General features: G+C 48.3%; 2 protein-coding genes across 2 annotated transcripts in view; both read left to right on the top strand.

Annotated features, from left to right (window-relative positions):
* Positions 1–13,135, top strand: part of LOC126001028 (leucine-rich repeat-containing protein 37A2-like) — a 46,794-nt gene extending 33,659 nt beyond the window's left edge. The window contains exons 10-15 of the mRNA XM_049768200.1: positions 4,296–4,567; positions 4,823–6,049; positions 7,052–7,156; positions 12,419–12,558; positions 12,665–12,759; positions 12,807–13,135. Of these exons, the coding sequence (XP_049624157.1) occupies positions 4,296–4,567; positions 4,823–6,049; positions 7,052–7,156; positions 12,419–12,558; positions 12,665–12,759; positions 12,807–13,135 (2,168 nt within the window). The remainder of the gene's footprint in view (positions 1–4,295; positions 4,568–4,822; positions 6,050–7,051; positions 7,157–12,418; positions 12,559–12,664; positions 12,760–12,806) is intronic.
* A 6,822-nt stretch (positions 13,136–19,957) lies between these two features.
* On the top strand, positions 19,958–69,487 carry PLEKHM1 (pleckstrin homology and RUN domain containing M1). Its single transcript, XM_049779040.1, has 13 exons — positions 19,958–20,053; positions 22,519–22,750; positions 28,257–28,343; positions 32,301–32,548; positions 34,283–34,909; positions 40,077–40,491; positions 47,711–47,978; positions 53,632–54,540; positions 58,475–58,620; positions 60,969–61,162; positions 65,750–65,813; positions 66,017–66,174; positions 67,790–69,487. The coding sequence occupies exons 3-13, from the start codon at positions 28,296–28,298 to the stop codon at positions 67,899–67,901; spliced, it is 3,189 nt and encodes a 1,062-aa protein (XP_049634997.1). The 5' UTR covers positions 19,958–20,053; positions 22,519–22,750; positions 28,257–28,295; the 3' UTR covers positions 67,902–69,487.
* The last annotated feature ends 1,273 nt before the right edge of the window (positions 69,488–70,760 follow it).

Genomic DNA, 70,760 nt, shown 5'->3' with positions numbered 1-70,760 from the left:
GAGCACTTCATGCCCTCCAGCCTCTGGGTGTCATCGCTGGTATGTGGCTTTCCGGTGCTCAGTCCTCTGTTCAGCTTTTATGAGACACAGAGGAGGTGCTTGTCTTCTTCTAGCTGTCCTATTAATCACTGCACCCCAGCCAGCTTCTTTTGGAGGATTCCCCTCTCCCTGCTCTCAATGTAGATCATAATTAAAAAAATCACAGTCACTCACTACAAATGACAAATGTAAAATGATTGTTGACACTCTATATTGAAATCAGATCTTATATTTTTTAATTTCCATTTGGTGTGATAAGAGAGGTAGTCTTATACAGTAAATATAGCCCAAACCCTATATTTTAACAGGAAAAGTAGGGAGTCATCTTATACACTGGAAAATAAGGTACTTAAATGTATGATCTGCATAGTCAAAAGGAACAAGGTAATGTGGGTAGGGCAATTGTAAGCCCTGACATCCCATTTGGTCCTTCAAGCACCTCCAGGACTAACCCCTGAGTGCAGAGTCAGGAGTAAACCTGGCACTGCCAGGTGTGACCCAAGAACAAACAAAACCAATTAAAAAAAGAGAGAGGGATAGAGAAAGGAATAGAAGGTGGGAAGTGAGCTAGCATTTTTCGTCACAAATGTGTGTGACATTCTGGGAAAGTGGCTGGGTTCCCAGATGAGAACCTAATCATCAAATACAGTTTGTAAACTAAGTTTCTATGCAATAGATCTCAAGGTCCCTTTCCAATAAATTTTCTTTGGGGGCCGGAGAGATAACATGGAGTTAAGGCAACGTTTGCCTTTCATGCAGAAGGTCATTGATTCGAATCCCGGCATCCCATATGGTCCCCCGAGCCTGCCAGGAGAGATTTCTGAGCATGGAGCCAGGAGTAACCCCTGAGCATTGCCAGGTGTGACCCAAAATCAAAAAAAAAAAAAATTCTTTGCAATAGATCTCAAGTACCTTTATGCTTGGTTGTTTGTTTTTGTGATTTTATAGGAAAGTCTAAGTCATGTTAGTTTATGAAAGTTTAGTTTAGACTCTGAGATTGTCTGGTTCTCTAAGCAGAGGCTGCTTTCAGTCCCCTTAATGCTAGGAGGGCTTTTCCGTTCTGAGATTGCACCAAACTATGAACATGTTATAAATCTTTTTTTTTTTTTTTATGGTTTCTGGGCCACACCAGGTGACACTCAGGAGTTACTCTGGCTACGTGCTCAGAAATAGCTCCTGGCTTGGGGGACCAAATGGGATACAGGGGATTAAACTGCTGTTCGTCCTGGGCTAGCTCAGGCAAGGAAGACACCTTACTCCTTGCGCACCGTGTAAATCTTCTTTTCTTTCTTTCTTTCTTTCTTTCTTTCTTTCTTTCTTTCTTTCTTTCTTTCTTTCTTTCTTTCTTTCTTTCTTTCTTTCTTTCTTTCTTTCTTTCTTTCTTTCTTTCTTTCTTTTTTTTTTTTTTTTTGTTTAGAAAGTAGAGACATTTATTGGAAAGTAAAAGAAATAGAAACTCCCCAGCCAGAGAGGAGCTTAGTAGTGGGCAAAGTGGAGTATTTTGTGTGTGTGTGTGTGTGTGTGTGTGTGTGTGTGTGTGTGTGTGTTAATTATTAGAACAAAGAGGCAAAGAAAGAGCACAAGGTAAAGTTACAGTGGAAGGACAATCACCCATAAACAGAATTCTCAGAAGAAATCCCCTTGCTGATACCTTAATTTTGAACTTTCAGCCAAAGAACATTAAGAAAAATAAAACAGGGGCCGGGCGGTGGCGCTGGAGGTAAGGTGCCTGCCTTGCCTGCGCTAGCCTAGGACGGACCACGGTTCGATCCCCCGGCTCCCATATGGTCCCCCAAGAAGCCAGGAGCAACTTCTGAGCGCATAGCCAGGAGTAACCCCTGAGCGTCACAGGGTGTGGCCCAAAAACCAAAAAAAAAAAGAAAAATAAAACAGAACCCATGTACAATTACTTTGTCCCTCAAGTCCCCAAATTTTAGTATATTATAACATTTCTTGGCAGTGCACCATGTAAATCTTAACTCTTCCATCTCCAAAGCACTCAAGTGCTTGCAAATATTTTTTATAGAGTAATTTTATTGACACTAACTGGACTGAAACTAACTTCAGGGGCTAGGAAGATAGATGAATAGGTTGGAGCACATGAATAGGTTTAAGCACCTGCAAAATGTGTTTCCCCAAGCACTGTTGGGAGTACCCCTTGAGCTCTGCTGGGTATGGCTGGCACATGAATGCACACACATACATACATGTACACACACAGCCACAGAAAAATGTTTTCAGGCCAGAATATTATAAACATGATTTTCTTTCAGTGATCTAGGCAGATCAGATCATTTTACTTCTTACATATAAATAGTGTTGCTTATTTTTAAAATTAACCTTTTTGTTGTTTTGTTTTGGGGCCAGACCCTGTGGTACTCAGAAGTTATTTCTGACTTTGTGCTCAGAAATCACTTCTATCAGGCTCAGGGGACCATATGGGATGCTGGGGATCGAACCTGGGTTGGCAAACTCCCTGCTCACTGTGCTATCACTCTGGCCCCTTAAAAGTAACTTTGAACAGTTCTCTTATTCCCTCTCAGAGGTGGGCATAACAGTAATTTATGAATCTCCATAAGATCTGGGGATTCATTGAGAGTGAAGAATGAGTTAAACTAGAAGATCCGTTGTTGTGGTGGTTCTTGGGTACTTCATCGGTGGTGCAGGTGAAGTCTATGAAAACCAGTAGCATTAACATTGGTAACCATGTTACTTAAATTATAATAGATTTTTTAAAAGAATAGCAAAACAAAATGAATCATATAAATTAAGAATAAAATTTGGGCCAGAGAAATAGCATTTGCCTTGCATGCAGCCAACTCGGGACAGACCCAGTTTCAATTCCTGTCATCCCATATGGTCCCCCAAACCTGCCAGGAGCGGTTTCTGAGTAAAGAGCCAGGAGTAAGCCCTGAGTGCTGCCAGGTGTGAGCTGAAAATCAAAATAATAATAATAATAAAGTCTTGTAGATGAGGACTAGAAAAACTAGGAGTGTTCCGGGTGCCTAGTTACCTGTATCTTTCAAAAGTCCCCAGTCTAGCTAGAGCTCTCTGCAAGCCCTTGCTTCCTTCCTCTCTTCCCTTACTGCCCCCTCTAGGCTTCACCACCACCAAAAGCACTCTATTCCGCAAACGAAACCCAGCTGCACAATGAACTTCATGTGGTCAAAACTTTGTATGGCTCCTCAAAGAGAGTTGGGGATAGAAGAAACTAAAGGAAGGCAAAGTCAAAATCTAGGAAGTAGTTTTCTCTGATTTTACAACCTCAAATATTATTTCTTAAGTTTACTGAACACTGCACATTGTCATATACTCTGGCAAATTTCATAGCCTATAGTCAGATCTCTGCCCAGGCTTAACATGAGAGTAAGGGACTAATGAACAAAGGAATCAGTGGATAGGTGGGGAAGGGCATGTTTAGATGAGGATAAGGTAGCCAAAGGAATTTTCTTGGTTATCAATCATGGTAGCTAGACTATCAGCACACTGAGGAGGTGAAGAGGAAAAGCCCTCTCTTTGCACATGGGCAGGGCAGGATAAAGGTATGTAAACATAAGAAGCTATAGTTGATCTGTAGAAAGTCTACTGAGAAGTGAATATTTATTTTTGGTTTGGTTTGGTTTGGATTTTGGGGCCACATCTGGTGGTGCTCAGGGGTTACTCCTGGCTGTACACTCAGAAATTGCTCCTGACAGGTTGGGGGACCATATAGAATGCCAGGGATCCAATCCTGAGTTGACCATGTGTGTGTAAGGCAAATGCCCTACCTGCTGTGCTATTGCTCCATTCCCAGCAGCAATTATTTGTCTTGAATACTGGACAATTTGTCTAATGGAGCCAGTGGAACAATCGAATTATTATTCTTTGTTTGTTTGGGGACACATTCAGCAGTGCTCAGGGCTAGGGCTTAACTTCTGGCTCTTTGTCCCAAGTTCACTCATTGTGAGGCTCAAGGTCCATATGGAGTGACAGGAATTGAATCCAAGTGCAAGAAAAGTACTTACTGTGCTATTACTCTGCCCTCTACTCCCTCAGTGGAATATTCCCAAGTATATTCACTGTACTATGCCCTATTCTGAGTAAATAGCAATGATATACTCTTTTCCTTTTGTTGTTGCCAACCATTGGTATAAATTTGGGTATATCCCTTGCTCCCTGATTACTAATTACTTGACTGGAATTTATGTCTATTGATGGTAAAATTTATCCCCAATTATCTTTCATTATCAAAAGCAAGCTATTCTTTTTTTTGACAGATGAGGAAGCATCTATAAGTAACACAGAAGGGGAATTCATGAAGGTCTTACAGGCTCGGAAGAAGAATACCAGCACTGAGCTTACCATTGAACCAGAGAAGGCCTCAACAGACAGAAATAGTCTGTCAGTTTTCATGAACGATCAGCTGGACTTCAGTGATGAGAGCGACGTAATTAGTGCACTAAACTACATATTGCCTTATTTCTTGGATGGGAATCTAGAAGATGTCGAATCAACACTGTTACCCTTCATTAAACTTCTTTTTTCAAATGTGCAAAATGGAGCAAATTCTCTAGACCATTCACAAGCTAAAGAGACTCAGGGAGTGCTACAACCTGGAGCCAAAAATTCAACATATAGCAATAAGTTGAGGAAACTCCATTTTCTGGAAAACTTGTTAGATGCAAAAATTCAAGAAAAAATCAACACTATCAAAAAGGAAAAAACTGCCATGCTTATACAGTCTTTAGGGTCCAAATTTAAACGCCAGATCTTTCCAAAGAAATTGGAAATTGCCCATCCACAGGGAAAAAGCTTAGCAAAGGCTCCCCCAGGAGAGAGGCAACTATTGAGAGGGAATCAGATTCTCAAGGGCCTAAAGGACATACAGAAAAGATACTTCAGAAGAGGGGGTAGTCACAGCCGCCAGAGGAAAGAGAATGCCCAGCCAATTATGGAGAGCATTGTCCCAAAAAGAAGTCTCAGACAGCCGGCCCCAAAAGAATTGAAACAGCTCCACCTGGTAGGAAGGTGGCCCGGGAAGTTAGTGGAAAACTCCTTCCATGTGAAACCTTCATTCGTACAAGAGCGCAGGGAAGCAGTGCCCAATTTCCGGAAACAGTACTCCCTGGGCAGTGCTCCGGCCACCATTTCTGCAAAAGCCCCACCTGTGGTGAAAAACAAGTCCAAAAAGTTACGCTACACTCTCTCCATTTTAAAAGACGCAAATGCTCAAATTCAGAACATGAATTTTCCCAATCCCTCATCACGCTTTGGGAAACACTTTCGCTTCCATAAACCCTACTCTCGCCTGATCCAAAGAATGCCCAAAGCCAGAATGAATTTGAAATCAAGAAAAGAGCCAGGGCAGATGCAGGCCAAGAGGCCTCTCTTCTCCGAGGTGAGGAGCCTCATAAATTCCCCTTTACAAGAGGCTTTGCAGGCCGAGGGAGATCGGGACACTCCTCTCCTGGATTCGTTTAACCTTCCAGAATCGTCAATGGATAACACGAGTGTAGAAAACAGTCATGCTCAAAGTGGGGCTAATACCGGGCACGTTACTTCGCCACACAAAACCATCAGTAACTCCAGCACTAGTCGGGAGAAGGGCACTAGAACCACGAACGTCATGCTGAGCATCAAACAATCCAGTGACACGCTGTGGGAGTACCAGAATGTGATTACGGAAATCACCCCCAGTTTCTCAGACTCTACTACACCAAAACCAAATCCCGGTGATCAACTTGAAATTCAGCTCAACCAACAGCTGCGGACCCTCATCCCCAACAACGATGTAAGGAGACTGATTGCTCATGTCATCCGAACCCTGAAAATGGACTGCTCTGACAGCCAGGTGCAGCTGGCCTGTGCCAAGCTCATCTCCAGAACCGGTCTCCTGATGAAGCTTCTGAGTGAGCAGCAAGAAGTGAAGGTCTCCAAGGCAGAATGGGATACAGACCAATGGAAGACGGAGAACTATATCAATGAGAGTACGGAAGCCCAGAGTGAGCAGAGAAAGACCGAGTCAAGCGAGGTGAGGACACCTTCCCACCACTGACCAGCCTTCACTCAAGGTTTTTGGGTTGTGCCATGAGACACAAGCAGAAAGACCAGAGGCTCCTGTTCCCTCTCTCTTCTCTCTCTCCCCTTTCTCTCTCTCTCTCATCTCTCTTCCCTTTTCCTCTCTCCTCTTTCTCTCCCCTTTTCTCTTTTCCCTCTCCCCTCTCTCCTCTTTCTCCTCCCTCCTCCTCTTCTCCCTCTTAACAACTCTATCTTTCTCTCTCTCCCTCACTTCCCTACCCCTCTCTCTCTCTCCTTGGCCACCCAACTTGACTGTCCCAGGGTATTGCTATTTTAGGACAGATAAGAAGAGGATTTCATATACTAGGTCAATTAACTGTAGAAGAAAAGGTTAACTACAAGATTATAACATTTAGTGTGTTCTTTTTTTTCTTTTGAGCCACACCCAGCAGCACTCAGGGAACTCCTGGATTTGCACTCAGAAATAACTCGTGGCAGGCTTAGGGGACCATATGGGATGCCAGGAGTTGAACCTGGATCAGACCTGTGCAAGGCAAACACTTTACCTAGTTGTGTTCTTTAGAACATAGAGGGACCATGGAGATTGTTCAACAGGAGAGCCCCAAGCACTGAGCTAGGAGTAGCTCCTGAGCACCAATGGGTATGGCTATATAAACCTAACTATATAGAACAAAACCCTATATACCACTCACTTGAGAGAATGGGGTTTTAGACTTCTGTAAGAACAGTTAGCTACTCTTTAGGCTTAAAAATAGTCAACGTCGGGGCCGGCGCAGTGGCACTAGAGGTAAGGTGTCTGCCTTGCAAGTGCTAGCCTAGGGCGGACCGTGTTTCAATCCCCTGGTGTCCCATATGGTCCCCCAAGCCAGGAGTGACTTCTGAACGCATAGCCAGGAGTAACCCCTGAGCATCAAATGGGTGTGGCCCAAACCCCCCCCCCAAAAAAGTCAACGTTTATCTTTTTGTCTTAAAAGTAATTTATTTTTTTTTTTAGCTCACAAAAGAAGTTCCAGGATATGGCTATAACAACAAATTAATCTTGGCAATATCTGTAACTGTAGTAGTCATGATATTGATTATTATTTTCTGTCTCATTGAGGTAAGACCAATTCATTTAGATTTCCAGGATATAATCTGTCTTTATACTATAATCATGGGCTACAAATAGAAAATGAAAGCCCTCTTCCTTCCTACTGACACTTGATTTTCCTTTTCACTGTGAATACTAAGATATGTGTGCTTTTCATATTGCAGAGATTATCTGAAGAACTGTCACAGACACCCCACTTTCAGGAGATCTCTGTGGGATTGGAACCCAAATAACAAGCCTTTAGACTTTTTTGAGAAGTTAAGATTAAGAAGACCAGACCATGGGGTTGGAGCACTAGTACAGCGTGTAGGGCACTTGCCTTGCTCATGGCGACCCAGGTTCAATTCCCTGGCATCCCACATGGTTCCTGGGACCCCGCCAGGAGTGATTCTTGAGCATAGCACAGGAATAAGCCCTGAGCATCACTGGATATGACCCATTAAAACAAACAAAAACAACAACAAAAAGAGGTTTGAAGTTGAAATAGCATCAGGCTTGTGTGTTATGTGTTTGGGCCCACACATTGTGATGTTCAGGGGCTACTTCCAACTCAGTGCTGGAGGAGAGAGATTGTCGCTTCTGGTGGTTCTCAGGGGACCCTGCTGTGGCAGAGCTGCCCTCTTGTACGCAAAGCATGTACTCTTACCTTGAGTGCTCACTCTAACTGGTCCCAATAATAGACATTTTTTCATAATTCAAAAGTATTTTGAATGTGATTTGATATATTCAACACTCATTGCCATTCTGCTACTGATTGTTTTCCTCATTGACTAGAATAATCAAATACATGCAATTTCCACCTCATGGAACCTCTAAAGATAAAGATGTTATATTGTTGATCCAATGCACTTCCCTGGTACTCTCTTCTCTAGTCTTTTAGACACTGTCTCAGTAGATGCAATACTCCAGATGGGACTGGGAAGCAAACCCCAAGGGTTAGTACCAAGCTCTGTGTGAGGGAGGCAGGAATTAAGTCCTCAGTCCTTCCTGCTCCCCCAGAATTACCTAGAGCTACTTCTCAGCAGCAAGCCAAGAGTAGTTCCTTGTACTGCTGGGTGTGGTCCCAAATCAAACATACTAGCACTACACTAAATGCCTGCATTGGTTGTGCTGGGACATCTGTAAAATAGTAGTCTGCTCAAGGAGCTTAAGCTTGCTCCATTTGTCTTCTATTCAATTAGATACCTGTTCCTTTTCCCAGCAGGCAGCAGCACTAACTCTAAAAAAGTGATTTCAGGAAGATATCACTTGCATATATGAGGCCCAGAGAGATGATTAAAAAGATTGAAACTAATGGAGGAGATAGCACAGTGGTAGGGTGTTTGCCTTGCATGCAGCAGATGGTGGTTTGAATTCCAGCATCCCATTTGGTCCCCCGTGCCTACCAGGAGCGACTTCTGAGTGCAGATCCAGGAGTAACCCCTGAGCACCACCAGGTGTGACCTCAAAAAAAACCTCCCCAAAACAAAAAAGACTGAACACTCAACTCACTATGCTTGCAAGAGCGCCAGGTTCTAGCCATAGCACTTCATAGTCCCAGAGCACCACTCCAAGAGTCATTCCCCAAACACTAACCACCAGATCAAAAGACAATACCGGGGCTGGGCGGTGGCGCTGGAGGTAAGGTGCCTGCCTTGCCTGCGCTAGCCTAGGACGGACCGAGGTTCGATCCCCGGGCGTCCCATATGGTCCCCCAAGAAGCCAGGAGCAACTTCTGAGCGCATAGCCAGGAGTAACCCCTGAGCGTCACAGGGTGTGGCCCAAAAACCAAAAAAAAAAAAAAAAAAAAGACAATACCAAAAAGTGATTTCTGGGGTTAGGTATATAGTTTAGTGATATTGCATTTGTCTTTCATGTGTGAGGCCCTGGGTTCAATCCCTGGCAGGAAAAACAACAACCAACACATAATTAGAATAAATTAGAAGCAGTAGTAGAGAGAAGGAGAGAGGGAAAGAGAGAGAAAAAGAGAGGGGGGGAATTTTGTGAACCTTTCATAGGCCTAAGCCTTTGCTAGATTTGAGCAGCTGTCTATGATACCACTAGCAAACACAAACACAGTACTGACTGATACCAAGCACAGGGCAAAGATTTTATGTGTTGTCTGATTTTATCCTTACAATCCTCTAAGGATTATTATCATTATTTTTAGTTGTTTTAGGGTGCCTGGTACTGAACCCATGTCTCATGCATGGCCTCATCCCTCTTTTGAAGATGGAGGTCAACTCCACATCCCACTATTTCGTTTTATCTTTTTTTTTTTTTTTTTTTTTTTTTTTGGTTTTTGGCTCATACCTGTCGGTGCTCAGGGGTTACTCCTGGCTCTAGCTCAGAAATCACTCCTGGCAGGCTCGGGGGACCATATGGAATGCCAGGATTCAAACCACTGTCCTGCATGCATGGCAAACACCCTACCTCCATGTTATCTCTCTGGCCCCCTCATTTTATCCTTTTTGGAGAAAAGAATGTCAGAAATGTTCAAAGCATTGAAATTCAGGGGCTAGAGTGGTGGCACAGAGGTAGGGCATTTGCCTTGTATGCTGATGAACTGCAGTTCGATCCCCCGTTGTTCCATATGATTCTCCAAGCCAGGAGCGATTTATAGGCACATAGGAGTAACACCTGAGCATTACTGGGTGTGGCCCCAAAACCAAAAAAAAAGGGGGAGGCATTGAAATTCATTCAAAGTCAGCTAAAGAGTTGACATATTTATTTATTTATGGTTTGGGGGCCACCCTTGTCTAGTGCTCAAAACTTATATCTGGGGGGCCGGAGAAATAGCTTGGAGGTAAGGCATTTGCCTTGCATGCAGAAGGATGGTGGTTCAAATCCTGGCACCCCATTTGGTCCCCCGAGACTGCCAGGAGTGATTCTGAGTGTAGAGCCAGGAGTAACCCCTGAGCGCAGCCAGGTGTGACCCTCCCCCTCCCAAAAAAAAACACAACAACTTATCCCTGGCTTTATGCTCAAGAATCACTACAGGTGGATCACAGAACCATATGAATGCCAAAGATTGAACCACATGCAAGGCAAGAGCCTTACCCACTGTACTATCTTTTTCTTTTTGTTTTGTTTTTGGGGCCACACCCGTTTGATGCTCAGGGGTCACTCCTGGCTAAGCACTCAGATATCACCCCTGGCTTGGGGGGAACATATGGGACACTGGGGGATCGAACCACGGTCCTTCTTTGGCTAGCGCTTGCAAGGCAGACACCTTACCTCTAGCGCAACCTCACTGGCCCCTGTACTATCTTTCTAACCCCAGGAATTAGCATTTAATATAAAGAACATTTATTGCTTTTTGTTTTGGGGGGAGGGGGTCATCCCAAGTATAACCATGTTTTATCCCTTGTAAGACTTGACTTTTCTCATTACATTGATTAGGACTCAATAGCAGTGAACAGTGGCAGTGACAAAGATATCCTACTTTACATTTTATTTTATTTTATTTGCACAGCAGTGCACAGGGCTGACTCCTGATTCTGTACTCAGGTATCACTCCTAGTGGGGTTTGAGGGACCATGTGGGGTGCCGGGAATTGAACCCAAGTGGGCTACATACAAGGAAATTACACTCTCTGTTGTAAAGTCACTCAAGTCTCCAGACTTTTATTCTTGACATAAACCAATGTTGCTTTTTAGGTTCTCTTAGATACTTTTATTTTCCTACCTCATAGTTTTTTATTTGAAATTATTAATGTTCATGAAGACAGTCACTAAGTTGTATTACAAAATATGCAAGATTCTAAATTATGTGCTATGGTACAATCAAAGAACTAACTGAACAGGAGAGAATTCCTATTCTCTAAAAGTTCTCTCATTGGGTGGATATGGGAAAACGAAATTAATAAGGTTGTAGAGAAATTGGTCACTATGATGATACACGTGATCATAATACACTATGATATTTTTTTAACAGATTTATACTCATAGACCAGAGGACGGTAAAGATGGAAGATCGTGGTAAATATTAGTCTATCAGTCTTTCCATTACAGTGGACATCTACCCATGACTTTAGCCCTATGATATAGGCCTGACAGTTCAGTGTTAGGGTCCCAGGGCCCAGAAATGTGGCACTGCTTGGCCCACCATGTGGGGTGGCAGTTCCCTAAGCCAGCCCAGACATGCTTAGGGAGGACATCTGGTGCAGAGGATCAGAAATGGAGCCTCATGCCTGCAAGGCTTATGCTCTGGCCCTTTGAACTATCTTTCCAGTAGCTCAAGGGCTACTCTAGCCTTGGTGGTCAGAATGGTGCTGGGAATTGAAGCCAGGGCCTCACACATACAAGGCAAGTACTCTACCACTGAGCTACATCCGAAGCCTCAGTCTCTTCCTTTTATAATAAGAATGGAGAAAAAAATGGAAGATACCTTGCCCAGAGACACATCTGCTGGAGAGTGGGAAAGAGGATAGTCCAGTCCCTACCCCTGGGCACCTCTCCATTGATCCACCTAAGTGCATAAGATGAGAACTGCATTTCTTACCTCCACTTGGCACTCATGATCTGTGCACACTTACTGTCTGTAAAGCAGGTTATGGTGCATGGGGATGGTCTCTCCTCACGCCTTGATGTTGCTCCTGGTCTTGATGCTAATGTTCATGGGTGGTTATTGTAGGGTAAAGGCTAGCAACTTGACTAATTGCACATAGACATTTACTCCAATTCAGCATCTGGGATTAAGTAGCTAGAAAGATAGAATTACCTCCCCTCCCCACCACCACCTCCAGCCCCCAGCAAAGGATGCCTGAGGGACTAAGTCCAGATAGTACCTATGGAAAGACTTCTGGACAGTCTTTAGTTCATACTTTATACTTTAGCTCTATGTGCAGTTCGTTCATTGCACAAGGGCAGTGTCAAGGGCCTGGAAGGCAAGTAGAGCTCAATATTCTGCTTGTTCTCCAAGCCAAGCTACATGTTAAAAGTTTCCCAGGAGACTTTGGGGTTACTTTGGATGGTCTTGACGATTCCCTAAAAGCATGCATGGGATCTTAAGATCTCAGTTCTTTGGTAGTTTTACTCATCATAGCTATGAACCAAGGTACCTATTTAGTTGTCCTAGTAAGACCAGAGACCTCCATCATGGGAAGTGGGGTAAATCAAGAAAGATGAATGTCTGTGTTTTCCTTCAAGGTCCTTCTTTGGATTCCTGCTGCATAGGAAAAGTTCACCTGAAAGCGAGAGTCAGGTAACCATGGGGAAGAAGGATGGTACCCAGAGGCAGGAGAGAGCTGGCAGGGGGTACAGAGTCATGAGCTCCCTTCCCATTTTCTAGGAGGGCTTTTTCTGGCGAAGGCCCCTGTGGCTAAGGGATATGTACAGGCCTCTTAATGCCACACGCAAGAAAAACATGGCACAGAAGCTCCACGACAAAGATTCTTCTGATGAGGACGAAATTTACCGCAAGAGCACAGGGTAAATGATGGGGAAAGTCTGATTCTCTGCTGAAGTCAGGAGATGGTGAGCTGTGAAACTGTCCCTTTCAAGAGTGAAAGCCATGGCTTTGTTGTTCTTGTTCTAGGACACTCAGTGAAAGTGGGGCAACGAAGGGGGCCAAGGGAGCTCCTGAGAAAGGGGCCCAAGGAAAGAAGGCAAAACAGAAAAAGGAGACAGCGCGTGAGCCCCAGGCAGCATCAGTGCCCCCGGCACCACCAATGCCCCAGGCAGCACCTTCAGCCCAGGCAGTATCTTCGGCCCAATCAGCACCTTCGGCCCAATCAGCACCTTCAGCCCAGTCAGCACCTTCGGTCCAGTCATCACCTTCGGCCCAGACAGCACCAACACCGCAGTCATCACCTTCGTCCCAGGCAGCACGAACGCCGAAGGCAGCACCAGCACCGAAAGCAGCACCAACACCAAAGGCATCACCAATACCAAAGGGGAAGGCATCACCAACGCCGAAGGCATCACCAACGCCGAAGGCATCACCAAAGCCAAAGGCATCGCCAGTGCCCAAGGCAAGACCAGTGCCCGCTGGGCCCAAGAAAACTAAATCGGCCACTGAGTGAAGCAACATGCTTACCACCACCTAAACTTTGTATTTTCTGAAAAGCTTCTCAGCAATTCCTATAAAAAGCTAATTTTAATATGTAAATGTGTTACATGAATAATTCTAACAATGGGGTGGGGATTTAAAACTAAAAAGAGGGGCCTAGGGTCAGATTTGTGGTGTGGAGTGGTAAGGTGTCTGCCTTGCTGGCGCTAGCCTAGGACAAACAGCAGTTCGATCCCCTGGCATCCCATATGGTCCCCCAAGCCAGGAGCTATTTTTGGGCACATAGCCAGGAGTAACCCCTGAGCGTCACCGGGTATGCCCCCCCACCAAAATAAAAAAAGAGAGTTCTGGAGCAATAACACAGCGGTGAGGGCATTTGCCTTGCATCATATGGTTCCTGAGCACCACTGGGTGTGGCCCACAAATTAAAAAACAAAAACAAAAACCAACCTAAAAAGAGGCCAACGTTCTTTGGGCCATATTCAGTGGCACTCAGGGGTTACTCCTGGCTGTGCACTCAGAAATTGCCCCTGGCAGGCTTGGAGTGTCATATGGGATGTTGGGGATCAAACCTGGATCTGTCCCAGGTTGGCAGCATGCAAGGCAAACACTTTATTGCTGTGCTATCATTCTGGCTGAGGGCCAACAGCAGGAAAAGCAGGACTGGGCTGGACTCCTTCTCGCAGCCAAGAATGGATGGGATCTTCTCCCCCATTTCCTCAGTATATTTAGTCCTGGGGAGCCAGAAAAACTATCAGCCTCGAGGGGTGTTGGTTACTAAACCGACTCACAACCAATCGACCTGGTGCTCTCTCCAGGGGCTCACCAAGTGCCATAGTGCATCACAACATACTGAACTATTGCCCCTAATTCTGGGCACTCTGTTGGGATCTTGAAATTGCCAGAACATCTGCATTAGAGCCACCTCCATCATTGATGCTAGGGCTTATCTTTTTCCCAAGCTCTCAAACTTGCTCACAAATGTGTGCCCTAGCTCAGTATGAGGTTTTCTTTCCTTAGAAAACAGCAGAGGGCCCGGAGAGATAGCACAGTGTCGTTTGCATTGCAAGCAACCGATCCAGGACCAAAGATGGTTGGTTCGAATCCCGGTGTCCCATGTGGTCCCCCGTGCCTGCCAGGAGTTATTTCTGAGCAGACAGCCAGGAGTAATCCCTGAGCACCGCCGGGTGTGACCCAAAAACCGGAAAAAAAACCAGCAGAAAGTTTATCATTTTTGTTTTAACTAAACAAAATAATTAACGCTGTGCATGTATCTTGCAGACTACTGACGCCTACTGATCCCCAACATCACATATTGTCCCCAAGCCAAACCAAGAGTCACTCCTAAATACAAAGAATATCTCCTGATTATTACCAGGTGTGACAACTAGCCCCCACACTCCCAAAATATGTGATTAATAATTGTCCAAGTGTCTTTCCTCAGACATGTACTTCAGAAAACATTGATGAAGCCTTTCTCCATTGTCCAAGGCTCCCCTGGTCCCATCTGGCTCAATCCTGCACTGTGCCCTCCTCTTCCTTCCCCACCTGAGATAGTCCCAGGGTTGTAGTTAGATCCAGCAGCAAAGGAAGTGTAATTTGCAGAGCAGCACATACCTCCACTCTTGTAGTAGAGTATTTAATAACCTTCATACACCCAAAGATGATCACACCTTGAACATTTGTAAGCCAGTAGACATTGAGAAAAAAGTTCTAAATAGAAGCAAGGGAATTATATAGTGGAAGCAAGGAAAAGAAATGATAAATGAGGGGCCGGAGAGATAGCATGGAGGTAAGGCATTTGCCTTTCATGCAGAAGGTTATTGGTTCGAATCCCGGCATCCCATTTGGTTCCCCATGCCTGTCAGGGGCGATTTCTGAGCGTAGAGCTAGGAGTGACCCCTGAGCAGTGCCAGGTGTGACCCAAAAACCAAAAAAAAAAAAAAAATGATAAATGAGCAAGATCCATTCACCTACCTAAAGGAGCAAAATCAGTGCTGACTCTTTAATAAGAGATGAAAAGTAATGTGAACCTTGGGGTAACAGCACAGATCCTCTGAGGAATGAGGTGCAAGGAGCATGGGCTGTACTATCACTCCAGCCCCAAGTCATCTTATTTAACTCTAGTGCTTATGGGTCTTTCAGCAACTGAGCTTATAACCAAAAATGCGAGGGCACATGGATTTGGCTCTTATTCAATAAGCTATGTAATAACATCACCAAACTGGGTGACTATTCTACCCCCATTGGTTTGGCTTCTGATAACTAGCGAACCTGAATTATTCCTTACTTATGTGTGTCTCATATCCTCATGGGCCCAGGTTGAAGAGGAGGTGACCCAAGAGAAATTTCAGAGACAGGCAGAAACACAGTGGTGGCAGACTTGCATCTATCTCATACCAGAGGTCAATGCCAGACTTGTGGCCTTGCCTAAAGTCAAGATATGAAAAAGTGCCCCCTTCCCCAGCTTGAGCCCCATCAGGAATGCAGGTGCAGGTCTTGCTTTTGGGGGAGCAAGACCAAAGTTCTTTCTCCAGGGACATGAATAAGTCTTGGCTTGGAAGCTGCCTGTTAAGTTCCACTCTTGGGAAGAAAAGGAAGATTAGCCACAGACTCTCTCAGGTTCTGATCCTGAGAAGGCAGGAGATTCAGAACTGAGTTGGAGAGAGAGTGAATAGGGGACCACTTGCCCTGCATGTGGCCTTACCCCTATTTAATCCTCTGAACATCATAGGCCTCCCAAGCCTGCCTGGAGTAATCCCTGAGCACAGAGATGAGAATAACTGAGCACCACCATGTGTGACCCAAAACCCTCCTAACCTGTTCCCCATAGAATCATGTCTCCTCCTCTCTGGAGGTTAGTACCCCTCATGAATGACACAAAAGATTATTTCTTTATCAGATGGACAGTTTCTTCTCCCCAGATGATTCCTTTAGAATGAGACTGACCTAAAGGTCAGCAAACAATACTGTATATTTGACCCATAAGCTACAAAGGAGCAATGCCATTTGGATTTGGACTCTCTACCAAGACCTTGTAGCTTCAAATACTATATCCACTGCTCATTTAGTCACTTTCTAAAGAAAGGCTTTCGGTCGAGTTCACTTACAAACAGTTGTCTAATATCTGCCACTGATTTGTCATCTGAAATGAAAATGACACATGATTAGAGATAGTCTAAGAGGAAAGTTAAAATGGCACATGGAGGGATCTGCGTGGAATTTAAGATGAGCTTATGAACAGTGAAACTGGCCACCAGAGCCCTATTGCTTCCCACCAATGCCAGCATCTTGTTGGCCCCTCTTACCCTGGCACAAGCCCATTGGGCCTAGATGTTCTACTTGAGAATCTGCCTTTCTCAGTAGTCTTTGTTCTTGAGTAGGAACCTTAAGGGAGCTAACATGTATCCTCTAGAAAGCTACATGGTCCATCACCATGGGAGTGCAGGCCTATGGCACGCGGGGTATATAGGTTTTAGGAGGACCATTTGTTTTCCCCAGTCCATTAAAGGGGTGATTCAGTTTCAAACTCAAGCACATCTCAGACTCAAGCAGATCTTTCAAAAAACGGGAAACAGGAGGATGAGTTGTTGCAAGTGGGGACGGTAGCCCAAAGAACTGCCAAGTCACCCCCTGGGCTCACTAGTCACCTTGCAACAGATGAGTAGCTACACATAACTGTTGCAAAAGAAAAAGACATGAGATTTCTGTGAGACATGCCTAGAAATATTGCCAGACACGAGACCCTGGGGTGGGCTGTTGTTTTCAGAGAAGGGAACTGGAAGGTTTCAATGCCATGTTCTTTGGGGAGAGGGGCACACCTGGTAGTGGTTGGAGTCTATTCCTGGCTTTTGCTCAGGAGTCACCCCAGGTTATACAGATCACTGAAGTCACGCTGCAGACTAAAAGGTAAGAAGAGAAGGGAGCTGGGAAGTGACGCTAAAGAAGCAGCGAGCAGGAAGTTGGGGGATGACCATTGTGTGATAGGCCCAGGATGTAACTCGAATCCACTGCACAGTAGCCTGGAGAGAGAAATTCACAGGGACTGGCCCTCTTACAGCTGCCCTGGAGCACTTGAGAATGGAAATGCCTGCTAAGGATATTGAGTGGGGGTGAAGGAGAAAAGATGAAGCCACCAAGGGGATGTGAGGGAGAGAGGTGCTCAGTTCACATTATTAGATTCTGTGGGAAGCAATGTTTACAGCCACAATTGTTATAGCCCCCAAACAACCAATTGGTTGGTTTGTGGGGGTTCACTCATTGCTACTCAAGGGCTACTCAGCTCTGCTTGGGGGTCACTGGTGGTGCTTAGGGGTTCATAAAGTGCCAGGGATTGGGAACCAGGCCTCCTACAGCAAAGCATGTTCTCATCCCTTTGAGCTCTCCCCCATGGGCTTCGTACTTTTTTTTCGGAAAGCTGTTAATGGTATGAAGAGTTAGTCCTGTGCTTTCTCTTGCTTCAAAACCCAGTTGCTCAGTCACTGAACTTTATTGACTCTTCAATTAGAACAGAAAGGGCTGGCTGAGAATCCAGTTCCTACCATATATTTTCTGTATGACCTTGGACCTCCAAGTTGGACTTTTCAGGTCTTTATTCCTCTACACTTCCACTTTTTTTTACGTGGGATCTCATCTCCTGTGCCAGGGATTAAATGAAGGCCTCCTGCTCGTAAAGCAGACACTTACCCCGAAACATCTCTGGGTCCCAAACTTGTAAATATTTTTCTTTTGGTGGTGCCAGTGAACAAACACAGGGCCTCACATATGCAATGCAAGTGTTCTACCACTGAACCATCCTTTATACCCTTGCCAAATATAGGCCCCCTGCTCAAACCTGCATTCTGTTTGTTAGGCACACCAGACTACTCAGTACTTACTTCTGGTTCTATGCAAAGGGATCACTTCAGAAGGGAATTAGGGTACAAAATGAAACTGAACCAAGCTGGCTACTTGCAAAACAAATACCTTAACTGAACTATCTCTCAGTCCACTTCTACCATTTCCTTCACTGTACCAGAGGTTAACAATGGTGCCCATGGTTCTGAAAAAGGAATTTACACAAGACAAATCCCAATTCCTACCTGGCACACAGGGGGCTTAGATTTTCAACAAGCATTAAATCTTTCATCCCAATTTCCAATAAACATTAACTATTTCATCCCTAATCTCCCAATCCAGACAGAGAATCTAAAGTTTTATTATTATTTGAGTCATGTGCCATAGCCAGCCTTGGATTAATCTTACCAGTTATACTAAACCTAATTCACCCTCATCAAACTTTCATTCTCATCTACCCTGGCTTAATATAACCCTAATCCTAGCTTTTGCCTAACACAACTGTTTACCAGTCAGCATAAATCTTTTACCCTCACTCTTTCTCCTTCCTTTCTTCCCTTTCAAAGTTTAATTTAGGAGCCAGGACTTACAATACTGTTAATTGTAGAATTTCATGCATAAAACTTTCCAACACTAAAAAAACAGAAACAAAACAAAACAAAACAAAAAAACTTTCCAACACTGCATCCTCCACCAGTGTCTTCCCTTATTTCTTCACCCTGGTAAACTCCCAATGAAGATCAGTTCTCAGATTCTGTTGTCTTTCGACATTATTTCCTTACTATGTTTCTTTACATCCCACATATGAGGGAGATCACTCTATATCTCCTTAACTTCATTTAGCATCATATTCTCCATAAATAAAAGCAAATTTCATTATGCCATCATTTCTTACAGCCAAATAATAGTCCATTGTGTATTTGGGCCTTTAAAAATAGTTTATTGGGGCCAGAGTGATAGCAGAGTGGGTAGGGCTTTTGCTTTGCATGCAAGACTCCAGTTGGATTTGCTGCAATCATTCCCTAATCTGCCAGGAGTAAGTTTCTGAGCTCAAAACCCTCTGAGAGTGGATCCAAAATTAAAAAAATCAAGTTCCTTTATCTCATCATCTATTCTTGGACATTTGGATCGGTTCCATCTTTTGCTATTGTAAAGAGTGCTGCAGTGACTAGAGGGTGCAAATGTTATTTTCTGAATGATTTTCGACCCTTGGGGATGGAAATGCCAAAAAAGAAAATGGTGGTGTACAGAACTTCTGGAGGTATAAGAAATAGTGAGAGAGAGAAAAGTTTCCCCAGACAGACCCTGGGCAAGAAGGTCCAATTTGGGTTTGAGCTCTGTCCCTTCACGCCGAAGGGAGGCAAAGAGGGGTGGCGTTAGGAAACCCATCTTAGGAATGGGCCAGCTTCGTTCACTGAAGCCAAGGCATAGTCCAGGGCTTCTCAATTATTTTCTGTCATGTCCCCCTAGGAAAAAGGAAATATTTTTCGCGGCCCCGCGCGACTGTAAATAGTATCTTTATTAAAAAAAAACAACAACTTTAACCTGCAAAACAAAAATATATCAAATAATTTGAGCTGGTTTTTTAATCAGAGGTGATGTCTGGATGAATGGCTCCAATGAGCACGTTTTGCAATGCATAGCTTTTCGAAGCGGGTTTGGAAGCAGGACACAGCAACTCTCAGCTCCAGAGACATAGAGAGACATAAGCACGGGGCTTAGCTTGTTATGTCAGTGTTTGCCAAGGTCAAACGCGCCCCACTATTTGAGAAGCACTGCCCTAGACTGACGCAGCCCTAAGAAGCTGCTAGCTGGTCTTGCCTTGCAGTCTCTGGTCTGGAAACTTGTTGACGTGAAGGCCGGCGCGTCGGCCCCGCCCCGAATCTCCCTCTGAGCGCTGTGATTGGCTGCTAATCCGGGGGCGTGATCCAGCGAGTGCGACGTGATGACGTCAACCCGGCGCGGCGGGTGACACTTCCTGTTGTCAGGAGCGGAGAGGTCGCAGTCGCGGCGGGTCCGAACCCGGGAGAGGAGCTGTTGCAGCCCGGAGCGACCCTCAACGCCTGCCGGCACCTCGTGGTAAGTTAGGGGTGAAGGGGCGAGGCGAAGCGGCCCCGCGAGGATCTCCAAAGTCCTGGTCACCCCGCCCAGCTCAGCCCCGCTGTCACTGCTGGTCGGTGCCTCGCGCGTCTTCCAACCTCTACCTCCGCGCGCCTCGCCTTGGATCCCTCGAGACCCCTCCCGCACCCCCGGTGGCCATCCCAGTGCCCCTCGCACTCTTGGGGCCCTCGGAGCTGGTTTCCGCCTCTCGGGCTCAGTTCTCAATCACCCCCCCTGACCCCTGCATTGCACCCCCCAGGCCAGCCCCTTCCTTGCAAGACCCCATCCCAGTTCCCAACTGCTTGCAGCCAAAGCCAGCATGAAGCTTCCTTCCCTGCCACCCCTTCCCTGGGTTCCCATGTCCCTGCACACTCCGTTTCCAGATCCTGCTGCCCCTCATTTCCTAACCAACCCAACAAGGCCTCCCTCCGGCCTTGGAGCACCTCTGCTCCCAATTCCTACCTGGCACACTGGGGGTTTAAATTTCCACCCGTTTTGCCCCTTGACCCAGTACCCGTTTAGAACATGCAACGTGTCCCTCTGCCAACTCTCTCTCGCTGCCCCCCACAAGGCCAAATATAGGCGCTTGCTCACAACCTGGCTGTCAGGGGAAGCGCTGTGCTGGCCTGAAAAGGACTCCTAGCTAGTGATCAGGTAATGGGAAAGTGGGGAATCCCACCATTTGCTCGGTCAAAAGTTTTCAGTGTGGGGGCCAGAGAGATAGCACAGCGGTAGGGCGTTTGCCTTGCAAGCAGCTGACCCAGGATCAACGGTGGTTTGAATTCTGGCATCTCAAATGGTCGCCTGTGCTTGCCAGGAGCGATTTTTGAGCAGAGAATCAGGAATAACCCCTGAGCGACGCCGGGTGTGCCCCTCCCCACCAAAAAAAGGTTCTCAATGTGCTCCCCTGGGCCTGTCATGGGGATTGCGTGTCTTGTCTGTCTGTGGTATTGAATTCCATGTGCTGGCCCAACGCCTGCATGGTTTGAATCTGCCAAGTCCCTGGAAGGTGAGTGCTGGCCCTTCATCCCTACACTCAGGCTGTAGCTGTGGGAACCAGTGCTTCCCTCTGGCTGCCATGGTGGCCTGGGGAAGCAGGGAGTGCCACAGTGTGGCCACAGGACAATGGCTGTTGAGGCTTCTCACCCCATGTTCCCCCAGTTGGAGCTTTTTGCAGATCAGCCCCAGCACCACATGTAAATCAGGTTAGCCTTGGCCCATGTTGTTAGGAGAAGGAGGGTCAGGGGATGTTAAGATCAGGCTTGGCATTGAGGCTGTTGAATTCATTTCCTCTTTGGGGGGGGTCACACCCGGTGGCACTCAGGGGTTACTCCTAACTCTGCACTCAGAAATCGCTCCTGGCAGGCTCAGGACTATATGGGATGCCGGGATTCAAACCACCATCTGTCTGGGATCAGCTGCATGCAAGGCAAATGCCCTATCGCTGTGCTACCTCTCAGGCCCCTCATTTCCTCTTTTCACATGTGCTAGATCATTGAGTTCAGACTCTTTTGACCCTGAGCCCAAGGAACTGTGACCTCAGAGTAGTTGATTCAGAGACATTCCTGAGGTCCAGGCCCCACGCTTAGTGGGCATACATTCTCTCCAAATTCTCTTGGCTGGGTAGCAGAGTTGGTGATTTGACAGCAATTAAAAAGGACCCCAAAGAGGACCCAGTGTTTGCATGTCACTTAGAGTCTCATTCCTTTGGAAACAGAATGCCTGCCTGCCTCCAGAATCTCCCTCCGTAAGGTGCCAGAAAGCAGAATGGTTTTCACCTGCTGGCAGCCGAGTTTGGTGGAAGGATAGATACATAGGCTTCTCTGTTGAATTGTGTTTACTCCCTTCTGTGACACAGAGATGCCTACCCCATGTCTCTGTTTATGTGTTTTATGCTATACCTTGGATCGAACTTCTGCTCTGTGAGCTATGGCCTTATTTTTGCATCACTTCATTTTTTTTCATCATTTCAATCAGCAAACACTTTCTGGGTTCCAGGGTGTGCCATCCACACACACGTTCTGGGCCCTGGAAATACAGTTGTGGATGACTCGGGAAGTGCCTGTTTTCATTCAGAGTCCTAAAGAACATGAGAGAGAATGTGAGGGGAAAGGGGCCGATTCTTGATTGGATGGAAGGAAAGAGGAAGAAAACATTGTGTTCATCTGATGTCCTAATGCTTCCCTGTCCTCACCTCCCACCGCTGTTCTTGGTATGAGAATCATATGATGGAAGTTTCTCTCCCTCCACTTGGTAGTCAGTTGCTTCAAAAGCCCATTTTTCACTACACATACACTAGCAGTTCTGCCCCTCGAAAGTCTCTGTCCAGAAATCCAGCTGGGCACAGGTGCAAGGAGGTGCTATTTACTCATTTAACATGTGTGGCTGCAAAGTCAGCTGCCCTTTTGAATCAGAAGATAACCTTGTCATGCTTTTTCCAACAGAACACATTGTCACGATTTCCCAGCTGAAGAACATGATTCATCAGGTGGCTCCCCAGCTGCATGGCTGAGACGCCAGGCCGTTCCTCACTGCCAGGCACAAGGCCGGGTTCAGGCCCCAGAGAGCCAGCCGGCTGGGATGGCTGAGAAGTCTCCGAGGAGCACAGGTTGCTGTTTATGCCCAGATAAAGTGTTCTGAAAGCAGAGAGCCAGCTCGTGCTTTTCTTCTTTCAATGTAAGTCTCTTCTAAGTCATTCTTCTCTTTTTGTTCTTCTTGGATCTCTGAGAGAAGTGAAAACGGAAATTGGACAAGTGAAATTGGAATTGTGTAGAGAAGGCAAGGCAGTAGAATGTAAAAAAAACAAAACAAAAAACAAAGCAACACAAAACCCAGGGCAGCTCCTTTCTAAAGCTGTGTATGGGAATGTGGAAAGGCCCTATGCCAAGATAGCAGGAACTATTGGTTGTTCAGCAGTGTCGTTTCTTGGTGAATTTAGATCTTTCTTTTTTTGGGGGGGGGGGCCCACACCCGGCAGTGCTCAGGGGTTACTCCTGGCTGTCTGCTCAGAAATAGCTCCTGACAGGCTCGGAGGACCATATGGGACACCGGGATTCTAACCAACCACCTTTGGTCCTGGATCGGCTGCTTGCAAGGCAAACACCGCTGTGCTATCTCTCCGGCCCCGAATTTAGGTCTTTCTTAACCCAATAATTAATGCATGACTCCAGAGAGTCTAAGTCAGTGGTCGGCAAGCCGTGGCTCACTAGCCATTGGCTCTTTCCACTTTTTTTTTTTTAATTTTTATTTTTAATTATGAGAACAAGGGTGCAAAGAAAGAGGACAAGGTAAAGTTACAGTGGAAGGACAATCACCCATAACATAATTCTCAGAAGTCCCCTTGCTGATATCTTAACTTTGAAATTTCAGCCAAAGAATATTAAGATAAATAAGACAGAATCCATGTACAATTACTTTGTCCCTCTAGTCCCCAGATTGTAACACATTATAATATTTCTTAACAGTACACAAGGCAATCTAAAGCCATAAAACTTACGTAACTCCTTAAACATTACAGGCATAGTATTTTCTTACATTTCCATATACATGCATATTAGCTTAAGTTAACCTCAAATTTTAAGTGAGTTCTTTTTAAGGATTAGAGTCAGGAGCACAGTAAAAATGGTGTTAGAGTGGCAATTGTTGTTTGCATAGGCCCACCAAAATATGAGGGACATGGAAAGAAATAACCTTGGCCTAAGTACAAAGAGACCAGACCCCTGAAGTTTCCTGGCACAAGACCAACTCTAGGCTCCAGGCAAGCTAGATCGTCCAATCCAATACATTGTCTGTAGTGCCAACACACTTTTATTTTTCACACAGTCTCTGTTGTTGGTATCATGTTTCTGTATTAAAGATCCTGGAATCTGCATATCTTACATTGAAGTCAGGATGTGGAGCATCCTCTCCTTTCACCTCACAATCAAAGGGCAATGCAGGGAGCCCTGTCCTGTAAGCAGGTCGTCGTTGTTGTTAAGTCTTCTCAGTGTTAAGGGAGGTCTCTTTTGAGCAGGTCGAAGTCTGAGCATTGTAGGTCTTCCGTGGTAGAGGATTGCTTCCAGGTGATGTTATAGACCAGCCTGGATGTTTCGTGGATGGCTTCCCTGGTTCAGGGGAGAATGGATTATGCCCTTTCTTCTGAGGTCTGTGCCAGGTCGTTATGTCAATGTTCAGGGTGTAAGGTCTCTTTGCACTCTTTCCACTTTTTAATGCAGCTCTTCTGTGTATCGGGCAGCCGCTCCAGGAGTCAGGACTCTGCTCCTAGCCTCTGTCAGTGCGTGCCCTGTGTGGCTCTCAAAATAAATTTCAATCATGGTTTTGACGAGATTTGGCTCAGTTGAAAAAAAAAGGTTGCCCACCACTGGTCTAAGTAATTAGCTGCTGTAAATGCTTTGAGTGAAAGATCTATGACAGGGTGCTAGGGAAAAACACCTTAGGACTTGGGATGAGGAGACCAGAGGGCTGTGTCTTCTCTAAGCCCATTTCTGCTGAACCTCAGTTTTCTCCTTTGTGAAAGTGGATGACCATTGTTCTTTTTCTGAGTTGTTGTGAACATTGAGTTTTGAGAACAAATTCAGTGCAACATGGAGCACTGTACAGGGTTGATTCAGTACCCAGGGGAGAGGTCAATAGCATGACTTGGGTTTCTGAAAGGACATGTGGGGGTGTTTTTCTGCTAAACTTTCCCATTGACATGTGGAGATCTTACCCATGGTCTCCCTTTTTTTTCTTCAGCCAGTTTCCTAAAAGCTACAACTTGCTTATTTGGTTCTTCTTTTGTTTGTTTGTTTGTTGCTTTTGGGGGCCACTCCTAGTAGTGGTTCTCAGGTCTTAACCTGGCTCTGTGCTCCTATCGAGGCTTAGGAGACCCCATTGGGTGCCAGAGATCAAATCTGGATTGGCTACATGCAAGGCAAGTATCTGCTGACTATACTATCATTCTGACCTTCCTGACACTGTTTGTGGTAATGGTTATCTGTCTCCTCTTGATCCTGCTCTAACCCAAAGTCTCAGACCTGTCTGGGGAATTGCTATGGTACTGTTCTACCGATTACTCTGTGATTATGTTCCCTAACATTCCTGACACTTTGGCACTTTTATATATTTATGAGTTTTTTAAGTCACACCCAGGAATGCTCAGGGACTGCTCCTAGCTCTGCATTCAGAAAGTATTCCTAGAACTGTTCTGAGGATCATATGAAATGTCAGGGATTGGGGGCCAGAGTGATAGAACAGTGGTAGGGCATTTGCCTTGCATGCGGCTGACCCAGGACGAACCGCTGTTCGATCCCCCGGTCGGCGTCCCATATGGTCCCTAAGCCAGGAGCTATTGATTTCTGAGCACATAGCCAGAAGTAATCCCTGTGCGTCACCGGGTGTGGCCCCCCCCCAAAAAAAAAAACTTAAAAAAAAAAGAGGGCCCGGAGAGATAGCACAGCGGTGTTTGCCTTGCAAGCAGCCGATCCAGGACATAAGGTGGTTGGTTCGAATCCCGGTGTCCCATATGGTCCCCCGTGCCTGCCAGGAGCTATTTCTGAGCAGACAGCCAGGAGTAACCCCTGAGCACCACCTGGTGTGGCCCCCCTCCAAAAAAAAATAAATAAAAGAAATGTCAGGAATTGAACTCAGGTCCAGCACTTGCAAGACCAACACCCTACCCACTGTCCTATTTCTCCAGCTGCTCCTGACACTTTGTAGCGATGTTGCTCTGACCTCTCAGAAGAGATTGCTTTGCTTTTTCAGCCATGAGTCTGTGCCAACTGATAACCCGCTTCCTCTGTCCAGGAAATACTCTTTTATTCTTAGTGAATCAATGGGCCCTCATGGGGCCCAGGCTGTCATTGGAATAGTGGAGTCTGAGCCTTTTGGCACCTCATCTGTGGCTGCCTGAGGGCAACTTCAGGGTTCAAGGACAGGGCTGGCAAGGAGGCTCTCCAGGTGTGGCTGAAACGAATTAGGTCTCCAGTCTGGATACCAGAGAGGCTCTCCCCCTTATCTTGATGCTCTGGTGACCAGAGTGGGAGCTGGTATTCCCCACCCCACCCCATCTACACATCTACACCACCCCTACTACAGGATGTGGTGGGATTTCCTGGCATTCTACAGACCTGCCTTCCCTCTGCACATCCTGACTTGGAGGTGGCCACTAGGTCCTGTTTACCTCTGTTATCTCCAGGAGCCCTTTAGACCACCCTGTTCCTCCCTCCCTTTCTAGCCTTATGCTCCATGAGTCTTTCCTGCCCCACTGAGACTGAGCTTAATGTGTACCTCACTCTTCTGCATGGGCCTCCAGCCCTCCCCACCCCACTTGCCTCCTTCCTCACTCTCCTCAGTCCTAGCTTCCAACTCAGTGTCTGGGAAAGGGAAGTGCTGCCCACCAGCTGGACTGGTGGCATTCTGGGCGCTGGCAGTGGGGCCATGACTCAGCCCTGGTACCTTGGGCAGTGACTTCCCCTGCCTGACTCCAGCCATCAGTGTAGGGCAGGGGTCTCAAACTCGAGGCCCACAGGCCGCAAACGGCCCTCCGTACAACATTTTGTGGCCCTGCTGTAGAGGAATTTTTGTTTTGTTTTGTTTTGTTTTAGTTGTTTGGGTCACACCCCTCAATGTTCAAGGCTTACTACTGACTTCGCACTCAAGGATCACCCCGACTTTGCCTCCTGCGGCCCCCAGGTCGCAGTTTGAGACACCTTGGTGTAGGGGGATTGAATTGCACTTCCAACTGCAAGTAGGAGGCAGCAGGCAGAGGCTACCAGACACATTTTAACTTGCCAGAGTGTGACTCATTCATTCTTCAGGCCATGGTCCTTTGAGAGTAGAGCTGCCAATTAAAATAGCTTATATGTGACAGTACCTGATCAGTCCTAGCTGCCCAAATTGCAGGGTGTGAGGAACAGGCCAACCAGCAGCCTGCCTCCCCAGGATGAAGCTTAAGCACTACAGCCCTCTGCAACTCAGCAACCCCCTTTCAGAAAACCTGCTTCCCAGACATGTGCTTTGTCCCGGCTTTCACTCCTGCCTGCAGGCTGATTGAGGCTGTGGTGGCTTCTGCCAGCAGATTCAGGTTCACAAATACCTCATGGGGCTAGTCCTGATCAGTCCCTGTGCAAGGCTCTTTCCACTTTCTGTCTCTATCAGAAGGTCTGCTATAGTGTGCTGGTGTTGCCAGGATGGCTAATGGCAAATTGAGATTTGAATGGTGGTGGTGCCCCATGCTGCTCAAGCTCGACTCCAGCTGGCAGGCCCAGAGGCAGGTGGCAGCAAGAGAGCCCGCCCCCTCAAACTGTGTCGCCTCTATTTTTGTTTTTTTTTTTTCTGATGCTTGGTGCCTGAAGGACCCTACAGTGCTGGGGTAGGAGCCTGGACCTCCTGCATGTGAAGTCATTCGGTGTGAGCGTTTCTCCAACTCTGTGCCACTGGCTCAGTGCTACTTTGCTTCTAAGTCTGCGGGCACATTCCTGGCCTTGGAGTTGGTTGTAGGTGGTTGTAGGGCCCGTGCCTTTTTTTTTTTTTTTTTTTGGTTTTTGGGCCACACCCGGCGGTGCTCAGGGGTTACTCCTGGCTGTCTGCTCAGAAATAGCTCTTGGCAGGCACGGGAGACCATATGGGACACCGGGATTCGAACCAACCACCTTTGGTCCTATATCGGCTGCTTGCAAGGCAAACGCCGCTGTGCTATCTCTCCCGGCCCCAGGGCCCATGCCTTCAATGTGAACCTCTTCTTCTGGTCCCTGTTGGCATCTTTAGCTACAACATCCCCCGTAGACCCTCAGCTCTCATTTTCTATTCTATTTCTGGCCACATCCAGTAGTGCTCAAGAGAACACCCCTTTACATGATAATATTGCACATAGCTGACCAGCTCTGATTCTCAGTACTGCATATGGTCCCCCAAACCATACTAGGAATGATCCTTGAGTAGAGAATCAAGAGTAAACCCTGAGCACAACCAGAAGTGAACTGAAACCAATCAACCAACCAAACAGAACACCATCTAGAAACAGCATCTATTTCTGGCTCTGCTCAAGCAAGCACTGAGTCTTCAGAACTTTCTCTTCTACTCAGTTTTTACTTTGGGATGAAAGAAAGGCCTTGCTGCTGCAGTGTGGAAGTGATGGGACTCACTCACTCTCATGGGGAGGAGGGCAAGACCTTGCTCATCTGGACTCTATGTGTCTCCCTAGGTGTCATGTGATCTTCGAAGAGCAGCAGCCAGAGTGGAAATGCTCTCGGAGGTGGAGAATGGATTGGAACCCCGGGCGGCCATCTCGGTAAGGTGACGAAGGCACAGGACAGGTACCACAATGCTTTGGCCCACAAGGAAAGGAGAGGATAGGCCGAGGGAGATTTCGAACCTCTGCAGGTTGTGAGGGTGTTCTGCCTCCTCTAGAGTATCTTACTAGGGATCAAAGGGGAGTCTCTGTGCCATGGAGGTTCAGATGGGTCCCCTGAAAGATTTCCAGTTATCCTATTGCTCTGGGGCTTCCGGTGTGGGCCTGGTTGCCACAGGGTCAGAACCCCATTTCCCAGGTACTGGTGTGCTCTTGCCTTGGGTGAGCATCTGTGTTGGAACACTTAGTCATGTTTCCAGATTTTCCAACTCCAAGTATTTCTGACTAGGACTTACTAGAACTAACTCCTGGTGCCCTTGCAATGTCCCCTGCAGGCCTGAACTCATCTGTGTGTTCTGTGGGCCATGCTGTTTCGAGGAGAGGCAGGATGTGGAGACGGTGTTTGGACTTCCCACAACAAAATCCTGAGATACCATTTTGAGAGAAGTGGAGGTGTCTTTCCCTTCCTGCTGATGTTCCATTATTTAGAGAATTTTCCACCAGAAAGGGACTACTGGCTAAGCCATACTATCTCTCTGACCCAATATAAAAACTTTTGTTTTGCTTTCTTTAATTTTTTTTTTTGGAGGGCTACACCCAGCAGTGCTCAGGGGTTACTCCTGGCTCTGCACTCAGTAATCACTCTGGCACCCTTGTTCCTTAGGCAACCATATAGGATGCTGGAGATCAAATCCAGGTCCTGGCCACATACAAAAAAAACCCTGCCCACTGTACTATTTCTTCAGTCCCCAATATAAAAACCTTTAAAGGGTCTTATAGCTAGAGTATATAAATACCTTTTATGATTCAGCAATAAAAAGACTCAAATGAAAGAGAGATAAAGGATTTGAAGAGATGTTTTTCCAAATGATGTATTTAAATGGCCAACAAATACTTATATGGCATGAAATGCACTCATTTGAAATTCTCAGTTCAGTGGTTTTTAGTATATTTACAAAACTGTGCCACTGTCACCACCATCTATTTTTAGAATGTTTGCACCCACCTGAAAGAAATGCTGCATCCAGTACCAGCCACTCCCTGTTCCTCTTTCTCTAGTCCTCTGACAGCCACAAATCTACTTTCTATTTCTATGGATTTGCCAACTCCAGACAGTTTATATTAGTGAAATCACGAAGCTGTTTGTAATGCTCTTTATGCTTAGCTCAGAGGTGCTGGCAGGTCACCATAGCAGCATCTCCAGACCAGCCTGCCCTGGGGGCCATGTGATACCAGATGTTGAACTCTCACACCACCTGCCCAAGTATCTTCCTCCGTTTCCCATTCAGTTGGCTTATTCTTTTTGTATATGTATGCCACACCCAGCAGTGCTCAAGATTCATAGTTACTCCCAATACTGTAGACGAGAAAGTTTTTTTTTTTCATTTGACAGAATTGGGCCCTACAGAAGAATGTGACAGAAACAGAGCTGGACTAAACTCAGACCTCTGTAAAGTCTCAGATCTCTCTCTTTTAGCTTCCCAATAGTGTTAGGAGTCCATGCTGTGTGGAGGATGGAACTCCTGGCCCTATGCATACTAGGCACGTGCTTATTTCTTTGAGCCCTCTCCACAGCTCTAGAATCTTTCTTAATATATAAAGAAATTCTTTTTTTTTGAACTCTAAAGCACTTTTTAAAAATTAATGTAATACATTTTAATTAAAATTAATAAATATTATTTTTATTAATGACTGCATTCTTGATCATGTAGAAAACTCCATAGCAGTCACTCCTGGGGTGTCCACCTTTAAGCCCTAATTTTGCGTGGCTCAGTCCATGTTTCAGATGAGAGCCAAGGAGAGAGTCTTAGCTATAGAGTTCTTGTCTGTCATGGTTAAGGACTGGGATTTGATTTCAGTTACTGCATGCCCTTACCCACAGGTCTGACCCTGATATCCTCAGAGCATTATCAGGCCCAATGGCCATGCATAGTGGGGAAAAAATATGTGAGGTGCTTTAAGTGGCTCAGTAGCTTTTTCTTTTTTTTTTTTTTTTTTGGTTTTTGGGCCACACCCTGTGACGCTCAGGGGTTACTCCTGGCTTCTTGGGGGACCATATGGGACGCCGGGGGATCGAACCGCGGTCCGTCCTAGGCTAGCGCAGGCAAAGCAGGCACCTTACCTCCAGCGCCACCGCCCGCCCCTAGCTTTTTCTTTTTTTTGAATAGTCTTTTTTTAAATTTATTTAAAGAAAATGCATCACATAGTTGACATAACTGATCATAATTCATTTGTTTTAGGAAGACCAAAAGCAACATGATTTAAAAAAATAGAAAATTAAAAGAAAAACTAAAGAGATGGAAGAGAAAGGAAAGAAGAAAAGTTCAGTAGCAAATATATTTTTGAAAATTGTTGAATCACCAATGAACTCATTAAGGCACTAGTAGAAAGTTTAACAAAGTTTAACAAGCTCTTCTTTTTTTTTCTTAAAGGATAAGAGTGAAAAAAAAAAGGGGGGGAGGGTGGAGAGATAGCATAGAGGTAAGGCATTTGCCTTACCTGCAGAAAGACGGTGGTTTGAATCCCAGCATCCCACGTGGTCCCCTGAGCCTGCCAGGGGCGATTTCTGAGTGTAGATGCTGAAGTAACCCTAGCGCTGCTGGATGTAACCCAAAAACAAACAAACACAAAAAAAAGTTAAAAAAATACACTAATAACAGTGTGAGAGTGGCGATTGGTGTTGTTTGCATAGGCCCAGAAAAATATAGGAAAATGGGAGGAAAAAGCCTTTGCCTAACTACAAGGAGACCTTACCCCAGAAGTTTTCTGGCATAAGACTGACTCTGGGCTCCGGGCATATTAGGTTGTCCAACCTCTGAGTCATCTCTTTGGTCCTGATGAAATTTTTTTGCACATTAGCTGTTGTTGGTGTCAGATTTCTGTAGTTAAAGATTCCTGTTTCTGTGCATTTCCTTCATTGAAGTCAGGATGATGTGGAGTGTTCTCTACTTTCACCTCACCATTAGATGCAGAGAGCCCTGCCCTGCAAGCAGGTTGTTGCTGTTGCTAAGTCATCTATGTGTTAAGAGAACACTTTTTGGAGTAAGTCAATGCCAGGGCAGTGGTAGGGTCTTCTCTGGTAGAGGTTTGCTTCCTGGTGATGTTATAGACAATTGTGGTTGTTTTCGTAGATGGTATTCATGGTTCAGGGGTGTATGGGCAGTGTCCATTCTTCTGAGGCCAGCTCAGTAGCTTAAAGCCTGACTAGCATGCGGTTCTGAGTCCAGACCCTGCTGTCACTGCATGTGCTGAAGTCATCTTCACAGCCGTGGTGAGAGGAACGATAAATACATTTTACTGAGTAAATTTTGGGGAGACCACAACAGTGTGCTTGGGGGCTGGGCTGTTCCTGGCAGGGTGCTGCCTAGTTGCTGATGGAGGTATTCAGCCACTTATGTGGTACTGGCTTGAAACCAGCTTCCTGCTTGCAAAGTTTGTGTCTCATATTGCAGGTCTCCCCAAACCCTTGATAATTTTTCTTTTAATTGATACTTGTCCCACCCACCCCCAGTACTGCTGGATATGGCCCTGGGGATCCTCTACCAACAGGGTAGCCCAGGTTAATACCCTGAATAGCATGGATCTTTACATTGAGAATCAAGAACTGAGAATCATGGAGGAGCCCCTGGGTTTCTTGAAGTAAGCCCCTTCCTACCCTCATACCCAAATAAGAAGATACACAAATTGTTTTTTAGAAAAAATAAATGGCTGTCTCTGAGTGGTACACATATGGTTTTCCTTCTCTGCATCTCAGCCTCTAGTGTTGACTCACGTTAGTTCTGCAGGAGGAAGATATCAGTATGGGTGCGCCCCACATTTGGGGAGGGTCAGAGTTGCATTCCAAGGGGGTCTCACCATTGGCCTCCTAAAAGCCTATTGTTTGTCTACACTGCCCAGGTCATCAAGAAGAAGCTCGTGGGCTCTGTGAAGGCCTTGCAGAAGCAGTACGTGTCCTCGGACACGGTGGTGACAAGTGAAGATGCAGATGCCAACACCATATGCAGCGCCCTGGAGGCCGTGTTCATTCATGGTCTGCACACCAAGCATATCCGTGCTGAGGCAGGGGGCAAGAGGAAGAAGCGTGCCCAGCAGAAGCCCCTGCCGCAACCTGTCTTCTGGCCCCTCCTGAAAGCTGTCACCCACAAGTGAGCTTTGGCTTTGGGGAGATTCTGGGGAGTAGCGTCATTGTGTGGGAAAGTCCCAGCAACGAATGGAACCTCTTAGATTCTTTCTACACCCTACTCTTTCTTGCACCTGGCCAGGTGCTGCCAAAAAAAAAAAAAAAACCTCAGATTCCTGATGAGCTTGACTTTGAATTGCTTTTTGGTTCAGAAATGTTTTACTAGGCTAATAGCATAGTACAGTGGGTAGGGTGCTTGCCTTGCACACAACTAACCTGGGTTCGATGCCCGTACTACATATGGTTTCCCAAGCCCCACCAGGAGTGATTTCTGTGTGCAGAGGCCAGGAATAAGCCCTGAGTACCTAGGTGTGGTAGGTGCTAGATGTGGAAAAACCAAACAAAAACTCAGCCTTTTCTTGTGTCTACATGTACACACACACACACACACACACACACACACCTTTCAGTTACCATAAGTTGCTCATAAGGGCTCATAACCTGCAGTTTAAGAAGCTGGGACCTAGAACAGAGTGGGGGCAGGGGCGAGGTCACTAGACCTGGCCTCCAATGAAAGTGACTTTTTTTGTTTATTTGGATTCTTAGTTGGGGCTGGGGCTGGGACCATGTGGGGTGGGCATAGTTCAGGGCTCCCGTAGGCACCATAGCCCTTTGAGTCTGTCCCTACTGTGCTCCACTGTGCTTTGACTCCTCCAGCCTCATCCCTCGCCTTTGGCCTCAGCTGTTCCTAGCCCCTGTGCTGGGGTTTTTTGCTAGAAAAGCCTTTTAGGTTTTAAGTTGGGGCCACGCCTAGAGATGCAGTCTGTAGTATTCCTGTTAGCACTGGGGACCTAGAAGGTGGCAGTCAAGCAGTACTGGGGATAGAACTCTGAGCCTCACATGCTGCATGCCCTTTGAACTGTCTCCCTGGCCCTCAGAGCAACCTTTTTCCTACCCCCAGCAGATTTGGTAGGTGTAGCCAAGTGACCTGTAGACCCTGAAGGTTTATCTGTGTGCTTTCCTGGAAATTTGCTCACCTACCTAAACACTGGCTCTGGGCCTGAGTGGCTAGGTGTGAAATTCCTGGCCTGGCTCCTAACTGTCTGGGCTGGGTAGCTCACCTGGTGCCTCTCTGGGATATCAAATTCCTCTCACTGTGCCATGTGGAAAGATCATCTTCCTTTCCCTGCCCACAGCTGTCAACTTTTTGTTTAGTTTATCGAGCGGGAGAGATAGCACAGAGGTAGGGCATTTGCCTTGCACACAGCTGATCCAGGATAGACCTGGGTTTGATTCCTGGCATCCCAGATGGTCCCCCACAAGCCTGCCAGGAGCAATTTCTGAGCACAGAACCAGCAGTAACCCCTGAGCGCTGCTGGGTGTGCCCCCACCAAAAACCATTTTTTAAAATTTTGTATTGTTTTAAGGCCATACCCATTGATGCTTTGAGGCCCACATGTGGTGTTAGGCATGGAACCAGGGTCAGCTCTGTGCAAGGCAAACACCTTCCCTACTTCGGTCTGCACAGCCACTACCTTATTGTATTTCCTGGGCTCCTGGGTGATAGTAGCTTTTTAACACCCCCTCTTATCTCTTCCTGCCCTTCCTTATTGCTGTCAGCTGAGCCACATTTACCAAGCATGTTCACTGGAGCTGAACTGCTAAGTCATGTCTCTGCCTCTGGTTCTCTGTGGAGGGGCAGAGTTAGTAGTTCTAAGGAGGACAGGGACTTATATTGACTCTTCTCCCTCCTTTCCAGACACACCATCTCGGAACTGGAGCACTTGGTCTTTGTAAGCACAGACGTGGGCCGCAGCCGGGCCTGGCTGCGTCTGGCCCTCAACGATGGCTTGATGGAGTGCTACCTGAAGCTGCTCCTGCAAGAGCAGGCCCGGCTGTGCGAGTACTACCAGCCCATAGCCCTGCTTCGAGATGCCGAGGAGGGCGAGTTCCTCCTGAGCCTCCTGCAGGGACTCACGTCCTTGTCCTTTGACCTTTCCTACAAGTCTGCCATCTTGAATGAGTGGACGCTTACCCCACTGGCCCTCTCTGGGCTTTGCCCGTTCCCTGAGCTAGACCTTCTCACTACCTCAGCGACAGAGCTGCAGCGGAAGGAGTCTCTGGATTCCATCTCCCATTCCTCAGGCTCGGAGGATATCGAAGTCCAGCATGCGGGTCATAAGATCCGCCGGAACAAGAATCTCACCGCGTCCTCCCTGAGCCTGGATACCGCCAGTTCATCCCAGTTGTCTTGCAGCCTAAACTCCGATAGTTGCCTCCTCCAAGAGAATGGCTCCAAGAGTCCTGACCGTTCTGAGGAGCCTATGTCCTACGACTCGGACCTAGGGACAGCGAATGTGGATGATTCAGACCCATCTCTGCAAGAGTAAGCGCCCCTCTCCCCCTTCCTGCTTCCTTTCTTCTCTTCCCCTTTCTACCCCTTCCTCGCACATGTGACTGTTGGCAACACCAAACCCAAAGCATGGGACTCAGGATTGAGACAGATGGGGGTGGAGATGGGGGCAGAGGAGACTATCTCTGAGTCAGGAACTGGAGTCACAGAAGCTGCCACCGCAGGCAGTGTGGGGAGTGGTGGTTCGGGCTCCACACTGCCCCTGGGATGCCCTTTGGCATGTTACTTCATCTCTATGCGACCTCATGTGGAATGCAATCTTCTTTCAGAAAGGACACTGATTTCAAGATTATATTTAGGACTTCCCCAAATTCAGTGGTGCCTAATGTAAACAGTGACCTGCCATGACCTCCTAGACTACCTCCTGGGGGAGACTACGCTGGTCATCTGCTTATCTAGTGAAGAGCAGTAACCATTTGTCTGTCATGCCCTTCACTTCTTCACAGGGCCTGTGTTCACTTGGCTTGTGTTTAGGGCCTTCTTTTCCAATCCTTCTGTGCCCTCCTTCCCTTGGCTCTGGTCATCATAGGTCATCATAGGATTCTTACCTTGTATGGGAGTAAACACCAGAATAGGGGCCACCAGGGTTATGAAGTGATGTGAAGATCTAATTTCATGCCTGGTCTCAGCACTTAGCAGTTCAGTAATGTCAGACAAATTACAGCCTCTTTTTGAGATTCAGTTTCTTTGTCTTCACATAGGACAGCCCCTTGTAGGGCAGTTTGAGAAGCGAATCAGAATCTGGTTAAATGAGCTGTGCCCCATATGTGGGCCCCCAAATGGCTTCTGAGCTCTGAATTTCTAAGATAAATTCTCCAGTGGTCAAAAGGCAGATCTGGGAAAAGTGCAGAAAGGGAATGATCCTTGCCCCGGAGATGACTGAGCCCTGGTGTATCTTAGACCCACACACCTATCTAACGCTTCCTCATCTCCCTGTCCCACACACCAGCCAGCCTTCTCTGTCATGTGGCCAGCTGTTCATCTTCCAAGGATCTTGTGATCAGAAAATTCCATCTTAAGTCATTGACTCAGGGACTGACTGACTCCCTGTGTGGGTAGTGTTGTCCTGGGCAGTGTGGGGGACTTAAGGGAAGAGGGTCAGGTCAGTGTGCTTGGACCCACACTGGACAGGAGCTGCCCACACAGCACACATGCAGGCAGGGCCATAGCCAGCACCATCATCGTAGAGTTGGCCTTGAACTTGTTCTTGGAGTAGTTACAGAGACCACCTTTCGTAGAGTATGTGTATGTTTTATTTTGTTTTTGTGTGTGTACATGCATAGCAGAGTAGGAAGGTTTGTACCATACCCTCCCATGCTCAGGGCCTACTTCTGACTGTCTTCAGTGCTGTTCGAGTCTCAGGGAAAGATCAAACCTGGATTGGTCACATGCAAGGCAAGTGTCTTAACTCCTCCCTATATTATCTATCCAGCACTTGGAATTTTTTTGTTTTTGTTTTTGTTTTTTTGTTTTTGTTTTTGGGTCACACCCGGCAGTGCTCAGGGTTACTTCTGGCTCCACACTCAGAAATTGCTCCTGGCAGGCTCAGGGTACCATATGGGATGCCGGGATTTGAACCAATGACCTTCTGCATGAAAGGCAAATGCCTTAACTCCATGCTATCTCTCCGGCCCCACTTGGAATGTGTTTTAAAGTTAAAGATTTTCACCATTTAACTTAAGATTTTTAAAAATTCTTTTAGTTTGGAGTTACACCTGGCAGTGGGGTTTACTATTGGCTGTGCTCAGTTGTCACTCTTGGTGGGCTTAGGGACCATATGGAGTGCTGGGGATCAAACCCATTTCATCTGTGTGCAAGACAAATACCACCAGTGTGTTTATTGCTCCAGCCCCTATTTTTTGCTTCTTGTTTTTTGGCTACCTCACTCATAGTCACTTTGATAATGTTCATTTTTTTCTCATTCTGTTTACTCACAGTTTTATATTTATATGGATCTTGTTAAGATCAAGTCATTGAGTCAGGGGAGTAGCCCCCAGATGGTGCTCAGAGTTTTAGAGGCCACTCTGGAGATTTCTCATGTAGTCAGGCTGGAAGTTCAGGCCTGCAGACAAAATACTGCTTGGATCCTGTGGTGCCAGAGGCTGTCAGGGCCATCCTGCAATGCTTGGAGGTCTCAAGGGCCGCACCCTGAAGAAGGCAGGAGGGCATGTGGTCCAGGTGTTGAATCAAAGTCTGATGCACATAAGACACACACTGGTATACCATATCCAACGGTGTTGGGGCTACTTCCAGCTTCTACTTAGGGGCGGCTCCTGGTAGTGCTTGGGGACCTTGTGGTACCAAGGGTCAAGTCTAGGCCTCTTGGAGCCAGAAAGATAGCACAGTAGTAGGGCATTTGCCTTGCACACAGCTGATCCAGGATGAACAGTGGTTTGAATCCTGGCATCCTATATGGTCTCCTGAGCCTGTCAGGAGCAATTTCTGAGCGCAGAGCCAGAAGTAACTCCTGAGCGCCGCTGGGTAGGTATCCCACCCCGACCCCCAAATAAAGACTAGGCCTCTTAGGTCCAGAGTGATAGCACCACGGTAGGGTCTTTGCCTTGCACACAGCCAACCCCAACAGACTCTGGACTCCGGTTTGATTCCCAGCATTCCGTATAGTCCCTTGAGCCTGCCAGGAGTGACTTCTGTGCGAGAGCCAGGAGTAACCCCTGAGCACTGCCAGGTGTGACCCAAAGAACAAATAAACAAAAAAAGACTAAGCCTCTTACATTCAGAGCATTGACCTTTCTCCCTGGACATTTATTCTTTTTTTATCAGTTTATAGGTATTCATGTGATTTTTTGACCATTGTGACCATTCAAGTACTTGGTCATATGACTAAGAATAAAGTTTCAGAGTCGCAAACTGGTAAGAGATAGTCCAGTCGGTAGGGGACTTGCCTTGCATGCAACTGACCTGGGTTCAGTCCCTGGCATCTCATAATATTCCCAGAGCACTTCTAGAAGTGATCACTGAGTGCAGAGCCAAGAGTAAGCCCTGAGCACTGCCAGGTGTGACCCAAAAAGGCAAAAAAAAAACAAAATAAAACAAAAAGTGTGGAGTCATATGATAACTCTTAACTCTCTACCAGCTTTTCCATAGGGGTTGTACCATAGTAAATGTTTATCTGAGAAACCATTGCATAATCCAGAGTTCTAAAGTTTTGTACTGGTTTCTTTTTTTTTTTTTTTTTTTTTGTACTGGTTTTTGTACTGGTTTCTGATATTTATAAAAAAAAAAAAAGATATTTATAGCTTTAGCATTCACATTTAGGTCTTTGATTCATTTTGAATTAGGTTTTGTTTTGTTTTGGGGCCACACCCAGTGGTGCTCAGGGCCTTCACTCCTGCCTCTGGGCTCAGGGTTAGGCCTATGATTGAACCCAGGTTGGCCGCTTGCAAAGCAAACGCCCTACCTACTGTACTTTAGCTCTGGCCCATTTTGAGTTAGTTTTTGTATGTGGTGCATGGTAAGAAGTTGGTTTCATTTCTTTATTTTTGCTTTTGTTTATTTTTTTTTCAGGTGTCACACCTGGGGATATTCAGGACTTATTTCTGGTTCTGCACTTAGGGATCTCTCTTAGTGGTTTGAGGGACCCTAAGGGGTGCTGGGAATTGAATGTGGGTCAGTTGCGTGCAAGGCCTTCCCCTTTGTGCTATTGCTCCAAACCTAGTTGGTTATTTTTCATGGAATCAGTCACTTCTCTAATTTTTATTTGTTGAGACACTTCTCCCCTCTGCACCCCAGTTAAATTGTCTTGGCACCTGTGATTAAAGGAGCTGCCAGTAAATGCATAGGGCAGTCACCTATTCTTGACTATTATGTTTTGAAATACCTGCTTTATGAAGGTAGGTAAGAGTAGAGCATAGCCAGAGGACAGTTAAAATCTTGAATTCTGGGGCCCGAGAGATAGCATGGAGGTAAGGCATTTGCCTTGCATGCAGAAGGGCGATGGTTCCAATCCCAGCATCCCATATGGTCCCCTGAGCCTGCCAGGAGTGATTTCTGAGCGTAGAGCCAGGAATAATGCCTGGGCGCTGCGAGTGTGGCCCAAAAACCAAAAAAAAAAAAAAAAAAAAATCTTGAATTCTGAAATCTTTCCTATGACCCATGCCCAGGGAGATTTACTAGCCCAGCTATCAGGGCATATGTGGACCTTCTTTAGGCTATTGTTTCTCAGGTCAACAAAAGCTTTATTTTCAGAAATAGAACTGAATTCTCTGGTGCTTCTGAAAGGGAGGAGAAACTGACCACTGGCCTGGTGCCCATTCCAGAAGGTCCAAGAGTAGGCTTGTTTGCCTGAGTCTGTGAGTGTGTGTACACAGAGACAGAGACGCTGGCTCCTTGTGGCTCTAGAAGCATTCAGAGTCCCTGGGGCATCTGAAAAAGTGCTTTCTGGGCCCGGAGAGATAGCACAGCGGCGTTTGCCTTGCAAGCAGTGGATCCAGGACCAAAGGTGGTTGGTTCGAATCCCGGTGTCCCATATGGTCCCCCGTGCCTGCCAGGAGCTATTTCTGAGCAGACAGCCAGGAGTAACCCCTGAGCAACACTGGGTGTGGCCCAAAAACAAAAAACAAAAACAAAAAAAAGAAAAAGTGCTTTCTGTGTGTATATGTGGCCACATGACAGACCTTGAGCCCACAGTCTCAAGAACTTTTAGAGGTGAGTGGTCTCTGCCCTCACTTTACCTAGCCCTGAGATCAGTCAGTGTTTTTACCCAGATCCCGCTACCCAGCTTCTGCTTTGGGAACAAGGTCGATCACCACTTGACAAAGTCTGCATCCAAAGTTTGCTTTGCTTTCTAAGCAAAGTCTTAAGGCCTGGGTTTCTTACCTTTTGCCTGAAACTGTAGGCCCACAGTTAGGTGGCTTAGGTAAGAGGTAGACAAGTCCCCACTCCCATAACACCCTCTGTCTCTGTTCTGTGAGCTTCCTCTGCCTGCAGTTTTGGGTTCCTATACCTCCCTGCTGCCCTCAGAGGTGGAGGAGCCCCATGTCCACTGGGGAGGGCTTAGTGGGTTGTTTGCTCTGTGTTTAAATCACAAATCAGCATTTCTTCCTTCTTATGACTTTCCCAGTGGGCATTCTAGTGAGTAGTCCAGCTTGTCACACAGGTTTCTTTGTTTAAAAATCCCTAGGGTGTTGTCAGAATTCAGCAAAGCACAGGTGAACTCTGTGCCAACTGATAGACTAAGCCAGGAAGAATCGAGCCACACACCGAAGGCCCTGTCCTCAGCCTTGCTGCTCGGCCCGTACACCATCACACACCTGCACTCTGACTTGCCCGTTCAGCCCCTGCCTTCCCTGGTTCTCTCCAGCGCTCCAGACAGTGGCCGCTCACGGGAGCCACTCTCCCAGGCATGTGGCACCCCAGATTTGTTGCCGTCGCCAAGTGCTGCTCCTGCAGTCCCTGCAGGGAGCACTCTACACCAGCAACCTTCGAGTCCGGTGGGAGAACTGACCAGATCAGCCCTTCAGGGGAGCAGCCAACCAAAGTTCCAGGTGGAGGATGGAACTGGACCGAGCCTCGTGGTTCCCTCACCTACCAGCCCAGTGAGTGGTGCAAGTGTGGGCAGGGCGGACGGGTCAGTGACATGTCTCTGCCAGTGACTCCTGAGTGGTCACTGCCCTCTCCCCATTAGCCTGAGTCCTCACCCGATGTTGGAATTCATAACATGACGAATGATGGAGCCTGTGTTTCTGGGTGTGGGTAGAGGACATGATGATGATGCAGGCACAGTGCTGATCACTTCCTGTGGGTGTGTCCTGTCAATTGCACATCAACCCTGGAGGGGAGCTAAAGCTCATCCGACCACAGACTGGCATATACCAAGACACTTATTACATAAGGCAAAACACTTAGTTCACTGGGCCTTGATTTCTTCCTGGACCTTCATTATTAAATTAACGGTTTATAAAATGCTCATTTTGCACTATGAATCAGATTTAGAACCACACCCATCCAGTCCAGCATGTTGCTTGTGGCTAGTCTTCGGGCTGGGAAGATAGCTCTGTGGCAGGAGTGCATTGCCTTAACATGCACAGGGACTCCTATTAGATCCTTGGCTCCTTACGCTTCATCCCTTCACGTGACCCAAAGCACTGATCTGTCCAGCCCAGTTGGCCGAGTATTGCTGGAGGAATTCAGTATGTTGATAGCCCAAAGGAAGCCAGCTTTAGGCTGCTCCTGAGGGAACCCTCTAGGTCAAGCTTGTGAGCTGCAATCCAAGCTTATGAGCTCTAGGTCAAGAAGCAGTAGTGAAGCAAAGAGGCCACCCTCTTTGCTCTTTCACCTTTGTTTTCAGGAACAATTGAAATTTCTCAGACAGAGTTACAGATCTTTTTATAATGAGTCATTTATTTGAAAGAGAACTTGTGACTTGAATGGACAAAGAGCAGTAAAGGGTGCATATAACATGAACCCTACCTTCAATAAGCACCAAATAAATGAATGTGTGCTCTTCTAGGTTATTTTGTTTGTTTTGACATGGCACATTCCAGCAGTGCCCAGGGACTACTACTTGGTACAGTACTCCAGGGACCATAAGGCGCTAGGACTGAACTTGGGGCTCCTGCAAGCAAACCATACACTGCAGCCCTTTGAGCTATCTACCCAGCCCTTACTTAAGTTTAGGGAAGATAGGCTATTTTGTTTGTCTTTTGAGGGAGGGGGGCACACCCAGTGGTGCTTAGTTAAGGCTTATTCCTGGCTCTGTGTTCGGGGATCACTCCTGATGGTGGTCAGGGACCATATTTTGTTTTGTTTTGTTTTGAAATTAAGAAATCTAAAGCTTCCAATTAGAGCTTCTAATTAGCACCACATAACTAGATCGGCAACTTTGAAGTCATAGAATGTGAGTAAAAACAATTTTTCAAAGCTCTGTGTAGTCTGCAAACACTTCGTGACTCAGAAAGTTTGTTGTCCTCAGGCTGTGTCCCATATGTGCTCACAAACCAAGTGCGTAGAGGCTTGGTGGATGGAAGATAATTATGTGTTTTTTCTGTAATCACAGGAATAATACCCATCACTGACCCCTGAGGGAGAACCCAGCAAGGTGTTAGCAGAAGAGACAGCTATTCTGTGGTTGTTGATTTGAATTGCGCATTGGTGGGAAGGTCCAGGATGAGACCAGCTTCAGCTGCATGGCCCAGCCAGGGGAAGGGAGCACAGCTGCCCAGGAACTCTCACTTAGGTTCGCAGAGAGAAGAATCCATGAGGGGGAAAGAGATCAGGTGGGTCAGGGATGGTGCCAAAGTGAGGAAGAGAAAAATACCTTTGGGGCAGAGTGATAGTATAACAGATAGGGCTCTTGCCTGTATACAGCCAACTCTGGTTGATCCCAGCACCCCATATGGTCCCCCCAAACCCACAGGAGTAATCCCTGGGCAAAGAACCAGGAGTAAACCCTGAGCACTGCTGGATGTGGATCCACATTTCAAAAAGAGAAGAAATACCTTCATGGATTTGTTTGCTTCTGACTTTTTAGCCTCTCTAGACCAAAATAGGGTCATGAAAGCAGAAGCAGGAATTTAGAAGATTCCTCCCCCTTTGAATTTCTCAGATTTTTGGAGGGGTTTGGTTTTGGGGTCACACCTGATGGCGCTCAGGGGTTCCTCCTGACTCTTATGTTCAGGAATCACTCCTGGCAGGCTCAGGGGACCATATGGGATGCCAGGGATTGAACCCGGGTTGGCGGCATGCAAGGCAAACTCCCTACCCGTTGTGCTATCGATCTGCCTCCCACTTCTCAGATTTTTAACTCTTTGACATGACATATTTATTTTGTGTGTATATGCATGTGTATGTGGTGGTGTGAGGGATTAAACCCAAGGCCTCACACTTTATAAGCATATGCTCTGCCACTGAATTCATCTCTGATGTTCCCCTCATTTTAAGCACAGCTTTATTGGGTTCTAATTTATCAATTAAAGTATAGAATTTAATTTTTAAATATGATCATAGGATTGTGTCACCATTACCACAATTTAATTTGTTTTGATCTTGAGGCCACACTCAGGCTGCTCCAGGATCGGTATTTGTCAGTGGTTCTTGTCAGTGCTTGGTAGACACTGTGAGCCTCCTATATGCAAACTGGTGCTACAGCCCATTGAGTTCTCTTCAGACCCACAACTTAATTTGTATGTTTTTTTTTTTTTTCAGTTGGTTGGTTGCTTTTTGAGTCACACCTGGCAGTGATCAGGGATTACTCCTGCTTTGCACTCAGGAATTGATACCTGGCAGTGCTCAGGGGGACCAGAGAGAATGCTGGGAATCGAAACTGGGTTGGCTATGAACAAGGCAATGCCATATCTGCTGTACTATAGCTCCAGTTCCCTCAATTTAAAAATATTTGCATCCTCCCAAAAGAAACTCTTTTATATTAGCATTCACTCTCAGCATCTGGCCATCCCTGATTCTCTTTATTTGTAGACAGGCCTGCTCTGGATATTCATGTAAATGGACACATGCACCATGGGGCCTGTCCTGCTGTCACCCTGTACTAAGTGCAGCCTCAGAGCAGGTGTTGTTCCCTTTTGTTGTTGAGTGACATTCCTATGTAGGTGGCATTCTACAGCCAGCTCATGTTTTATTTACCATTGGCTGATGGACTTTACTCCACCTTTTGCTGTTTGTTTCTGTATTTTTTTGTTTCTCCTAAATGCATACAAAGTAGAATTTGAGAAACCCAACCATAATTCTAGGTTTAATCTTTTTTTGTTGTTGTTTGTTGGGGGGGGGCATATCCAGTAGTGCTCAGGGCATACTCCTTGCTCACTGTTTAAGGGTGGCTTCTGTTTGTGCTAAGATTTGGGAAGTGGTGGGAGGGAAGACTATCCACTACCAGAGAGAGATTTGGACCTCCTAAAAGTGCACTACATACTCCAGCCTGTTGAAATCTCTTTCTGGCCCCTATATTTAATCTCTCATTTTTAAAAATTTATTTAAAGAAAATGCATCACATAGTTGACTAATGCATATCCTTCCAGATAAGTGAAAGCAAAGTTATTGAACAAATAGAAATAAAAAATAAAATAGGAGAGAAGAAAAAAGAAAAGTACAGGGGTCAGAGAGATAGCATGGAGTTAAGGTGTTTGCCTTGCATACAGAAGGTGGTGGTTCGAATCCCGGTATCCCATATGGTCCCCTGAGCCTGCCAGGAGCGATTTCTGAGAGTAAAGCCAGGAGCAACCCCTGAGCGCTGCCAAGTGTGACCCAAAAACAACAAAAAAGGAAGGAAGGAAGGAAGGAAGGAAGGAAGGAAGGAAGGAAGGAAGGAAGGAAGGAAGGAAGGAAGGAAGGAAGGAAGGAAGGAAGGAAGGAGGGAGGGAGGGAGGGAGGGAGGGAGGGAGGGAGGGAGGGAGGGAGGGAAGTAGCAAGCACATTTGTGAAAATTATTGTATCTCCAATAAAGTCATTAATACAGTGTCAGGAGAGTTTAGTAAGCTTTTTTGTTGTTGTTAGCTGTTTATTCTGTTAAATTGGGGTGTTCCTATATGGCTGACAGCATCATACAAATGAAGTTGTCCAGAAATTTAGAGCATTATTACTGATACTACAACTTTTAGGGGCATGTACTCAACTGCCAGGCCTCCTGGAAGAAGGAAGATGTGGGGAGAGGGTTCCTGCATTTACTCGGAAAAGCCTAGCAAACCTGAAGGGTGGTCAGATCAGTGTCCTCAAAGGGAATCTTAGAGGGTCAGTAATAAGGCAGGGCCATCTTGGAAATGGAGATTGTGGGTGATGTTGACATCTTTCACTGAGAAGAATGACTGAGATTCGTTGTACATCTAGCAGGAGGGTGTTTTTCCCTTTGTTCTCTAGTATTCCTTTGTAAGATTCACGATGCGGTACCATTCTTTCATTAATAGACATTTGGATTATTCCCAGGGCAGGTAATCATGAAGGAAGTGGCTGTGAACATTTGTTGTTGTTTTGTGGCCATAGCCAGCTCTATGGTCAGTGATTGAGGATTGAATCCAGGCCTCCATGCCGATCATGAGCTCCAGCCCTTTGAACTCTCTCCCCAACTTACTTTTTTTGTTCTGTCAGGGGACCACCCAAGTGATTCTGTGCTGATGTTGCCTGAAATCCATGCCTATTGACACTCAGCCTGGCACTGCAGGCATATGGGTTGGTGCTTAGAGGTGTAGTACTTGGGCCTGGTGGTACTTGTACCGGGTAGTGTTTAATTCCTCTAGAGCTACTCCTGACTACATGGGTGAGCACACAGGCAGTGTTGGCCATGGAACCAGGGCCTCCATCCTGACCAAGTTTGGAACCCTGACAGCCACTTGGTCTTTCTTTTTTTTTTTTTTTTTTTTTTTTTGTGGCTTTTGGGTCACACCCGGCAGTGCTCAGGGGTTACTCCTGGCTCCATGCTCAGAAATTGCTCCTGGCAGGCACAGGGGACCATATGGGACGCCGGGATTCGAACCGATGACCTTCTGCATGAAAGGCAAACGCCTTACCTCCATGCTATCTCTCCGGCCCCCACTTGGTCTTTCTTATTTAAAGAAAAAAAAGTGGGGCTGGAGCGATACTAGAACTAGTAGAGTGCTTACTTTGCAGGCAACAGATCTGGACTCAATTCCCGGCACTATATATGGTTCCCTGAGCTCACGCAGAGTGATCCCAGAGCTAGGATTAAAGCCTGAACACTACTGGCTATGGCCTCAAATTAATAATAATAGTAGTAACAATAATAACGGAAAGGAACCCGCTCAGACATCTATAGGTACTGCGATGGGAGAAGGTACTGTTGGGGGAGGTCCTGAGAAGGATGTGGACAGCAACTGGCTGGGTTCACTCCCGCACCCATTTCCCTCAGGAAGTTTCACCCGTGATGCTAGTGGCTTTGTTTAAAGACTGAGCTGTGAGAAGTCCCCAGTGGCTACCCAGATTGACACTCTGTCCCCTTCACCAATGGAGGAAACATCTGTAGTTCAGAAGGCGGAAACCCCAGAGGCATAGCACTCCAGTTCCCCAGCACCTGGCTTTGGGAGTCAGGCCCCCACAAATGATTCAGCTTAGACAGACTGAACCCCTCCTCTTATTCAGGAGCAGGTGGCAGTCATGATGGGCAAGTTGGGGGAAGTAGGGGGTGCTGAACCAAACAGTTGCTGGGCTCACTCTCACGTGACTCATTTCCTCCCCTGGTCAGCCACTGCAGGGGCCCAGCCAGTTTCCTGGCTTCTGTTCTCCCACAACCAGACAGTGAAAGGCAGGGAAGGCTTGGAAAAGTGAGAAGAGAAACCAGAAAAGAGCTGGAATCCATTTTCCTGCTTGGATGCCCCAGCCAGTGAGCCACTGGTGACAGAGAGACCATTGTGGCAGAGAAGGGATGGGTCTCTCTGCCCATGCCACCCACTTTTTATATTCCACAAATAGGGCCCAAATACCTCCAATCCCTTGAACAAATGATGCTGGGTCCACCAGAGTTCCAATGACAAAGATTATGAAGGTGGAGCCCTTCCTAAGACCATATATACAAGTGAGCTCTGAGAAGCTCTCTGAAGCTGTACAATAAAGCTTGGAGAGGATGGGTTGGGGACATAGGACAGCGGGTAGGACACTTACCTTGTATGTGACTGACCCAAGTTCAATCCCCAGCACCTATATGGTCCCTTGAGCCCCTCCAGGAGTGAACTCTTAGTGCAGAGCCAGAAGTAACCCTGAATATTGCTCAGTATAACCCAAAAAATTGGAGATAAAAAGAAGTCTGTACAAGCACAGTCAGATATAATAATTAGAACCACAGTGGCTGGGTACACAGTAAGTGTTTCTCTCTTGTGGTGATGGAACCAGGTGGCCAACTGGAGTAGCAGGAGTCAGAGCAAGTGTGGAAAAACACCCCTAATACACCATGGATTCCACTTCTTTTTATTGTTGTTTTTAGCCACACCTGGAAGTACTCAGGGTGGTCTGGGGATCACATGGAATGCTGAGGATCGAACCTGGGTCAGCCTGGCCATGTGCAAGGGAAACACCCTACCCACTGTCCTATCACTCTGGCCCATCCACTTCTGGATATGGACCCAGAAGAAAGACAGACAATTGTCCACTAAGCACCTGCTTAGGTGTCCCTAACAGTCGGAAACAGAACCCACCCCAGCGACCTTCCTCCATCCACAGGTGTGGAAGAAAAGACAGCCACCAGAGAGCATATGACAATAGGTGGAGCATCTGACCCAGGGAACAAGCAGAGCAATGGCCACCGGGAACTGGAATTGTGGCAGGGCGTGGGAGGAACACTGGGTGGGTGGGCTGCTTTGGGAGCGATGAGAATATTCTAACATAGTGGGTCAAAGCTATAGTACAATGGGTAAGGCACGTACTTTGTATGCAGCTGACCCGGGTTCAATCCCTGGCATCCTATATTGTTCCCTGAGCACTGCCACGTGTGGCCCCAAAACCAAAGCAAAAAAAATATATTGGGATTTTTGTTGTTGTTGTTGTTTTGGCTTTTGGGTCACACCCGGCAGTGCTCAGGGGTTACTCCTGGCTCTACGCTGAGAAATCGCTCCTGACAGGTTCAGGGGACCATATGGGATGCTGGGATTCGAACCACTGTCCTGCATGCAAGGCAAACACCCTACCTCCATGCTATCTCTCCGGTTCCCCAAAAAATGTTTTAACTTAGAAGGTGGGGATGGGGCCGACACTCTGTAACCCTTCCCCATACACACACAAATACTGAATAGTGCTTTCACCAGTGGCCTGCCAGGGTGCTGGCTAAAAGCTGACAGTCTTTTGTCTCTTCTCTCCCACCAGAAAAGCAAAAGCTGGATTTCTGAAGATGATTTCTACCGGCCTCCCCTGGAGCAACCCACAGAAAGCCCGCCGGACCACACCACACCTGCCTCTCAAGGGACACCCAAGGCAGAGCCTGGCCTCCACCAGCCTTCCTCACAGGCCCCCGGGAAGAGTTGCTTGCAGGGGGCCTTAGACAACACCTGTGTGTCCTCCCCAGGTGGCCCAGAGAACAAGGTGGCAGGCCAGGAGCATAGAAACTTCTGTGTGGTGCACCGCCGTCAGATGGGTAGGTGACTGCACAGGGAAACAGCACCCCAGGTGCAAGGAGAGGGCTCAGAGAGTCTCTTCCCATCGCAGTTAAGGAGTGTCTTCTCTACAGGGAACCTCATCCCAAAATTCAGTCAGAAAGAGCACTTCCAGACTGTCTTTTTTTTTTTAACTTTATTGATTGATTAATTGATTGGTTGTTGGGCCACACCCATGAGTGCTCAGGGGTTGTTCTTGGCTCTGCACTCAGAAATTGTCCCTTGCAAGCTGGGGGACATATGGGTGCCTGGAATCAAACTGGGGTCCCTCCCAGGTCGGTGCATACAAGGCAAACACTCTACTGCTGTGCTATCTCTTTGGCCCATAGACCATTTTTCTTTACAAAGCCAGATGCCCCCCAAATTCCCAGATAGCTTCATCTTTTTGCGGGGGAGGGGGCTCATATCCAGCAGTGCTCAGGGGTTACTCCTGGCTCTACGCTCAGGATTCGCTCCTGGCAGGCTCGGGGGACCATATGGGATGCCAGGATTTGAACCACAGTTCTTCTGCATGCAAGGCAAACACCTTCCCTCCATGCTATCTCTCCAGCCCCGGGTAGCTCCATCTTTTGACATGGAAACATTTTTCCTCGAAACTACCATATAAAGCCTTAGATTATAGGGAACTCTCTGTGTTCCGAATACAGACCAGAGCAAGCCCCAGATGCAGCTGGTGTAGCTGATACCTTGAGAGGGGTTTACTCTTGTTTGTTTCCATTTGAGACCTGTTTACTTGGTCTTCACATCCTTTAAAATCCCAGAAAATGGTATTTTTCTGGAGCTCTCATAAACAAAGGGTGCCCTTGTGGCAGTCCCAGGTCAGGGCTCCGCGGCAGTCAGTGCACTTGTCTCGTGTCACTGAGGCCCCAAATCCCACCCACTGTACCACCAAAAATTAAGAGACAACCTAGAGGTGTAGCCCCTGGCTCTTATTTTCTGTTGGCATTGGCCCAGCAAAGGTTGTGGCCAGTGGAGGGGCCCTTGGCTTACAGTTTGAGGAGAGCTTTGGTGTCTGACTGGCTTCTCAGCTTTTCTCTCAGTCCATGTGAAGGCAGTGAAATGCTGGAGGTTTGCCTCACTCCCTGGGCTCCCAAAGGCTCGACATCCTTGTGGTAGTGCTCTCAAGAGGAGAGCTCTGCGTGTCCTCTGGGCTCCTGATCAGTGGCAGCTTTGCACTGTGTGTGATGCTCTCACTCCCTCACTGAGGGTGGAGCTGGGAGATCTAAGTGCTTTCTCTGACTGGGCATGTTATAGCAGTGTTATCCCTATGCTCATGGGACTTGTGGCTTAACATGGGCCAGGAAACAAGGACAGGAGCTTTGGGGATGGGGTAGAGGGGTTAGATATGAGGCTAAAGTAAGGAATGCACAACATGGTCACTGAAAATGAGCAAACCGCCCCACTGGATTTGGGCAGGGGACAGGGTCAGATGGGCTTTAAGTAAATCATCCTGGCCTCACTACAGAGTGAAGCCCAGTTAGGAGGTGTCAATGGTATAGCCTAGGCTAGGATTGGACCATGGAGAAGTGGTAAGGCCTGAGATGCAGAAGATTCTGAAAATGCTTCTTTAATGTCTGAAATGTCAGGTGTGATATGTGAAAGAAAGCTGAGTGACTTCTAGATAATTAGCACAAGCACTTGGAATGTTGAAGTATCCCTTTTATGAGACAAGGAGCACTGGGAGAGGGAAGGATCAGGGATTTTTTTTTTTTTTAGTTGGGGCGGGCCACACCTGGCAGAACTCAGGAACTACTCCCAGATCAGTGCTCAGGAATCACTCCTGCTGGTGATCAGAGGACCATATGTGGTGTCAGGAGCGCACCTATTCCTCCTGCATGCAAAGCATGTGCTCAAGCCCATTTAGCTGTCCCCCCACTGCATCTGTAATTCATTCCCACACATAGGAACCCTGAGATTCCTGTATGATATAAAAGGAGTGGAGAGAGCTTCAAATTCCTAGCTGGGAGAGGGCCCAGCTAGGGATACATAGAAATTTAAGGGGCTGGAGTGAAAGTACAGCAGTTGATATTCTTGCCTTGCATGCAACTAAACCCAGATCAGATCCCCAGCATCCACTTATATCCCCTGAACACTTCCAGGAATAATCCCTGAGCACAGAGCTAGGAGTAACCCCATAGCACTGCTGGGTATAGGCCCCCTTCAGAAAAATCAAAATCAAAACCCAAAACAGATTCCTGAACAGGATCAGATGTCGATGGAGTAAAGAAGACCAGATTCAGACTCTGAAACTCCCAACACTTAGAGGCAGCCAGGGAACAGACTGGCTGGAGCATGTGAAGGATCTAGAGTGACCACGACAGCCAAACTAAGGAGGGATTTCAGTGATATCCAGAGGTCAGCTTTCAAATTAGCTCCACAGAGAGCACGGCAGCCTTCCCAGGCCCAGTGACTGGCATAGGGCCCAACTGGAGCAGGTTCAAAATAAAAGGGACCAGAGAGATGGTACAACAGGGAAAGTGCTTGCCTTGCAGCACAATGAACCCAGTTTCTGTCCCAGGACCACATGGGGCCGCCCAAGCACCACTGGATATTTTAGGTTTGAGCCAAAAACAACCAAGAAAGAACTCAGAGCTATGGAGTCAGAGACAGTTTTCTACTCCCTCAGGCTGGGCCCACACAGCACCCCGGGACAATGAGACAGGGTAGCCATTGCAGACATGAGATCTGGGTAGAGTCGAGAGCAGTTTCCCCTCTCCCTTCCGTTGGTTTTTGCCATGATGTGGCTGTACACTTGGTTATAGGTTGTGAGCCAGAGATTATACATAATAGCACCGCAGGATTGTATTTGAGTGGACTTGGGAATCAGAAGTGATTTTTCCCCAAGGCACCATAATTTGGGAAGTTACTTATAGATGAATTTCAGACCTGCACTATTCCAACATCCGTGTCAAAAATCCCACCAGTGTCCCTAGGTCCCTTCAACCCCTCAGCCTCTTCCTTGATAGGCCTATCTTTTTAAATCTGGTTGTCATTTGGATTTCTTGTTTTTTTAGTATTATTGGCTGTATAGTTTAGAGAAAAAGAGATTCCACCCTTTACTTGCCACCATGTGCCCAAAGCCCCTCCCCCTTGTCCCTATTACTTCCTATTTGTCTCTTCTTCCCCCCTCAATTTCTTTCTTTCCATGCCTTCTCTTTCCTAAACTCAGAGTCAAGAAGGATCTACGTATCCCCCACCCCCACCCCCCGGCTTCAGTATTTTGTATTTGCTTTTCCTGTTATTCTTTGTGCCAGAAATAAGTGAGATCATCTTGTATTGTCTTTCTTCTCAAGTACGTCACTTAACATGGTATCCTCCAGTTCTGCTCTAGTCGCAACAAATCACATGATTTCCTTGTTCCTTGCAATAGCATAGTATTCCATTTAGCATGTATGCCACACCTTTATAATCCATTCATCTGTCATTAGACACCTAGGTTGATTTATCCTTGCTATTATACTAAGTGCTGCAGTGAATAATGGTGTGCATCCATCCTTTTGAATGAGTATTTTTGTGACCTTAGGGTAGATAGATACCCAGAAGTAGGATTGCAGGATTGTATGACAACTCAATTCTTATGTTTTGGGTGGGCTTTTGGACTATACCCAAGGTGCTCAGGGCTTACTCATGGCTCTTCATCCAGGAATAACTCCTGGCAGGTTCAGGAACCATATGGGATGTTTGGGATAGAACCAGATCAGCCGTGTGCAAGGAAATGTCCTACCCACTATGCTATTGCTCTGAATTCTTACTTTCATGAGAAATCTCCATACTGTTTTCCATAGAGATTGAACCAGACAATATTCCCATCAGCAGTGGATAAGAGTTCCTTTTTCACCATATCCCTGCCAACACAGATCATTCCCTGTTCTTTTTTTTATTATTATTAATACATTTCTTTATTTTAGACACAGTGGTTTATAGTTATTCATAATACAGTTATTTCTAGCATTCAATATACTACCAGAAAACTAACATTTCCTCCTGGGTTTCCAACCTCCCCAAAATCTGCCCTTTGGCAATTATGAAAAATTAGCCTAATATTGGTTGGTACAACAAAATAGTATTGGAATTATAGGCCAAAAACACTACATTAAAAGAAAATTTGTGAAAATTGTCATATCTTGAAACAAAATTTTATGTTAGTGTTTGAAGGTCTACTAAAGCTGTAGAGTTGAGTGTTGAGTGTTGCCAGTTCCGCTGATTTTGTTTGTTGAGGTTATGCAGGTTGGTGTCTAATTTGGTGTTTTCCTACTGGGAAATAAGTATTAAAATTAAAGGGGGATTATATAACCACCTAAGTTGCCAGGTGGTCCACAAATTTGAGTATCTGCAGAGCTGGCTGATGAGATCATATGATAATAGTGGTTCTAGGGGCCCTCTTCAGGGCCCGAGTGCAATCAGGTACGAGGCTTATTTATCCATGAGTTGTTTTTTCTACTAGCTGGGCCCCTGTTCTGAGAATTAGATAGTCTACATTGGTCACTTGTACAGATATGGTAGAAAGACTCTGGGTCATGGGATGGCTGCTGTACGCCATCTGTACTCTGTACTCTGGAAGTACAAAAGCAGGGAAGGCGGCCCCTGTCAGCCACAAAACTGGCATACCAAGAAAAAACCTGGCATACCTGGAATATTTGGTAGCTAGGAGTCTGTTCTCAGTTCTTTTGAGGCTTTTGATTTTCTGGGTTTTGTAGGGGGGTTTTGTGTTTGTTTTTCTGAGTTTGGTTGTTGTTGTTGTTGTTGTTGTTGTTTTTGGTGGTTTGTCTATCCTAGGCTAGCGCCCGCAAGGCAAACACACCTTATACCTCTCCAGCCCTCATTGTTCTCTTGATTTGGATTTCCCAATAATAAGTAATAATTTGAGCACTTTTTCATGTGCCTATTACTCATTCAGAGAAGTGTCTTTTCATTTCCTTTTCCCATTTTGATAGACTTTTTGGGTTTTTGTTGTTGTTGAGCTTTTTGAGTACTTTATATATCTTAGATATCAACCGTCTATCTAATGTGTTGAGTGCAAATATTTCCTGCCAGTCTTTTAGTTTTTATCCTGTATACCATGCAGAAATTCTTTAATTTGATGTGGTTCCATTTTTTATTTCTTTTGTTCTGTTATTTTTGCCATTGGAATCTTGTCATTGAAAAGACATTTGAGGTCCAAATCTTGGAGCATTCTGCCTATATTTTCCTCAGTGTATTTTATGGATTCTAGTCTAATTTCAAGGTCTTTGATCCACCTTAAACTGACTTTTGTGTAAGGTGTGAGATATGGATCCAGCTTCATTTATTTGCATCTGGTTATCCAGTTTTTTTCATTTTTCCACCATTTGTTGAACAGGCTGTCATTATTCCCCTTCATGTACCTAGTTCCTTTGTCAGAAATTAGTTGACCCTAGATCTGAAGGTTTGTCTTTGGCTAGCTAATTCTGACTCTTTGAGTTTATCCTTATTCCAGTACCATGTTGTTTTGATCACTATAGCTTTTTATAGTATAATTCCAGTTAGGTAATGTGATTCCGCCCAGTTTAGTATTTTTTAGAACAGCTTTGGCTGTTTGAGGTGTTGTATGATTCCGGTTATCTTCAGTGAAGTCAGGCCCAGCCTCTGGTCTAAACCACCTCTCTCTGCCCCCAGGACTGTCCAACCCCTTCCGGGGCCTCTTGAAGCTGGGCACGGTGGAGCGACGGGGCCCGGTGGGCATCTGGAAGGAGCTCTTCTGCGAGCTGTCCCCACTTGAGCTGCGCCTCTACGTGAGCCACGAGGAGCGCACATGCGTGGAGAGCTGCTCCCTGCTGCGCTGCGAGGCCGTGGGGCCAGCCCTCAGTGACGGCCGCTTCGAGCTCATCTTCTCGGGCAAGAAGCTGACACTGCGGGCCTCTTCCCAGGACGAAGCCGAGGACTGGCTGGACCGGGTGCGGGAGGCACTGCAAAAGTGCCGGCCCCAGCAGGAGGATGAATGGGAGAACATCCAGCCTGATGATGCCCCAGAGGCCCCTCCAGGTGGTGCCTCTGCCCACTCAGACCTGCTCCGGGAGCCAGAAGTCCCCCTGGGGACGCAGTTGGATTGGTCCTCCACGCACCTGCCTGAACCCGACGCCATTCAGGAGTCCCTGCTCTACCTGTACACGGACAAGGCCTGGACACCCTATGTTTTCTCCCTGTCCTTGGAGACCTTGAAGTGCTTCCGCCTAAGAAACAACGAGAAGCTGCTGAGCGACAGCCATGGGGTGGAGACCATCCGAGACATCCTGCCAGACACTAGCCTGGGCGGCCCAGCCTTCTTCAAAATCATCACAGCCAAGGCCATCCTGAAGCTGCAGGCCGGTAATGCCGAGGAGGCCACCCTGTGGCGAGACCTGGTGCGCAAGGTCCTGGCATCCTACCTGGAGACAGCCGAGGAGGCGGTGACCCTGGGTGGCAGCCTGGACCAGAACTGTCAGGAGGTGCTCAAGTTTGCCACGCGGGAGAACGGCTTCTTGCTGCAGTACCTGGTGGCCATTCCCACGGAGAAGGGCCTTGACTCCCAGGGCTGCTTCTGCGCAGGTGCCAGCTGGGGACCCAGGGCACAAGAGGCACTCCCTGAACCCCAGCCTGTGGGACCCATGGATGGCAGTTCACATACCCTCTGTACTTACCTATTTTCCTATACCCTCCAAATTTTTTTTTTGTTTTGGGGGCACACTCAGTAGGGCTGAGGGATTACACCTAGTAGGCTAAAGGGACTTTTTTGGGGGGTAGGGCCCACACCTGGCAGCACTCAGGGGTTACTCCTGGCTCTATGCTCAGAAATCACTCCTGATAGGCTCAGGGAACTATGTGGGATGCTGGGGATTGAACCCAAGTCTGTCCCGGATCAGTGCATGCAAGGCAAACTCCCTACTGCTGTGCTAATGCTACGGCCTGCTAAGGGGACTTTTTAAGGGGCTGAAGATTGAACCTGGGTCAGCTGCATTCAAGGCAAGTGACCTCCTTGGCTATACTGTCTCTCAGCCTGTCTTCCAAACAATTTTTTTTTAATTTATCGTTGTGATAAACTGTTTCATAACCATGTCAATGTTGATATGTTTGGGGGTGTAGAGTAACCACACCAGTCCCCCCTTCCAAATATTTTGCATGTTTTTACAAGTGCACACAACATTTTAAAACAATCAACACAGGCCCATGTTGCTCAGTAGAGTTTTCACTGATGATTAACAATCCGGACAATCTGCAGGGTTACTGGGGTAGAGCATGGCCAAGTGGCTAAGGAACTGATTGACTTCTCTTAACTTGGACAGATGCTGATCTAAATGAGCATGTGACTGGTGCCTTTTGCCCATCACAGTTGTGTACTTTGCTCAGCCACTTGGTATTTTCCTGCTTTATAACATAGTGTGGAAGCTATTCTAAGTCACATCTGCTCTATCATTATTGTCACCAACTCCAGGTCTTTGTGCTGGGCACCAGACCAGATTCTTTATTTAGATCATCTCATTTAACCCTTTTAAGAACCCTGTAGGGGACTGGAGTGATGGTACAGTGGGTAAAGCATTTGCCTTACATGCAGCTGACCCGGATTTGATCCCCAGAATCTCATATACTTCCCCAAACATGGCCAGAAGTGACTCCAAAACAAAAATAAAAATAACTCTGTAGGAAGAGGGACTCTGATTACCTCTCTTTACAGCTGAAGAAACTAAGACGCAGGACTGTTTCATACTTAGGTTTACAGGGCTAGTAAAAGGGCAAAAAGAGGTTCTGGTCAGGCCACAGAACCTGTGAATTAGCAGGGCCTCCTCTCCCTTGTTCTCCAATGCCCTGTGATACCTGGCTGCTATTTTCTCAGCTTCTGCTCTTTTCTCCAAACCAGATCCCCCTTACCAGTCCCCTGGCCAAGCCATTGAGGGTTGCCTCAATGATATGACAGGGTTGCCTTGGTGTAGAGTGCCAGGGCTCACAGCCTGGATGCACGCTGACCTGTGCCCTAACAGCTGCCTGTAGGGTGGGGCCTTCGTGCCTAGAGAGCAGCACTGGTGAGACATCTGGGAGGAAGTGGTCTGTGGTGCCCTGGGAGCATGGGAGCTGCCTGCAAAAGATGATTTCAACCCCCAGCAGCCACACTTTGCTCTTCAGTCTGTGGGTGCTGAGCGTAGGCAGGAGACCAGGCGAGTGGTCCTGCCAGCCGGTAAGGACTGAGCTGTGGGGCAGCCTTTTCTTTACCCAAGTGTGTCTGAAGTGGATGGAGTGGGGTGCCAGGGATAGAGGCTCAGTCCTTTAAGCCTACAAGCTCAGCCTGGAGGCTGTGCCAACTCTAGGCTGGCAGCTGACTTGCTTCATAGTGTGTAGGGCTTTAAAACTGTCCTTTAAACTTGGAAGAACCCCACACAACAGCTTGTGGTGGCTCCAGATACTGAGATAGAATGGTGAAGAAGCTTAGTGAAAGCCAGGATGCAGCAGCCAGGACAATGGCTGTATTGTCCTGAGGCCAAAGGGTTTCCCTTGCTTGTCTAGGTACCTCTTGCTCCCCCAACCCCCTTGGACAGAGATCCAAGGCTGGCCCTGCACCTCAGCCCTCTGTTATTAGGCAACTAGTTTGGCAATGTCCAGTCTGCCCTGCCTCTGGCTAGCTTACCCATTCTATAGCTGCAGACACTTCATCCCCAGTAGCTTCCATTTGGGGTCCCCTGATGGAGGGAGTGGGCCCAGTGAGCAAGCTGAGGGCACACTGAGCATAGGCCCTGAAGCCAAGAGGCTGCAGTCTCTGGAACCAAGCCAATCCGAATTTGAATCCCCAGCATGACCCATTTCCTGTATCTAGCAGTTTGCCAAATCTACACCAGTTCCTTCAGCTGTAGAGTGAGGATGATCTTTTTTGGTTTTTGGGCCACACCCGGTAATGCTCAGGGGTTACTCCTGGCTATGCGCTTACCAGTCGCTCCTGGCTTGGGGGACCATATGGGACGCCGGGAGCTCGAACCACAGTCTGTCCTAGGCTAGCGCTGGCAAGGCAGACACCTCTAGTGCCACTACGCCGGCCCCAGGATGATCTTTTTTAATTAAGGTTTTTTGTTTTGTTTTGTTTTGTTGGCCACACCCGGTGATGCTGTGGTCACTCCTGGCTATGTGCTCAGAAATAGCTCCTGGCTTGGGGGACCATATGGAACCCTGGGGGATCAAAACGCAGGCCGTCCTAGGCTAACGCTGGCAAGGCAGGTGCCTTCCCACTCAGAGCCTCTGCTCCTGCCCCTTTAAGTTTTTAATAAGCAGTGTCACACCCCGTAGTGTTTCTAGGGCCATGTGGTGCCTGGAGGGAACCCATGATTTTACACATAGCCTGTGGGTATTTCCCACTCAGGCCACATCCCCAGACCAATGGCTGTATTCCTTTTGTTTGGGGGTTCCACTGGCAGTTTTTAGGGTGCTAGAACTATGAGGTGCTGAGGGATCAAACCCAGTGTACCCACAAAGTATGTGCGGCAGCACTCTACCATCTCTCTGGCCTAACTAGTGATAATTCATGTAGCATTTTATTTTAGACACGGTGATTTAGAAGTTTACAATACTTGTCGATGATAGGGTTTCACGAATGCGACATTTCAACACCACCCCCCACACTACAGTGTTGCAGGATCCCCCTCACTGTCCCCTCCCTTCATCAGCACCTCCCCTTCCTTGCTTGCTTTCCTCAATCTCACTGCCATAGTAAGCCCATTTCTGTAGATCTGTTCTTAGATTTTGTTGCTTTTGGCTTTTTGTGATTGTCCTATTTGATGCTTCCCATCCCACATATGCAAGAGACCATTTTGTGGCTGTCTCCTTCCCGCTTACTTCACTCAATATGCACAGTACCTTCCAGTTCCATCATGTAGCAGCAAATGGCATGATTTTGTTTTTTCTTTTTTTGGTTTTAGGGTCATACTGGGCGGGTGCTCAGGGTTGCTTTTGACTCTGTGCTCAGAACTTGCTCCTGGCAAGCTCCTGGGACCATATGGGATGCCAGGGATCAACCCAGGGTCCGTCCAGTGTTGGTCACATGCAAGGCAAATGCCCCACCGCTATGCTATTGCTCCGGCCCCAGATTTTGTTTTTTCTTACTTTATTCCATTGTGCATTTCCCTAGTTTCCCTAGTTTCTTTATCACCTGTTCTGGGTCACTCCGTTGTTTGGCTTGGTTGTCGGGAATAGTGCTTGCAGCATTTTTCAGAGAATTGACTTAGATTGATGGAACATGAAGAAGGCAGCTTTTATCTTTTCTTTTAATTGAATCACTATGAGATACACAGATTAAGTTGTTCATAACAGCATCATACAGTATTCCAATACTGGTCCCTCACCAGTGCATATTTCCCACCACCAGTGTCCCGTTTCCCTCCTTCCCAGTCTCCAACCCCATACTGCCATAGAGGGAGCCTTTATCTTCGTTATCCTTTTGTCTGCTTCCTTTTCCACAGTCCCTCTGTGTGGTCTCAGGCCACTCACCATCCTCTGTCCTCTGCAGGCTGCTCCCGCCAGATCGGCTTCTCCTTTGTACGACCCAAGCTCTGTGCCTTCTCTGGTCTCTATTACTGTGACATCTGCCACCAAGATGATGCCTCAGTGATTCCGGCCAGGATCATCCATAATTGGGACCTCACTAAGCGCCCGGTAAGTCCCAAATCTATAATGGCCACTCAGGGCTGCCTACCAACACGGGGGTGTGGGTGCCCCTTAGCTGCTGCTGAACTTCCACTGGGAGGGGGATGGCTCTGATGTTGGCTCCTGCGGCATTCCAAGAGAAAGCATAGGCCTGTCCATAGCACTGGGCAGAGGTCTGTCATCTGCTGGTGATCTCAATGGGACTCTGAAGATGGTCTTCCGTAGCAGCTCTTGCTTTTGGACAACACTGTTTAAGGAAGTGTCAACTACTCAGGGGAGAAAGAGAATCAGAAGAATAAGTGGAAGAAATATAGACTAGATAGAGGGATGATTATGATGATCATGGTGAGTAGATGCAGAAATAAATGGTGGATGAATGAATGAATGAGTTGGTGATTAGGTAGATGGATGGGTGCTGGGGATTGGCCTTGGGTAACTGGACCTGAAGTAGGAGTGCCTGTAGATTAAGAAAACAGGACAAGAGAGAATAGCATGGGGGGAGTAGGGGACTCTCATCAGAGTTCAGGGAACACGGGCTTTGCATTACCCCAAGCATCCACCCCACCAGGAATAGGAGCTGCAAAGACACAAGCTTTACCTTGGTGATTCTGTCCTCAGAATCTAGTTTCAACCAAAATCCCCACAAATGCAAAAAACCCTTGGGCCGGGAAGCCATGCTCCCTGTGCAGAAGCCCCGCACCTGCATTATCCTCTGGTCCTGCTAAAACCCAGGCACTTCCTTCTCTCTCCCAAGGTGCCATACCGAAGAATGCCAGCAAAGTTCAGAGGAGGAAGGGACTGGCCAGCAGGCCTGGACCTCATTGTTCACTGTTCCCAGACCTGCTGGTGCAAAGCCACCCAGCAGGACTCAGCCCGCTGCTTCTGGGGCTACGCCATGGCACACACAGGGTGGAGACAGGCCCTGGAGCAAAGCTCCTGCTCGTGTGCTGCTGCAGGAATGAGAACAGTCCTGCCTATGGTTTCCCCAGGTCTCACCCTGGGAGAAGCCAGGTCTCTGGGGCTTTACATGGGACACCTAAGAAGGAGGAGATGTCCCCATTGCCAGGAGAGCTGGGAGACAGGAGACTCAGGGCCCCCCATGTGTGACATTTCATGAGGGTCTTGTCACATTCCCTGACCCCTCCCCCTGGGGACAAGCTGCTATTAGCAGCATGGCACTGTGTCAGGAACTGATATGGACGGTCTTGTTTGGGGGAGAGAAAGATAGGAGTATTGGCAGGTACTGTGGAATGTGTGGGGCCTTTGCAATGTGGGGATCAAACCTAGGACACATGCAGAGCACGCTGAGTTGTCTACTGGGCCCTATCTATACTCAGAACAACCCCAGTTTTCTTATATCCCCCTGTTCTACAGAGTGACTTGAGCCACTGAGAAATAAAGTGTCAAAAGGTCAGGCCACAAGGAAGTGGTGGGACTGGGGTTCAGGAGTGCTTCTGGCTGGGAGACCCCTGGATCCACACACTGGCTGCTCACTCCTCCCACTGCCTTCTCAGAGCCTTGTGGACACTATGGGCAACAGGGGGAGGAGGGCAACAGTGCTCCCATGTGGCCTAGACCACACTTGCAGGGGTTGGTTTTTCTTAGTTTGAGTTCACATCTAGTGATACATTGAGGTTACTTCCCAGTGTGGTGCTGGGGCTCTAGCTGGATGTTCCTCATGTGCAAGCATGTGCTCCAGCCCTTTGGGGGCTCCCCTGGGCTTCACTTTCTATATGTTGGTTGAGTAATCTGTTTTAGCTTCTTGGGGCTTCAGTTTCCTCCTCAAATGGGGTTGATGACACTTTCGCCATTGAGCCATGAGGTGTATCTTGTTAAGATCCTCCTCCTAGTGTTTGGCAAATACTGTAGTAGGTGCTTAATAACTTGGCAAGAGTATCAGGGCAGATGGTGGGACCTTCAGTGCTCTCTCAGGTTCTGTAGGTGAGACTGATCAATTCCCACATGGCGGCTCAGTTGGAGCCACAGGCAAAAGCAAGGCACAGGGGTGACACTTGTGAGACTGCTTCTCTGGCTTCTGTGCCTGGAACCTGCCTAAGCCTAGTCACTGGCTCACGGAGCCACCCCTGGCAGTCCTGTTTCCAGAAGGACCAGAAATGAATAGCTGGAGGGTCTGGGAGGTCCCAGGTGCTACCCAAAGCAGCCCCATAGCTTCTGCCATGGGGGAAGAAGGGGTCCCAGAGTGGGGTGCGGTGCCATCTTGGCCTCTGTAATCAGTACTCCCGGGCCGTCTGGCAGTTTTCTCAGAAGCTGAAGGTGGTCCCACCAGTGAGGGCCCATCCTTCAGGGCTTTGCAAAAAGCCATTTTGCCTGTCCCTGATGCCTGATGGTTCCTCCAGGTCTGCCGGCAGGCCCTGCGATTCCTGACGCAGATCCGGGCCCAGCCCCTCATCAACCTGCAGCTGGTGAACGCTTCTCTGTATGAGCATGTGGAGCAGATGCGGCTCATCGAGAGGAGCCGGGAGCAGCTGAAGCTCCTGGGGGACTACCTGGGCCTGTGCCGGAGCGGAGCCCTGAGGGAGCTTAGCAAGAGGTGAGCCCCAGACAAGGTGGATGGGGAGAGGCAATTGTCTGTCTTTACAGGAACACATATGTTCTCTTTCTCTCCCCCCAGACAAGGTGGATGATAGGAACACATGATATGTGTGTACACACACATGCATACACGCGCGCGCACACACACATACACACACACACACACACACACACACACACACACACACACACGGTGTCCTCTTAGCAGAGCTTGGGAGCTGTTTTGTACTTTGGGTCTGCATGTGTGGCTTCTCTCAGTGATGAACTTCATCCAGTGATTTGACTCTAATTTTTTTTTCTTTTTTTTGGTTTTTGAGCCATACCCGGTGATGCTCAGGGATCGCTCCTGGCTTAGGGGACCATATGGGACGCGGGGGATCGAACCATGGTCCATCCTAGGCTAGTGTGGGCAAGGCAGATGTATTACCTCTAGTGCCACCACACCAGCCCCTTGACTCCGATTTATTGAGAACCCAGTGTAGCACTGGGCGAGGTATACAGGGCTCGCTTTGGACAAAGTTGGCCTGAGACCTGGCAAGAAGGCAGATGGTGACAGTGGTGTGTGAAATGATAAGACAAGAGGGGCGTGGTGGGATGTGGCATCTCAGGTGAGGCTGAAGAGTGAGAAGGTTTCAACCAGAGAAGGGAAAGCAATAGTACAGCGAATAGGGTGCTTGCCTTGAATGTGGCTGACCCAGGTTGGATCCCTGGTACCCCATATGGTCCCTCAAACCTACCAGGAGTGATGCCTGAGTGCAGAGGCAGGAGTAACCCTTGGGTATTGCTTGGTGTGGCCCAAAAGCCAAAAAGAAAAATTAATGAGTTTCTAGATAAAAAAAACAGAGCACAAGTGTGCAAGGCCCAAAAATGGTGCTGTAGTTGGGTGAGGCCTGGGACAGTGTGAAGCTACAGTAGCCTGGTCCTTCCCTGTCTTTTCAAAGCACCTGGTGATCCTTGAGGATCGAGTGTGCCTGGACCCTGTGTCCTGCCTGCAGCCTTTTGTGAAGGCTATAGGGGCACCCTGAGGGGCTTTGCCCTTTTGGAGCCCTCCAAGCAGAGACTAAGTGATGCCCTTTGTAGGTGAATGGCACAGCTGGCTCTCAGGGGTCCTTGAAGTAGCCAGCTAAGTTTAAGAGCCTGCAGAGGTCCCCTGGCAGTGAGGAGGCTGTTCCTAGGGGCATCTCTCTGATTCCATCATGATTAGGGTCCTGTTTCCACTCATCCCATCCTTCCCAGGACTTCACACAGCCTCCTGAGCTTTGCTCAGGACATTGAAATCTGGCTGAAATCATGGCTGCTGCCTCACTCATCCATTCCTGCCCTGCTGATCCTCCTGGTTGCTTGTGCCAGCCCATATGGACACTCAGGACAGTCCTACCTCTGGCCTTGACCATATCTGTGCCTCTCATTTCTCCAGGCCCCAGCTTGCTTGTCTGTATGTGCCACGGGCCAAACCCTGTCCTATGGCCTCCCAGAACCATGGAAGTTGGAGGACACAAGAGGCACACAGATGGCCAGTCAGGGGAGCCAAGCAGCCCTGGCAGGACTGGGGTGTGGGCCTGAAAAAGGTGTTTTCCTCTGGACAGAGGAGGCTGCCATGGGACAGGATCACCATCAGACCAAAAGTTCCAGCACTGGCATTGCTCACTGGGGCACACTCATCCCTCCTCTGGCCTCAGGCAGTGTGACAGGCACCAACCACCCAGGGATCGGCTGCAGCAGCTGAGGGGAAGAAAGGGAAAGGAGGGCCTGTTTGTGCCCAGGCCCCATGTGCCATCCGTATAGGAAGTTTAATCTGCCAGCACTGGGCCTTGGCATGAACATGTGGGTTGTGATCAGGGCATTAGGAGATGTCAGTTTTGTCTGTATTGGTGGTGCAAACCTGGAGAGGTGAGGAGGCCTGACAGAACCAGCCAGAGTAGGGTGATACTCTGACCACTCTCAGAGGCTAAGAGTGGGGTGCTGTGAGTGTTTCATTCCTGCCCAGGTCCATGGAGAAAGGGGCTCGAAGGACAGGCTCAGGCACCTACTTGAAGGTGTGTTCTCAGGCATTGGGAAGGTCACAGGGAGCAGGCACAGCTCCTAAGAGAAGCCTGCTGAGCCACACAGGCCTAACTGGCCTGGCACGTTCCGCCCTGCCCATCCCACTGGTCGAGGGCTTGGCTTTTCTGTGGAACCTGCTGCTTGTCCATCTCCGCTCTTGGACACTGGCCTCGTGCCAGAAGAAGACGGGTGTACCTGTCCTGTGTCCTGGCTGAGACACACCTCTCCCCTCAGGCTGCATGGTCTCAGCTAGGGGTTATGGGGCCCAGGGCAGGAGACCTCTGTCCAAGTCAGCCCCGCCCTTCCTGCCAGCACAGGGACAGCCTGTGCCCCTCCCCGGTGTCTTCCTGGTGATAAATGGCCTCTTCCTGTTTCCAGAAAGCTGGAAGTTTACTAGGGAAACCGGCTTGGGGATCCAAGCAGTGGGTTGGTGCTGGCGCTATCCCCATCACCCTGGCTGGTGGCACATGCCTTTTGTGTCCAGCTCGAGCTTGGATCAGACTTTCCTGGGACCACAGCTGAGGACCCCATTCCAGGAGACCCAGGGCCTGACCCCTTCCCACCCTCAATATTTGGTTACCCTACTCTGGGTCCCAGAGTGTTCTCTCTCTCTCCCCTCTTTCCTCTCTCTCTCTCTTTCTCTCTTTTCTCTTTCTCCTCTCCTCTCCTCTCTCTTTCTCTTTCTCTGTTTCTCTTTTCTCTCTCTCCTCTCTCTCTCTCTCTTTCTCTCTCTCTCTCTCTCTCTCTCTCTCTCTCTCACACACACACACACACACACACACACACACACACACACACACACACACACACACACACACACACAGCTACACACACAAGACCCTTACTGCCCATCCCCCCTGCACCAGGCCAGTCCTGCAGCTGCTTCCTCCAGGCTCTCAGGATGCAGGCCTTGGGCTCCTGCCATTGACAAAGTGGAAGCCTGGACTGCTTGGTGGCTCCTGTCTCCCCTGTCTCCCTGCCATGCTCAGAGCACCATTTAGTGCCTCTCATAGACCTGAGCCAGCCTCTCAGAGGACTTCCCATTAGGGCAGGGCCACCACCACCAAGAGTAGATGCCACGCCTGTGTGTCTATCCCCCAAGGCCCTGGTATTGCTCGCTCCAGCAGCTCACCCCAAGGGACGTGGAGGGCGGATTCTGTGCTCCAGTGCTGCTCCTTTGCTGTGCCCTGGTGCAACTTTCGTGGGAGTCCCCCGACCCGCGGGGGTGTGGAAATGAAAGTTGCTAGTTATTAGTGGGTTCACTCGAGCAGAACCGACCTGTAAAGAAGAACTAGAGAAATTAGTAAGAAGGGCCTTCAAGACAACGCATGCTGTTCAAAAAGGGAAGTTTATTGTTGGGGGATCAGCTTTTAAGGGCTGAGATACGTCAGAAGGTGTTACAAGTTTTACACCAATCACAGTTACAAGCATTCATTAGCATAAACTGGGGCAGGTAATAGGGAGGGGCAAAGAGGTAGACCTGAGCACGTTTTACTAAAAGGCATAAGATTCAAACAGAGTTCTTAATAATGTTTGCTAACACAAAGGCAAACTCTATATCTTTCTTTCTGGCTGGATATATTGGGCTGCTCTGAATTACTTTATTTGTCTATTTCCTTTGTCCTCAAGGCATGGGCGCCTTTGGTCACGTGGGTGACCAGATTAGGAATTACTGAGGTGTCTTTATGTTCTAGGTTTATCAGCTAGGCTCCCCACACCCTGGCCCCTCTGTGCCTTCGCTTTCTTCTCTCTAAGCAGGGATTCTAACAGGACTCATGTGGGAAGTGAGCGAGTTCTTTCATCCCTCAGCCTCATCCCTGCTCTCAAGTGGTGGTTTTCATCCTCATCTTCATCCTCACCCTCATCCTCTTTTCATTCCCCTTCCCTTTGTTGTTGTCCTCACTGCCTGGTGGGCTTGTGATGGTTACTGGGGGGAGGGTGGAGTTTGGGGGCCGGTCCTCACACTTGAGAGGCCAGGACCTTCACTGCAATGCCATCACCATAGGCTCCACCTGGCAGGTGGGATGTCATCATGGGTGAAGCAAGCAGGCAGGTGCCCCACTGTCCTGCTTAGCCTTAGCCTCATGTTGTTCTTCCTGATGGGCCATTTTTTATTTGTGTGCACATTTGTCTTTGTCTTTATGAGCTGCCTCCAGATGCCTCTTTTGTTTTTCACCTGGTAATTTTTTTTCACTCCGTTGAGATCTAACTGACTTGGAGAACCGTCCAGAGGTTTAAAGTGTGCAATGAGTTCTTACACAGTGCCCGATGCCACCTGTCCAGTCAGTCAGGCCACACACACCTGTGTTTACGTTTTCCCTGACAACGGAGGCTTCCCCCTCAGCACCTGGCACAGTCCCAAACACTTGGGATCAGTTCCTCCATCTTCAGACACCCCACTTCCCTGGGAGGAAAGCTGAAGTACTGAGAGGTTGAGTCACTTGCCCAGGGCTCCCAGTAGTGGGTCCCCTGGAAGCTTCTAGAGGCTCAGGCAGCAGGCTTGGGATCCCCACTGAGCAGTCACCTTGTGTTTTCTGTGCAGGCTCAACCACAGGAATTACCTCTTGGAGTCTCCGCACAAGTACAGCGTTGCTGACCTCCAGCAGGTGAGTGCCAGCCACACCTGGTCTGCCCGCCTGAGGCAGGGAAGAAGAGAGGGAGGCGTGGGCATCCCTGCCGGGCACTCCCCAGGGTTGGGGACAGTGGGGGTCCCTGTCGATTTTCTCACTCATGAGGGGGAACCTTCTCCGGGGCAGGGGTGCGTGGGATGGCACCGCCTCACAGCCCCATGCTGCTGCTCCCCTCACAGATAGCGGACGGCGTCTACGAGAGCTTCCTCAGGGCCCTCATTGAATTCGCCTCCCAGCACGTGTACCACTGCGACCTGTGCACGCAGCGCGGCTTCATCTGCCAGCTGTGCCACCACCAGGACATCATTTTCCCCTTTGAGTTTGACAGCACGGTCAGGTACGTGTCTGTTCCCTGGCTCGGGGATCAGGCCCTTCCTCCGGAGACCACCTGAGGGGATAGCCTGGTGCCAGCCCTTGCCCTCTGCTGAGGCCTAGGCCCTGTCTCTGTTCTAATTAGAACCTTCCCCATGGGCCTCAACCTCTGAGGGTGAGCACAGATGCACTGTGGGGGCCTTGTCTCGTTTCCACCTCTTTTTTGGTTTGATTTTGGGGCCACTCCCAGTGGCATGGCAGACCATAGCGTGCCATAGTCCATGAGTACAAGGAGCAGGAGCTCTGTCCCTGTTCTACATCCCAGGACCACAGAAGGGGACAGGGACTGCTTCTGGCACAGTGCTCACAAATTGGCCCTAGAGATACCAGGGACCGACCATACCCAGGTCTCCCACATGCAAAGCATATGCCACAGCCTTTAAGCTCACTCTATGCTGAACTCAAAACCTGATGGTTTTTGGGGCCGGAGCGGTGGTGCAAGAGGTAAGGCATCTGCCTTGCCCACGCTAGCCCAGGACGGACCACGGTTTGATTCCCCGGCGTCCCATCTAGATCCCTAAGCCAGGAGTGATCTCTGAGCTCATAGCCAGGAATAATCCCTAAGCATTACCGGGTGTGGCCGGAAAACAAAACAAACAAACAAAAAGCTGATGGGTTTTGTTTTATATTTTGTTGATTTTGTTTTGTTTTGGGGTGACATCCAGCAATGCTCGTGGCTCCTGTGCTCAGGAATCACTCCTGGTGGGCTGCATGTAAGGCAAGCACCCTACCTTCTGTACTACCACTGCAGCCCATTTTACATTTTTAACTTTTATTTATTTGAGATGAAATTCAGGACCTCACACTTGAAGGGCAAGTGCTATACCACTGAGCTCCTCTGCAGGCCCTGGTTCATTCTGTAGGTGGCCCCTGACCCAGACTCGGCCTTTGAACAGACCTGTGGCTGTGATACCTTTTAATGGGTATAATAATAAGTATAGCCAAGTCTCCAAAAGCTCTTGTGGAACTTGAAATAAGAACATGGCAGGGCCGGCGAGTTGGCACTAGAGGCAAGGTGCCTGCCTTGCAAGCGCTAGCCAAGGAAGGACCACAGTTTGATCCCCCGGCATCCCATATGGTCCCCCCAAGCCAGGGGCAATTTCTGAGCACTTAGCCAGGAGTAACCCCTGAGCATCAAACGGGTGTGGCCCGAAAAACCAAAAAAAAAAAAAAAAGAACATGGCAATGTTTGGGGCTAGAGCAATAGCACAGCAGGTGGGATGTTTGTCTTGTATGCAGCTAACCCAGGTTTGATTCCCCAGCATCCCATAAGCCTGATCCCCCAAGCCTGCCAGGAGTAACTTCTGAGTGCAAAGCCAGGAGTAACTCCTGAGTGTTTCTGGGTATCCCCCCCCCCACCAGAAAAAAAGAACAGGGCAGTGTTTTCAGTTGCCCTTTGGGTGGCCAGCCCGTGCCAGTCTGCAGGTGCAAAAGGGAATGGAATGGAGCCTGGCAGCTTCCTGGGGCACAGAAGAAGCATGGTGGCTAGAGCCTGGGTGCAGGTTGAGCCTGCCCATTGTGGGTGCTGGTCAGGGGGCTCTAGCCTCACAGGATCCTTGAGCCAGTCTGTGCTTTCTCAGGTGTGGTGAATGCAAGACCGTCTTCCACCAGAGCTGCCAGGCTGAGGTCGGCAAGGACTGCCCCCGCTGTGCCCGCCGACGAAAGTACCGAGAGCAGAGCTTTCTCACCTGACTCCAGCCTCCCTCCTGGCCCGGGAAGGCTCAGACAAGACCAGCGAACCTGACTAGACCCTCCCAAGGAAGCCCAGGAAGCCTTGATGAGGCCTCCACCCCCGACCCTGCACCCTCTCCTGGATTGGGCTGGGGGGCTTTGCACTAATGGGCCCTGAGGCCTGCACAAGGCTATTGGGACACTAGAAACAGATTGCGCCTTTGCATTCCACATTCCTGATTAAAAGGTCTAGTTTTTTAAGGTGGGTTTTTTTCCCTTCATATTTCAACAGAAGATTATTTTTTTTATTCTTGACCCAACACAAGTCACCCAACAAGTCCCGGCCAGGCCGAGTGATGAGGTCGGGCCAGCTCAACTGCCCTGTGCCTTTGTCTTTGCTGCTCCAGTCCATGTGCCAAGTGCCGCAGGCTCCTCCTGACCCCCACTTTCCCCTAGGGCCCAGCTACACTTCTCTGTGGCATCGGCCCTGACCCCCGGAGCCTGAACCTGAGCCCCCTCTGGGGGATACAGCCCTTGCACTGTCAATCAGCACTTTGAGCTTTCCTGGTCCTGGGAAGGCCTCTGCTGCCCAGCCCCCTGTTTGAGACAGTGAGCCTCACCCCTCACTGGAGAGATGACCCCCCACCCCCAGCTTCCATGGAAATGGTGAGACCACTAGTGTGCATTTGGCTGCAGTCTACAGAGCACCTAGAACATGGAGCTATGCCGTCTGACCCCTCGGACTGGGTTTCTCTGAAGCGCTCCTGCCTTCTGCCGAATCTTGGGGCTGGTGAGCAGAGCAGAGCCCCTGGAAGGATGTGATTTCTTCTGCTCCCTCACTCTCTGGATCTCTCAGCCAGGGTCCTCGGGCCATCCTCCATGCGCTCACCTGGACCCAGTGGGCGTTGGGCTCAGGATCTTCTTGGACTGTCAGAGCAGAACCGGCCCCTCCTGCCCCTCCTTTCCCAGGGGTGATTCGGCTGCTGAGTCACCTGCCCAGCCCCTTGGATCAGGGACATTGTGCAATAAAATAGAGACAGTAGGCAGCCAGGGAGGGGATGCCAGTCAGTCCCTGGGCCCCACTGTGGAAGAAGGTGCACCCGTGTCTTGACACACCAAAACTTGCTAAGTTGAAAGGGGGTACTTATTCCCCTCCACCTCTGTCTTGCCTATCCCCTCCCAGAACCAGCATTAACATTCACACCACCCCATCCCAGCAGATTTGCCACATTCCTTGAGCAGGCAGGAGTCAGCCTGTAGCCGCTTCTGAGTATCCTTATTCCTGAAAGTTCTCTGGGAGGCAGCAAGAGTAAACCCGGAGGAGAGCTCAGTTCTGTGGGTGTGGGGCCCCTTCCTAGAAATTGGCACCAGACAGCCCCCACTAGCTCCCCCAAAGGCTTCTTCTGCTGCTGCTTGCAGAAGAGTCTGTTCGGGTTGCCCTCCCCTCCAGCGCAAAGCCAATGGGAACATCACTTGCGCCCACATTCAAGTGAAATGTCATTTCATGCAATAAACGGTTTCCAGTGGTGAGGGTGGTGGGAGGTTCCCCCCTCTGAGAAGTGCTGCTGTGAGATGCTCCAGTGGTTCCCAGTAAACCTGCTCTTTCCAATCTTGTCTCACGGCTGAGTCATTTGAACGCGGACACTGGTCTGGGGAGAACTCGAGCCACTCGTTCCACAGGCACACCCCTGGCCCTAAGGGGGTGGGTGAACCCTGGTCCTGGCCTCCCGTGGATGAAGGTGTGAGGGATTTGGGGAGTTGCTCACACCAACATCAGAGGAGAGGGCAACTCAGCAGGGATGCTCTTTGAGTGGATTCAAGTTGGACGTAGAGTTTTAGGGCACAAAGTGGCCTTAAGTTTATGGAGAACCCCTGGACACCCCACAGAGGCACAGTCAATGCCTACTGGGGAACAAAGGAAAGTAGCCCCTTCCCAGGAACTTACCTAAGGCTTCTGCCTTTTCCTGTAGATCTCTTCTCCAAAGGGTCCCTCGAGGTGTCCCGTGGCTCAGCTGCCCTCAAGCCTTACCTCCAGGGACAGTGAATGGGGATCTCAGAGGAGTCTGTAGGATGCCCCCCTGGACCCCCCAGCTTGAGGTCAAGACTGGGAGCTGCCCCTGGGTCCGAAACCCTCCTGGTTTCCCTCCCCAGCAGCCCACAGCGTTTGGCTCCCTGTAGGCAGCCCCGGGAGTGCTGTGGGGGACTTGGTACAAAACGTTTCACAAATGCTGTGCTTGGCTGCTTCCTTCCTTCCTTCCCAGCCTGCGAGGTAAGTGCCACTGTCCTCAGCTGACGCAGAGCTCAGCGATTCGGGCTGGCCCGGGTTCAGACAGGAGGCAACCTCCTCTGTGACTGGATCAAGGGCTGGGGTTCGGAAATCTGCTTCCAAGTAGGAAAGGTGGGGGGAACCTCTGGTCCCTCATCCCACCTCCCGGCCCAGCGCCTCCACCCACCCACCCCACTCCCGGAAGACAGTCAGGTGTGGCCCAAGAGCCCGGGAGGTGCAGAGGGAGGGGGTGGCGTCTGTGCTCCTGGGACGCTGGCCCGGCCCAGAGGGGACAGGAAGCCAGGACACCGGGGATTGTCTCCCTGCCGCAGCCCAGCCCCGGCAGGCCAGGCCGGGAGGAAGTTCTGCCGAGCGCTCTCCGCCCGAGCTAAATTGTTGAACAGGAAACACCGCAGCGCGGGAGCCGGCCGGCGGCGGACAATCGAGCGCGCCTGGCCGGAGAGTGGACAGACACAAGGCCCGCGACCCCGGCCTCGAGGTGCCGAGCCCCGGCGGGAGCGGGGGTGGGTCCGCCCGGCCCGGGACCCGGCGCGTCTTCTCCCCTGGGCTGGACCCTGCGCCCCGGGGCTGGGGGAACGCGGGATGGATCTTGT

Source organism: Suncus etruscus, chromosome 1 (genome assembly GCF_024139225.1).
Source record: "Suncus etruscus isolate mSunEtr1 chromosome 1, mSunEtr1.pri.cur, whole genome shotgun sequence".
NCBI lineage: Eukaryota > Metazoa > Chordata > Mammalia > Eulipotyphla > Soricidae > Suncus > Suncus etruscus.
Note: the sequence above shows the minus strand (reverse complement) of the source record. Positions and strands in the feature narration are given on the sequence as shown.

What these genes read in the sequence shown, in the direction of transcription:
- PLEKHM1 (XM_049779040.1), top strand. Translation starts at nt 28,296, where the DNA reads ATGCTCTCGGAGGTGGAGAATGGATTGGAACCCCGGGCGGCCATCTCG. An exon ending in GGTGCACCGCCGTCAGATGG is followed by an intron (nt 47,979 to 53,631) that starts GTAGGTGACTGC and finishes CTCTGCCCCCAG; the next exon opens with GACTGTCCAACCCCTTCCGG. An exon ending in CCAGGGCTGCTTCTGCGCAG is followed by an intron (nt 54,541 to 58,474) that starts GTGCCAGCTGGG and finishes TGTCCTCTGCAG; the next exon opens with GCTGCTCCCGCCAGATCGGC.